We start from the raw sequence: 72089 nt of genomic DNA on the forward strand, positions 1-72089 counted from the left end.
TTCAAAAATATTAATGAAAAAGAGGAAGTGATATTTCATGTTTACCTTGGATAAAAGTGACAGATGACTCATCATGTTACACAGATGCATGCTGTTGTCTGTGCATTAACTATTGCTCATAATTTTAGGATGGTTTGCGGTTATGTGGAGTTAAGTGCTGTTCTGCAGCTGAACTCTATCTGTTCTATACATAAAATTCTGTAAGAAGGAATATCTAATCACCCCCAATTTGTAAGCCAGGTATTTTTCAAATTAGTGAATTTGTGGGAGTTCATACACATTGCCTTAAGTCCTAGGTATCCAGAAAGCAATGGGCAAGTGGAATGAAATAGTCCAGGTTTTTAAAACCTCATCAGAAATCATGACAATCTGGAGTTTTCAGATAGTTATTTGCAAGTTATTAACTATACAAATACATCGCTGCAATATGTGATCTTTGTGCAGCATAAGCATTGATGGGTAGATGTCTTAAGTCTGATCTACCCACTAGCAAGTAGCAGACAGTAAACAAACTAATAGTGATCTTCTGCAGGAAAGGTAATGTAAGTCACTGTAGTTAGAACGCATCATACAAAAGGATTTCAGTTTTGCTGAAAGGGGAAGAGTATTGAGGAATCATCATTTTTGGTAGTTCATAGAAATGTTTGGTGTCTGATCTGTGACAGAGACTGAAACTAGTTTTACACACCTTCCAAGATCATATCTGGTGCATCATCCTAGTATACATGTGCACAAAAGAAACAAGAAACACTTGATTAAGCTACTAGAGCCAGACAATAAGCAGTTACTGTGAGTCAGTACAAAAAGGGTTCATCAATATTAGCAGAGCTTGAAAAATCTTCAGATACTTCATTAAATGTTTTGATGAGTACTAATTCAGTTAATCTAGAAGATTCTTTAGTGACTGATTGCACTCTGAGTACCAAGAGAATTTTTCCAGATCCTTCAGCTACTAAAAGGGGCAATCTAATCCATCGGCTTTGCATGAATATTCTACGTCTGGAAAACTGGTTTAAAACAATTGCTATCTATAGTGACTGTAGACAGTGTAAAATGTCAAATATCTCAATTCATACCTCTCAACTGTAAAGATTTTTGCAGAATGTCTAGATTTTTTCCTCATATTTTTAGTCTGTTTTTCATAAAATGTTTGTTTTCTGGCAAATTAGTGGCAAACCATTGAAGACTGAAGTTAAAAAATAATGACCGACATTTGAGCTTCAGACTTCATACCCTTCAGAAGATGCATGCTAATGCAAAACCTGTTATTCTATCAACTTTCTACGTTTGTAGGAGCACTATTTAAAATTGTCCCTATTTTTGGGCCTCTGTCCCACCTTTATTTATGGCTTTGTCCAGATTTATTGCTCTAAGAGGTTGAGAGGTATGTATCTCATTCTCTCCATGTTAGTAGAATTGATTTTTTGGTTTAGTATGTATCTATGTACTTGTCACATGATGCAAGCAGTATATGAATGACTGCATATTGAATGTAATGTATGTAATATATGCAGGAAATAGCTCTTTTTAAAACAGAGGGGGTATCATATAGTCAGATATTAGTAAAATATTAGTTATTAAGGTAGCAGAGTTTTATGAGAGACACTGTGCTATTTGCCCTTCGCATACTGAGTCAATCTGAAGTAAAGCTTCTATATTAGCATACTACTCTGTGTCACTTATTTACTAACCCTCACAGTGTAGCCTTTTTAAAAGTGCATATATACCACAATCAACAACCACTTACTACACATTTATTTTTCAACTTCATTCACACCTACAGTGCTGATTTCACTTTTTGCTTCTTTGTGTCTATAGTGTTTGTTGCGTGGGCTGTTTTCTCTCATTCAAGCCTACACATTTTGAAAGGCAGAGTGCACACTCCCCTATTATTTCAGTGTAGTTTAACTGTTGTACTAAATGGGGTATTCAGTGCCACAACTAAATAGTTTAAATGTGAGAAATGAGTTTTGTAAATAAGCACCATGCAAAGCTGATCATCTTGTTCAGTTTAAACATTTCTCATATTTAATGTTTCTTTGACTCTGAGCTCCATGCAGCAGTCAAGAATGTTATTACCTCATTGACTGCTGACAGATGTCAATAAGCTAAATTTGTTTACTGGGGTACATGGGTTGGTAAATGGATCCTTTTCAGTCTAAAGCCAAAGATACAATAAAGTTATAAACCAATGTTAATACATATCAAAAATACAATTTTATGCATCAACATAATACAGTTAGTATGCCAGAACATAATATAACTACACGTAGCACAGAAATGCAGTCAGTATTCTTTAAACTGCTGCATGCAGAAGCAGTTCAATCACATGATATTATGACATTTAATGGGTCTCAGAAATATTGAATATCCCATCTTGAATGCACATAACTAGAGTGGAAGACTGTGGGTACAGATTTATCCAAAATTAGTTTTGTATGTAGGGAAAAAGGAACTCTACTCTCTTTCCCATTTCATAATGAAATCACATATGTCATTGTTATTACTCAGAGGAAAAGCAAATAAAACATCAAATATTTACCTGTGTGTTTTAACTCATTGAAATGCACCATTGCAGAACATGGTAATTGAGCATCCGTACAAGCAGTTAGGTATTGACAGAAACATGGGCTTTGATGTTTTATTAAATTACCATGTAATCTAGTAAGATTTTTTTTGCAGTTTAATAATTTGCAACAATCATCTTTGCCTCTAGAATGGACAAGTAACAAAGCATTCTGAATCACTTAGAGATGTTAATATCTTTATTTCCACTTATTTTCATCTCTCTAATACTTCATTTTGTTCAGCAAACATATTCCAGTCATTGCCTCCCACATACAGTGGAGGGAAACATATCATGTGCTTCCCTATGTTACTCTTACAAATTTTGGATTTGTCACAAAATCAGCTAGGTTTACTCCAACCTATGGCAAATAAATATGGGTAGCTCAGTGGTGCACCGGTTAACATTGTCACCTCAAAGCAAGAGGCTCTCCAGGTAGATTCTCTTTGAGGTGCCTTCTGTATGAGGTCTGAATGCCCTCCCTGCATTTGTGTGGGGTTCCTATCGGCACTCTGGTTTCTGCTCACATTCCAAAGACATGTCTAGAGCATTTCTCCCCAGGTCTGTGCTGAAAATAGGCTCTGTTCTCGTCGGACTTTCCTGGTCAACAAATGTTAAATAATTAATGAATAAATAAAATAAACTGTCCTTGACTGGTTCTACTCTAACTCATTCTTGCTGTTCCACTTGCTTAAAGTGGATAGTCTATACTTCAGAGGCCACTTCTCCAGTTCTACCACTTTTTCTGGCTACAAAAATAGATACATATCCAAAATCATCACTTGTAGGGCTTTCCACTAAGAGCATGAAGCATAGCCTTAACATGAACTGGTTGCTACTTAATTGTCTTGAAGGAGAATCACCATGACTCTACACTTCAACATTTTTAACATACTGTTTCTCACCTGAATAACTATTATCCTTAAAATGAAACAATTGAGCAGTAAATCTGTGCCACGGATCACCCATGACCCCAAAGAAGTATTTTGCTACATATACTGGGCTTGCTACACATTCAGTTCAGTTCTTCAGAAGTATATCATTAAAATGACCTCTCGCAAGGTATCTTCCCAAGATCCACACATCTGGAAAACTGCAAGTCTGTCAATCATTAAACAACACTCACCCACCCAGCCAGTTTCATTTAGACTTATTGCTTTATCGTTCATAATTAACAAAGATATTGGAAAATGCTGTAGCCACACAGCTTCAGTTTCATGTCAGTGCCTTCATCCTCCTTAATAGTTATCAGCTTGGGTTTAGGAAAGGACATAATATCACCTGCACAGCTTTGTTTTTCCTTGCAGATTATCTGTACTATGCCAGGGACTATAGTTTCCACAATGGAGCTATATTCTTTTACCTCTCAAAAGCCTTCAGCTGTGTGGACCATCAGCGATTAGTTCCTGAGTTTGCAAGATATATCCCCATTTTAACCTGACTGCATTGGTTCACTGATGACCTGCATCAGTGGAAATTCAGAGTAACTTATCACCAGAGTCAAGCTTCACTTCAATCAGTAATGTGAGGGGTACCTCACTGATTAATCCTAAACACCTACTCTTCATAATTTACATACATTCTCTCATTATATTCAGGTGAAGAGAAACATGTTTCCTCATTCAGATGACATGAGCATCTGGGACTCGTGTTTCACTATTTAAAATTAGCAGCACACTGAAGAATACATTTAGTAGCCTTTGGCAGACTCTCATGCACTTAGACCTAAAAAGTTAGCCTTCATCGATTCAAATTTACATGTGGGCTGCACATCCATACCCATGTTACTTTCATATACACTAACTCTAACATGTTTGTATCTCAAAGTAAAGGGAATTGTCCTTGATAAAGAAATCTCAGTGTTAGTATAAAAATCAGGTCACTTTCAGTTTTGTGATCACACTTCATATTATGAACCAACATCCATCTATCCATAACTACCCTTTTCCCATTTGTCCATGGGGTTAGGGTGTCACATCAACAGTGACCATCATCTAGAGCCAAAGTTCCCACAGCGGGGTAGTTAGCTACTTCATCAAATTTCAGCCTGACTTCTGTGGTATCCACTTTTGAATGCAATCTTGAAAATACATAGAGAGAACAACATGAACTTTGTTGTCTTATTACATCAATATCTCACTTTAAAGGAAGCAGGTTGATGTGTCATCCACCACTACTCCTACCTCATTTACACCCCGATTATTAGGCTAGTAGGTGGTCAGTGTTAACCACTGTGAAACTTTGCACCATTTAATGTCCAGCAGTTTCGAAGGACACTCCAATCACCACTTTTGCAGGTATCTCTCCTGTGGTAGCTCAGTCCTAATCCTCCCCTGCCTGTGCAGATAATGCATTCCCTATCTCAGAGCACTTTCTCTGGAAATCAATTGCATGTACATTGTGACAACTGTCTAGTCTACCTGCATTCACCACTCCTCGGAGATCATTCCTTAGACCAGAGCTGAGTGTAACTGCATATGTGAAGTAATACAGAATCAGTTATAATTTTGCATTTCTTGCTGATGACAAGATCTTATCCAGTAAAGGCTTATATGATTGTTATTATGTATACTTTGAAGACAACAGTATTAAGTATCTCTATTAATGTACTTCTTTCTACACTAGCCTAACTGTTTTAAAGTCTGTTTCTCTAATAATGTTTAGTACTTTGATTACTGTCAGTAGGTCATGAATGAGAAAGGGCCCTTGTGGTTTGGATCACTTACCAGTACAAAGAGAAAAAATTAACAAACACATAAACAAACAAATCAATAATGCATTTTAATAGTTTGAGGAAATGATGTACTAAGAAAAGAAAAAGAAGTCATGTCTTACCATAACGTTCCATCTGTATTTTTGATCCTCGTTCAGTCATTACGTATAGGTATCGGTTCCGACCTCGGAACCGAGCCGGCCATTTTCCAAGCTCGCGTCAGCTTCAAACTCTCGAGCTAAACTCTTACCCACAATCCTCCTCTCCCTGTTACCTCAGATTGAGTTTGCAAGTCAAAGAAGGTAGAGGCTACCTCTGGTCAAATAACCTAAGAGAACCGGATGGTGAGATCCACTAGAAACCACAGGAGGGGGAAGGAGGGAGGGTCGTAATGACTGAACGAGGATCAACAATACAGATGGAATGTTATGGTTCTTTATCTGATATTGTTAATCCTCATTCATTCCTTACGTATAGGACAGAGTCCCCAGCTACCTCGATTCCTGGGAGGCTCTCATGGAAGGACATTCCTGAGCACCATAGAACCAAAAGATGCTCTTCCCCTGGAGGCCAAGTCCAATTTGTAATGACTGATGAAGGTATGAGGTGTAGCCCAAGTTGCAGCTGCACAGATGTCATGTAAGGAAGCTCTGGCATGGAAGGCAGCAGAAGTTGCCACCGACCTTGTTGAATGAGCTTTCATGGTAGTAGGCAACGAGATATTACGTTGTGTGTAAATAAAGGTCACAGTCCTTCAACCATCTAGCTAATGTGACCTTAGCAACAGCAGATCCTAATCTAGAAAAAGCCAAAAATAACTGGTCAGATTTACGAAAGGGCCTAGTTCTGTTTAAGTAAAAACAAATTTGCCTGTGGATATCTAGGGTATGTAGGCAATACTCTCCTCTGTTTGAATGATTGGGAAAGAAAACTGGCAATTCAATGGCTTGATTAATGGACATTTCAGAGACCACTTTAGGCAGAAAAGATGGATTAGTTCTCAGAGACACTCTATCTCTATGAAAATCAAGTAAGGACTCTTGATACATAGAGATTGAAGCTCAGAAATACGTCTGGCAGAAGTAATGGCGACCGAAAACAAGGTTTTCCATGACAAATACTTGAGGTCGCAAGAAGACGCAGGTTCAAAAGGTGGCATTGTCAGAGCTTGTAGAACTAATGATAAATCCCATGGTTGAATAGGTTCTCTAAAAGGTGGGTTCAGATGATTCACACCTTTTATGAAGGTCTTGCACAACTTGTGGGACATAAGAGAGGAATCTTGTACACCCTCATAAAAATTAGAAATTGCAGCCAAATGAACTCTAATGGTAGAGGCCGATAGACCCCATTGAAAGAGGTCACCCAGAAAGTCTAGTATTATCGACACTGGTGCTGAGAAGGGATCTACTTGTTTATCTTTCAGCCAACAGGTAAATCTTTTCCACTTACTCGGGTAAGTAATTCTAGTGGAAGACTTATGAGATGCAATGAGAATATCACGTACTTGTAAAGAAAGATCATTCTGCTTGGCAATCAAGGGAATTGGAGTAGCCAAGCTGTGAGCTTCAGGCTGTTCAAGTTGGGATGAATCAGGTTCTGTGGATGTGAGATCAACTGTGGGGTTGGATGGAGAATCCATGGACGATCTAGTAGGTGAGGCCAAAGAAAGGGGAACCAAATCTGACGAGGCCAATATGGTGCTATGAGGATCACCTTGCTCTTCAACTGACAGGCTTTCTTCAGAAACTGGGGAATGAGGAGAAAGGGTGGAAATGCATAAAGAAGACCCGAGGGCCAATCGTGGACTAGAGCGTCCCTGGGTGACTGTCCCAGAGGGGGAATCAGGGCGAAGTAGTTGCTGCATTTGTAGTTGGTCGGGGATGCAAAGAGGTTGCTGTAAGGTCAGCCCCAGCAGTGGAAGATCTCCACCGCTATCAAGGGATTCAGGGATCACTCGTGAGATTGAAGAATGCACCTGCTGAGTCTGTCTGCTATCACATTGGAACTCCCGGGAATGTGCGTTGCTAGAAGAAAACGGTTGGTAGCCATCGCCCATTACCATATTCTCATGGCCTCTCGACAAAGGGGGTAAGATTTGGTTCCACCTTGCTTGTTACCGCCATGTTGTCTGATTGAATTGCAATTGTCCCAGACAGCAGCAGGGGATGGAATGCTTGCAACGCCAGAAGCACCACCCTCAGCTCTAGAACGTTTATATGCAGATGGGCCTCCAGTTCGGACCAAGTCCTTGGACTGTCTGTCCCTGACATAGCCCCCCCACCCCATCAGGGAGGCATCCGTGGTCACTGTGGCCTTGGGTTGCTGGGGGGAGAAGGGGTGAGACCATTGTGACAGGTTGTGTGTCATCCACCAATTTAAATCCTGTTTACACCTGTGGGTTACTTGAATCATGGCTGAAAGAGGATGCTGAAAAGGATACCATTGGGTAAGCAGTAGCCATTGTAGAAGTCTCATGTGAAACCTGGCCAGGGGAACAATGGTGATGGAGGCTGCCATGGAACCCAACAGCTGTAGAACTGAGTGAGCCGAGGATATTTCCCTTGAAAGGATTGGGATCAGTTGTTGCTTTATCCTTAGAATTCTGTGCTCTGGAATAGCAGCTCTGTAGTTTTTTGTGTTCAAGATAACCCCTATAAATTTTGTCGACTGAGATGGGGTGAGATTGGATTTTTGCCAGTTTATGGTTATGCCTAGCCTTTGAGCAGCGAGGAGAGAGTATGCCAGGGCTTTTTCCAGTAGATGTCTGGTGGGGGGTGGAAATGAACCAGTCGTCTAGGTATGGAAACACCTGGAATCCTTGAAGTTGCAATTGAGCTGTGACAGCTGCCATGCACTTTGTGAACACTCTGGGAGCCGTAGAGAGTCCGAAGGGCAGTACTCTGAACTGACAGTGACTGGCTCACGCACGAAAGTGCAGAAATCTTCTTGATGGCCTGCCCACTTTTATGTGGTAGTACGCATCTTGAAGATTGGTCGAGCACATCCAATCATCTTTTTCCAAAAGCGGGAGGATAGAGTGTATTGTGACCATCTGGAATTTTTGTACTCTCTCAAACTTGTTCAATACACTGAGATCCAAAATTGATCTCCAGTCCCCGGTTTTCTTTGGCACCAAAAATAGTCTTGAGTAGAATCAGGATCCTATCTGATCTGGAGGGACTATTTGGATGACTCACTTTCTTAGCAGCTGTTCGATCTCTAGTGCTGCTTCTTCCCTTTGACTGGGTGGAACATCGGGAAGGTTTTTTGAAGGGGCAGGACAAAGATCAAAGGGGATATGATAACCTCTGGTTATAATCCTTTATACCCAAAAATTGGTGGTGATGGTTAGCCAGGCAGAAGGGTACAAGGAGAAACGTCCCCAACCACCTCCAGAGGAAAGGAGTTGGGCTGCTCTTCAGGAGCGCTGGTAGGATTGACCAGGGAAAGGATCCCTGGAACCCTGGTTATGTGGACCCCCTCTGCCTCAAAAGCAGCATCTTCCCTGTGAGTTTCCCTCTCTGCCTCTAGGGGAGAACTCGGCCTGTGTGTCACGGAAAGGACCCTGAGATTTCTTGAACCATATCTTCCCACTCTTTTGGTTTCGGGATAAAGCACGTTGAGGGGAAGAATAACGGACACCTATGGCAGAAAGGGTCTTACCATCCTATTCACATCTGGCCAGTGTGCTTTTAAGTTTGGGCCTAAACAACGAGGAGGTCTCAATGGGAGCATTAAGAAAGGAAGCCTTAAAGGGTTCCGCGAAATTGCACAAGTGCATCCAGGCATGTCATCTCAAGACCGCAGCTGAACCCACTGCCCTAGCTGCTCCATCTGATGCGTGAGATATCAGTCACATAGAGGAGTTAGATATTGATTCAATGGTGGCCAGCTGAGAGGCCACTTGCTCACGGACCTCATCAGACATGGCACCATCCAAGGTTTCAGAGAGCTCAGAAATCAGATCCCTTTGAAGCCTGGTAAAGTGTGCCATATAATTCAGGGATCTGACAGTAAAGGTCGCTGAAGCAAAGGTGCGCTTCCCTATCCTGTCCAGGGCCCAGGACTCTTTGTTAGGTGGATGGACAGTCTGGCTTTCTTCTGCCAGATCCTTTTTTGTTGCAGCCGCCACCACCAAAGCATCCACAGGAAGACCTATGGACCAATGGGGATCCGAAGCAGGAGGGGACAAAATCTTAACTGGCCTCCGAGGAATAGCTTCAGCAGTATCAGGAGCCTTCCAAGCATGCTGCATGATGAGCCGGACAAGTTAATCGGCAGGTGGAGTAACCCAGGAGGTACGGGGCTGGGCGCGAAAGGCCTGCAGGAACACAGATTCCTCAGAGGTCAGATTAGAGGACTGCCAGTCACCTCTCTGTTTCAGGATTTCGAGGATATCACCAAAGGATACCTCAGATGGTGATCGGGAGGATCCTTCCCCCTAATCAAAATCTGTGTCTTCAGTGAGGGACTCCTCTGTGGAGTCCATGTGCTTCCTCTTACAAGAAAGTTTCCAGTGGACCTCCTCAGTGGGAGAAGCTGGAGAAGACAGCGGAAAAGGGGATTCCTGTGGGAATATGTCCTGAGGCCCTTGCACCCGGTGTCTGCTAGGTGCGACTTGTGAAACCAGTGTACCAGAGGAGGGCTGAGGTATAGATAGTCCAGTATCGCCAGCAACATCGAAAGCCTTCTCCATCAGTTGGAAGGCTAGACCACCTGAAGAGTAGTGAATGTCTAGGACAGGGGTCACCTCTCTCCTAATTGGCTCAGCCTGCCGACCCGGAGTCCCTGGATGGTTGTGGAGCAGCAAACTATGCGTGTCACAACTGACATCCTGGGTCATAGCAAAACTTTCCTGCTATGAAGGCAACTGCGGTTCCTTAGTGAGATCCATAAAGGGAACCGCAGAAGGGAAAGACTGTGCTATATTCATGGACTTCAAAGGCAATGAAGGAGGAGAATAAGAAGGGGTCTTTGGAGATGGGTGATCACCTCCCAAGGAAGAATAGTTCCTGAGGGGTGGGATACCTCTGGCCAAGAGCACCTGATCCACAAGACGCAACACATCATGTTTTGAAAGGCTTCTAGTGGACCTCACAGAGACTGAGGGAGAAACAGGCCTGTCCACAGAAGAGGCAAACTCGGTGCTCATCTCACCAGTCTGCACCAAGGACAACGGTGCTGAGAGAGACTGGACTACAGGTGTCTGCACCGAAGAAGTTATCAATGCCGAGGTCATGGTCTGCACTGACATGGCGATCGGTGCCGAAGTGGTTGTCAGTACCGAAGCTGGAACTGACAAAACTGGAGTCAACAATAAATGCGTCGGTTCCGAGAAAGATCTCGGAACCTACGAGGTCAAGGTCTGTGCTGACTGAAAGGTCGGTGCCGATACAGTGGTAATAGTCTGAACTGAGGAGCCCCTCAGTGCCAATATAGTGAAGGCTGCAGGAGAAGATGGAGACGAGATCACTAATGGAGCCGAAGGCCTCAGTGCCGAAGGTCTAGGCACTGAAAGCACTGGGGCTGACTGAGTGAGCTCTGGAGCCAAAACTTTAGCCTTTTTATGTTTTGGATGGCGTGAGTCCCCAGCTGGGGACAAAGGCAAAGATTTAGTCTTAGTAGGAACATCCAAGATTTTCTTATGGGCTCTAGGAGGGGTTGAGGCCTCCGACCCAGAAATAGCCTCTGAAAAGGGAGATTTAAGAAGTCCCTTCAGTAACAGCTTGTTTTCCTTTCCAACAAGGTTCTATTTGAAAAGTTCTCACAAATAGCACAGGGTGGGTCAACAAACAAATGGGATGCCCTCAAACAATAAACACACAAAGAGTGTGCATCAGAAGTAGGTAGTTTGTGTCCACAATCAGAACACCGCTTAAACCCCGGACTACCTTTCTTATCTGCCATGACAGCAAATTAATTAATAGAAAAGCTACCAGCAATGGTACAAGAGAATACCCAAAGGTATGAGGAAAAAGGGAAAGGATTTCCAACGATGGTAAAGAGAGAATACCTTGCGGTAAAAGTGGTAAAGAAAAGAGCAGAAAACCCTGAAGACGTTATGTACGCTAGATGCAACAGGGTCAGAGACAATAAAATATAAACTTTTCTGACAGAAAAGTAATCTGAAAGACTATTAAACAACAAATAACTGTACTTAGCTCAAGAGAAGTAGCTTGACACAACCGAATGGCAACGCGGCAAACAAAATCTGAGGTAACAGGGAGAGGGGGATTGTGGTTAAGAGTTTAGCTTGAGAGTTTGAAGCTGATGCGAGCTTGGAAAATGGCCGGCTCAGTTCCGAGGTCGGAACCGATACCCATACGTAAGGAATGAATGAGGATTAACAATATCAGATCTATTTTTTCCCTTCATATACTGTTTCAGTCTGTGAATACCATGTGTGTGTGTGTGTGTGTGTGTGTGTGTGTGTGTGTGTGTGTGTGTGTGTGTGTTGCCCATGGGGGTGGCAAAGTGGCAGAGACTACTGTCTGGGTGGTTGCAATTTCACGTGAAACATACGCATGCGCGCGCGCGCGCGCACACACACACACACACACACACACACACACTTATCAAGTCAAGGGTATTCCTTGGTGTGTAAATGTCTAAACCCACTCTGGTGTGTGGTGTTGTGAAAAGTAGCTGTCTTCTAGCAAATCAAATAAAAGAAGCCCCAAGACAATAAAAATAATTGAAGCAATGTAATCTATGACTGAACTCCAACCTGTTTGATTTACCTTACAGATCAATAGACAATGACAAGGTGTCAAGCATGAAGCTCAAGTATGAAAGCACAGTAAATTCTCTATTAACCGGCACCCATGAGGATTGGTAGATGCTGTATAAATGTAGTTTCTGGTTGCTTGAGAGTTACTATTAAAAATAGGCCTGAATAATACTGTACCCTATACTATTTGATTCATTTGACTTGTTCTTAGGTTGGGGAGAGAGGGAATTTATTCCTATCTTCCTTTTTAAACCTCTAAAACTCTAAAAATGTAAGGTATATTTCTGTGTGTGTGTGTGGGGGGGGGTCAGAAAGTGTGACACATGAAAATTGTACTGTATTTCTTTGATTTTTTTTTTCCTGGTAGCTTGAGAGTTCTGGTTGCTTGAGTTCCGGTTAACTGAGAATTTACTGTACTTCAAATGTGTAACTATGTCAAGGTAACATGGTACTCATAATACAGTTTAACAAAGTGCACCAAGGCCTCCAGAAGGAATGTGAGCATTTACAACTTCTTACCGCCCTCTGGTGGCAAACCGTGTCACCAACATAATCCTAAACATAAGCAAAATTAAAACTCTAGGCAAGAAGTTATTTATTGAAATCTAATGAGAGCATACACTTTATTTATTGTGCTTGGTTTACTTATTTATTTAAATTTTGCTACAGCAATAAAACAATATTGTGTCAACACAGCTGAAAAGAATCAACTAGCTTATTGTCATTCCTTATTATACCCACTTCATTTTGGCAAGCTGATATTCTGAACATTTCTTTTAAGGACATAAAGTATATGCCAGACCAGTATACTTTGGTTTCCAGGGTATGCCTAGTCAGGCATTTTAGTTTATTCAAGAATTAATTTCTTTCAGCAGCTGAATACTTCCAAACAGGTCTATATCACTTCATCGAAATGGCATTTTAGTGAATACCTATTTATCGAACGCTATTGAGCGAAAGCTGACTTCAACAAATGATCGTTTTAGTGAACCTTCACACAGGGAAAGACACTAGTAGGTCAGCTGCCAAGCGGGCAAAAAAAGAATACAAAATCTAATCTTAAACTCAGCTACTAAGTACCAACTCAGAGATCGCACTACAGTGGAGAAAAGGGCATATTCCTGATGATGGCTGACTAGTTTCTTTCCCTGTGTGAAAGTTTGTTGAAACAATCATTTGCTGAAGTCAGCTTTTGCTCAATAGGGTTCGATAAATAGGTATTCGCTAAATGGCATTTCAACAAAATAATATAAACCACTTCCAAACATACTGTAAACTAAGTTGTCCAGGAATGTACAGAATGTACAGAAACTAAATAATAGTACTCTTAAAGTGCAAGTTAAAAGCAAAACTCAAATATGTGAAAAAATAAATACATGGTGTAGAGCAGCTTAACATAATCTAAGGACAACACTATTGATTCTGTAACAAGTACCAAATCAGAAAGCAAATAAAGGGTCCTATTTAATTAGTTTTAAACAACAGTTAATGCACTGTGAGTGTATTGCAAGTTTATGTATCTATGTCAATATATGCTGAAACAAATGGCATGTGCAATGTTAGTTCTTACAGGCCTGTACAATAAAGAAATTCAGTGCAAAAATACAAACATTTGTAGTTTAAGCCAGTCATGCCCCCTCTGCCCAAAGCTGGCAAAGAAATTGTGAGAATTTTCTAGCAAACCAGCACCTGTAGGCTGAATAGTTTTACAGGTGTTAAAAGAATACCTGATTAAAAATCCAGTTGCTGCTGACACATGATCACTTCACTGAAATGAAGAAGTTGGCATTAGCCGTGAAAACTGAAGTTCATATTGTCTTAATGAATTAAAAACAATATCAGTGTATTGTTTCTGCGTAAGACCATAGACAGAGTTAGTAGGGTGACACCGTAAGCACTCACCTAGGGCACAGAAATTTAAGACAGTAATTATTTACACCTACCCTTGTTATAGGAGACTTATTTTCAGAGCTACAAAACTGTTAATGGTAGCTGTCTTAAAGGATCAAAATTATAAATTATCGTCTGTCTTCCAGGTTTAAGTAGAATCATAGCTTGTGTACTTTGTCGTTTTCAAGATGACTTATCATGACTTTTATAGTTAAGTTTTTTAAACAGATGATTCATATTGAGCAAAAAGGAAACATGCTTAATACAACATGTAGGTATAATAACACATCAAAAACTTCTTACTTAAACAGAATCATTCTGTAGTCATTACCCCATTACTAATGAAAAGAGTTCACAGAATTCTATTTTCTAAGTGTATACATCTAACAGTAAAACAGTTACAATATATAACCTCATGGCCCTAAAATGCAGAAAATATTCCAGCATAAATATTGTTGGGTAGAGTTTGCAGACTTTAGAATCTTGCTTTTACACATGTACAGTTCCTTGAGTATGTCATCTGTGAAAGTTTTCCAGAACTTAAACATAACTGCACAAAAATGTGAATCACCCATCTTGACTGTGGTCTCTGGACAGCTAGGTTATTTCTAAATATGGGATCCCAGTAGCCAAAGCCCTATATATTCCAGTGAGGGAAGTAGAAGGCCTAATGTATTGAGTGCAGCATCCCCTAATTAATTCCATTAAGGCCTCATTTTATCTCAGAGCTATAACATATAATCGTTAAGTCGCTGATGACATCTGGTGCTTCCAACAAACATCTGTCTTGTTCTGCCTCTATGTTTTGATATAGCTAGAGATGTAAGCCTAACATATATAATAAAAGCAATGGGGCTAGTTTCAAGAATCTTTCTTGTAAATGAGCTTTTATTTCAAATAGTGAGTTTTCCAGTAGTGTGGATGAATACGATACATGGCTAAGGGATATATAGTATTATCCATTTTCACAGTAGCATGAACATTTACTTTCATTAAGAAGACATTCCCTGAGTTTAGCCTTAAAACTGGTTCTAAGCTTTCATACCTCTATAGGTATATGATTCCAAATGGCTGGTCCCAACCTTTTCACCTGTGCTTGCTTTAAATCTTGATCTCAGAAGGGATACAGCATCATCCTGGTTGTCCTGAGGCTGTATGATTGTTCTCTAATAAAGAGCATAGCTCTCAAAAGAGGGCAGTAACCCAATAATGTAATCTTAAAAAAGGTTTTACGGAGGAATAGTGTGGCTCTGCACTGCCCTGATAACCAGTTAAAGCTTTTTAGTATGCCACAACAGTGGATATATAGGCCTGTAAGCTGAACAAATGGGCATATCTGGTTTTCTGTAATTTGCAGCAATTAGCACCTGACTGCAAAGTTAAGAGAGGGAGCCAGTGTTCCAGTTTGAGTGTAAGAATCTTTCTAATAATTGCCCTACAAGCTATTAGTGTCAGTAGGTCTAAGATTTTATAGTCTGAGTTATGCTAAGGTCCTGTTGATGAATTTTTCTTTTTTTTTAATTTTTAAAAAATGTTTTTATTTAATTTTAAAACAATAAACAAATAAATAATAAAACAAATAAATAACTATTTACATAGGTCCATATCTGATCAATGCATCAAAGTTATACATCAACAACAATTAATATTTTTTAAATAAATCTTTAAGTTTAAGCCAAGATTTATATGAATATGTAATATTAGAAGCTCTCATCTTCACAGTGTGTAATTCACTACTGCAAACAATTTTTGCCATACTAATACATTCAACACTAGAGGGGGTAACTTTACTTTTCCAATTTTTAGTAGTTACATTTCTGTTTATAGGAAGAATAGACCAAAGAAGAGGCACTTGAGTTTTGGAATTATCTCAGGCATAAGAGGATTAAATAAAACTAAATATTCATAAATATTACATCTATCTGATCATAGAGCTTGAATAAAGTTATTCATTGTATTTCTAAAAAGGGTGATGACTTCACATTCATATACCATATGTGTTCAGTCAGCTATTATTTCAGAATCACATCTCCAGCATTTAATTCTATTTGATTTATGCATAATTGTAATTTTATTAGGAGTGACAAAAGCTCTGTGTAAAAATTTCAAGTGAAAATTTTCCAGTATAATGAAGATATAGTCTTATCTGTAGATTTTAACATTAATTTCTTGTATTCTTCAGAGAAGTCTTCATTATTAATTTTTGAGTAGTTCCAATAAGAGTTGTCTAAATATATGAACTCTAACTTAAATTTTATAAATTTGTGACAAATATGGTTTATTTTTCATTGCATTATTACTGATATTTATTAATAATTCCAATAATTTAGGGAACAATTTATTATCTAAGATGAATATCTTATTTACCTCTGTGCTCACAAAGTCTCTAAATATTTGTAAAATTAACCAATTCTCAGAATCTTGACTGAAATTTTATGTATGCAGCATGAAGGATAGAGCTGGGTCCAAAGCTTGACCTAGGTACTTTTTTTTCGGATACATTAGTTACAATATTGATCAGATTGTCTTTTAGTATTATTGGGGATAGACTGGACAGTTTTTGAGTTGTAGCAAATACAACACTTGACTTTTGTGGACTGATTAACAAAGTGTTATTCTGTGTCAATCTGCAGATCAAAGTGAAACTATTTTGCAGTTTCTGTTGTAAACCTGCTGTAATTTTGGCTGATTCAAGCTCAAGGATATCGTTCTAATACAAAATTTGATTGAGGTAGTGAAAAAGAAGTGGTCCCATGGCAGAGTCTTGTGGAGCTTCCATATTCAGAGGGTCTTATCTGCATATACCTGAAATGTCCTTCCTTGCAGATACATTTTGAACAGTTCATTGTGCTCCTGCCAAAGTTGAATTTACTAAGCTTGTTCAATAGTAGTTCATGGTTTACCGTCTCAGATCTTCTGGTCATATACACAGGGATCTATGTTGATCCATCAAAATTACATGTAATTGAAACGTAAACCCTCAAACTCACTTTCGCAAAATTGCATTTTGTCAAAAATGTACTTTCGCGAAACACAAAATAACAAAAAACAAAACCAAACATAAACAAATTTAAAAAAAAATCAAAATCACATTTATGCAGAGGGACAAGCCCCCCTGCACCACCCTCACCCCCCTACTTAAATATACTAACTCCGAGATCACATTACATTGGGGAAAAGGATATATTCCCTTATCCCCACTGCAATGCGATTCAGGGAAATGGCTTTCGCAAAAGTGCAGTTTCGATGTAATGCACTTTTGCGGAAGTGGGCTCATCCTTCTGTTTGTCGATGAAGTGTACTTTCCACAAACAGAAGGAGACCCATACACAGAGAAAACACCAGTAAGCAGACTGCAATTCATATCACAGCATATGTTGTTAGTTACTTTATAAAGGGTGGTCATTGCTCTAAATCCATGCTTTTCATTGCATAGTAGTCCATACTTGTTTATATGTTCAAATAAGTGTTAATAGAATAATTTTTCAAATAGTTTGGCTAGTGGGTATACATTTGAGATAGGTCTGTAATCTTTGTAATCCTTTAGTGTGCTAACGTTCGGAAGGTGAAGTATTGTGATATATTTGAAGAGTTTAAGGAACATGTCAGTTGTTAATGAAATATTGTATTCTCAGGAAAGCTGGATATATATGGTGAAATTTACACCATGTGTGATATTTAGTTTTTTACAGGCGGTTTTTGTTATCTTTATGTGAGATTTAGAAAGTTCCAGTTTAATCTGCTAGTGAGTATAATTTTGTTACATCTGAGTTAGTTACACATTGTGGTATGCAGGTTTGTCCTGTCATTTAATTGAGAATGAGTTCAATGGAGGTGAGAATAACGTTTCTGCAATGAAAATAGAAGTCTATGATGTCTTAGTCTGCAGTGGAATTGACTGTGTAGCAGGTTATGTTACTGCATTTATTGTTTTAACACTATCCAGAAGTTTTTGGGGAAGTAGATAATGTATTTTGCTTGTGTGTGTGTCAATTTATATTTGTTGGTGTTTGTACCTATTCTAGACTGTTTTCTAAGGTGTTAATAGGTATGATATGTCAGCACTGCTAGGGCTGGTCTTAGGTTCATAGGTGTTTACTAGTCTAATGACCACAAGGGCCTTGGTAAGCCTAGCCATGCATCCCAAATCCCTGACAAGTTCTGGGATATATACCTATCTCTCCAGCAGGACCTATTTATATCACATGCAAGGTTTAAGTCTTTAGAACGGGTAAGTCTGGTGCTGTTTGTCTTGTGGATATGCAGGCGGTCCATCAGAATGGGGTCTGACAATGCCCTGTATGCCAGACAAAGATCTTCCCTCAAAAGCCTACAGGAGACAGAATACAGGGATAGGGCCTTGAGGCAGTCTGCAATAGGACATTTTAATTACACCCTGCATTCTTTTACTGAGAAACCTCTGTGGATGTTCCAATTGTTAGCTATGCCTGGTTAGGTACATACCAAAGGGGGCATTGTGCTCAGTGATAGGTCTGATGAATGCTGAATACAGTGGAACAATGACTTCCTTGGACTTAGATGCCATACCTTTGTTTACATGTTGCACAGTATAGAATGATTTTTCTCACCACTGTACACATATTGGTCAAAGGCTAGATTACTGTCTATGTGTGTGCCTAAGTCCCTGACTACTGGGTCAGTTCTAAGGGGTGTGTTGTCAATATGATAGTTGCTAGGGATGGGTGACTTCCCAAAGGATACTATTATGCATTTCTTGGTATTTAGTTTTCTATGCTTTCCAACCCTTGTCCCTTTGTGCATCAACTATTTTAAAATGGATTTACGCTAGTGGTAAATCTGTCCTCCAATTCTCCTACAACTTACAGAGAAAATGGAGTTTTGTATATTAGCCAGATTATTTGTAAAGGAAGCTAGGGTTTCACTGGTGACCAAGAGGGTATAGAAGTTCCCCTCAATTTAGAGTTTACAGAATGGTGTATAGAGTTTGCTGTTATGTTTTGGGAAAGAGCCTGCTCATTACTATTTGAGGTGTCTTTTTATAAGTTTTGAACAAACATGAGAAAATAACTGGGCAGTGGTCACCTAGGTGGTTGAGAAGGACAGACAATAATATGCATCTGTGCTTCATGTTGCCAAAGACTGGCTGGTTAGCAAACTGAGTCTAGTTGTCTGGTTTACTATTTGGTTTAACCCATTTTGTTGTAGCATTTCATTCTGTTGATATGCATCTGGACCTGAAGCATTTACACCAAAGTCATCTAAGATTATGGTACTGTGTGGAATTTTTCTGAGGAATATCACAGCAAGAGGTTCTCTGGTTCGATTGTTAGCTGGGGTGCCTTCTGTGCAGAGTCTGCATGTCCTCCTTGTGTTCACATTAGTTTTCTCTAGGTGCTCTGGTTTCTTCTCACATTCTAAAGACATGAAGTGGATGGACAGTACACCCTAAATTGCACATAGGTGTGAGTGTGCATAAATGTATGTGGCATTGAAAAAAAACAGCAACAGGGTTAGCAAGCCAGCAGTGTGACTATTGTCTCTAGATGACTGTCACTGTTGAGGTAACACATCAACTCAAGAAAAAGAATTTGGAATAGAAAGGTTGTGGACTGACAAATGGATAGACGTCTAGTAGAAGATGGTTCTATATAGACAGATGTAATATGCTGGTATGCATGTCCTTTCAATGTTAAATGTGCATAAATCCAGACTGAATCAATATATTTTTTGTGCTGACATTTGTGACTAAAATGTTGTCTGGGTAGGTAAATATCTTTTGAATAAAAATGGTTGCACTGTCACTCCGTCTTGAGACTGGTCTAAAATGATTATGTACCATGTAATTTGCCTGAAGGATCTGAGAAGGTGAGAAGTCATTTTTAGCCATGTCTCTTGCAGAAATAATGCATGGAGTTTTCTGTTGTTGGTCACATTTAAAGTGCTGCCCATTCATTGTTTAGACTGCAAAAGTTGAGTTATATCTCTTTAAGTGATTTTCCTGTAGGTTGTCAATAGTTGTTGGTATGTTGGATTGGAGTAGGATTATTATGAATATCACTAGATAAAACTATTGAAAAATATGCCAGCCAAAGCTTTGGTAATAATTCTTAAATCCTGCTGGGAATTTGGTGTTGTAAAGCCATTTTCTGGAGGAAGAATTGCTTTCTAGATATGTATGTTAATGTTGCATTATAATCATTGATAAGATCTTTGATAACTATGATTAATTGGCAGTTTAGTAAAGCATGATCAGTAAGAGTATACGTTGAAGTAAGTTGGAGGGCTGTTGAGAATGTAAGTGTTGTAATGTACATTGTGAAGAAGAGGAGGCAAAGTGTTTACATGCAAAGAGAGTGGGTGTTTTACGGTCCAGTCGTACTAGTGGTATATCTGAGAGAGATGAGTATAAGTAAAATAGTGCTGGGATTAGGAAGAAGCTGATCTGTAAGGATAGAGGAGTGGGTTGGTAAAGATAGAGGAATATGAACTTGTCTTCCCCCTAGACTGTATTTTAGAGATGTAATAGATGAGGAATTAAAAATATTGGACTGCCTATCTGCCACTTAGGCTGAGAGGTGGGAGGAAGTGTGAAGTGAGGAATTAAGAGCAGCCTATCTGCCACTTGGGCTGTGGGGTCAGAGTTAATCAGCTGTATGAGGTGTGGTGTATTGTACCTATCTAAGTGAGAGGAGTGGGTTATTTCCTATAAAATACTGGGCTGATGTAGAGAAAGGGAAGGAAGAAAAGGGATACTGCCTAACTACTATTCAACCACCTAGGCTGTATGGTAGAGGTGCAGGAACGGGTGAGGAATTATGAATAATGATCAGCCTATCTGCCACCGGAGAAGTGAGGTGAAAGCTGGTATTAAGTAGGCAACTAGGAAAAGCCTACCCGACCCTATACTCTAAGGAAGAAGCTAACAGTTTTAGGAGTTCTGGGGGTACTTTATCTGTTGTGTTGGCTGAATGGTGTGAGTTGTTTGCTTTCTAAACTATCTTACTTTCAGCTTTTTACCTCATAGGTAAATTGGCTTTATGAGTGCAGATAAGTGCTACATTATGTGAACACACAACTGAGCTCTCACCAGAAATGTTCAAATTACATTCCAATACAGTGTGTTTGCCATCTCAGCTTCTTAGTTAGAGGTGTAAGTACTGTGATATGAAAAACAGAAAAACACCTAGACTCCCACGAAGGTATTGTTAATAAAGTTGTAAGAGGATACTTGTTAAGTAGGGAGGGTAGAGAGAAGTTCTCTGTGAATTAGTTTTCTCTCTCAGTTTGCTAAGAGAGTGTAGAGTAGTTAGGAAGAGAGGGTAAGGAGAGGTTATGCATTTTTGGTGGTTGGAAGAAGACTAAGGGAATATTATTGCAAAGGGTGTACATATTGTGGAAGTGGTTTAAGATGGCTATTGTGCAGGGGAAAGTGTGCTTTGAAATAGTATAGGCTGTGTTTGTGGTTTGTTTGGTAGTGTGTTATATTAGATGGGAGGAGTTATGTAAGGGTTATGATAGGATGTGTACCTGCTGTGAATGAGTTATGGAAAGTAGTTAGTCTAAGGAAGTGGGAGATGACCAGAGGAAAGTGTCATGAGTGTTTTTTTCCCTGGAAATGTAGTGGCTATGTAAGCATTAATTTGATAATATGGGGGTGTGTGGGTAGGTGGGTGGAAATAGGGGTACGGTGTTGAGTTGAACAAAGCTTTGTTTAGAATGGCTGAGTGGAGAGAGGCTTCCCTTCATCAGTATCCCAGTGGAGGGAGACTTCCCTTCATCAGTATCCCAGTGGAGAGGGGCTTCCTTTCATCAGTATCCCAGAAAACAATCAGTGAATTTTGCTGTCTAAGCCATCATGAGCCCTTGGACTTCCATGTATTCCAGAAAGACACGCATTTTTTTAATCAATGTATGTAGTGTGAGAATGGTGCTATGTATTGAGACACAATCTCTCTCCTTTTGGAAGTGAAAAGTTCCTTCAAGTAAATAATCTTGGCAGGGCAGGGCTGGGCTGTCTGTTTTCTGCAGCTGGGCACTACAGGCTGCATATAGGGCACTGCAAACAATTTGTATTACTTTGCTGTTCACTGTAGGAGTCAAGCTGCTATATGGGTTTATTCAGTTAATTAATAAATAATTTATGTTGCTAAGTCACTGAGGAAGAACTATCTTTGACAGACTTGCTTAAAGAAGTCACTTAGAGAAGACTGCAGTTCCTTTGCCTGCTTGCTTTACTCTGAAAGGGTGAATTTGAGGGCTCTAAAAACACAGTGGTTGCAGTGCTTTTTTTAACAGAGAATGTCAATCTACCTGTTAAAACAAATGGTGCATAAGATAAATAGCTCTCTTCAATTAAATTTAGGTTATTCCTTCATTGCAAAAGCAATGTACTACTAGCCTGTATACCTAAAGCTTGTTAATGAATAACATGTGACTATGAATGATCTTTATATTTTCCATGTTGAACAAACTGTGTTGTGTGTAGTGATAGATAACTGGCATATCTATGTTAATATTCACATCTTGTATGTGCCTAGCCATATTTGTGCCATTGTCTTCTAAAAAAAGGAAGATGCTTTATGATATGTTGTCATCATGACTAAAATTGTAGTGCTTTGAAAAAAAAAACAAAAAGTATAAAAATGGGACTTTATTTAGAGAGAAAGGAGGTATGCAACACATATGTGAGAAATAACTGAGCAGAAGTAAAAAAGGAAAAATATAGAGAAAAGGCAAGGAAAGAAACAGTGGAGTCAGAAACTTCTTGTAGGGACTGGAATAAACAGTTCCAGGAGACAGAAATAAGCAAAAGTTAAGAAATTACTAAAATAAAAACAAAAGAAGTTTAATGGCCATATGCATGGCCATAATCATAGGTTCAGAGGTTATTAGGCTAAAGACTACTAGGGCCTTTACAAGCCTAGCCACACACCCCAAACTATTTGAGTTACCAGTATCATAGGCATCAACATGGGAGGACATTTTAGTAGAAAAATAACTAAGGATTTGTAGGAGGGGGTGTTAGGATAATAATACCACTCTCCCTCATTATGCACCCTCTTTCTATGTGTATCCCTAGGTCTCTCTATCTACCTACTAAATAACCTGCATGACGTCCTTCTCTTCTCATTATTCCTCAATTACACCTACCTCCATACCTGTATCTTCAAAACTTTCAAATAGCCTAACCTAGTGTGTGTCTCCTCTCATTTTACAGGTTTTCACTCTAGAAGCTCCCTCCCTGCCTCTAAAGTAAAAGGAACCCCTCCTGCAAAACCTCTAAAATTTCCCTGGATTTCGCCTGCCAGCCTGAGCCTTTCGAGCTACAGTGAGGACTCCCCAACACCATAATTTGTTGAATGTATGTAGCCCTAAATCAAGTATTGTAACTACCTATTAATCTCTTAAATGTACTTGTCTGCCTCCCTGTGTGAGTGATTCAGCAGCCTACCGCAGACCGACAACTACCTCCCCCCAGGTATTCTATGTCCTTGAAGTTTTCATAGTGACCTAGAATTTTTTTTTTTCCCAAATATTGTATTGATTTTCAAAAAGACAAAACATAATTTCTACTCGAATACAAATGAAACAAAGACAAACTATATACAGTATGTACATATGACCTATAGGAAAAAAAAAGAGAATAACTTGGAGTTAGAGAGAGGTTGTTACACATAACAAAAAAATCAGTGTAATTTCTCCAAGTACTAAGAAGATGTGGAGATCTTTAAACTCTCAATGAGAGAAAAAAACGTTCTTCCAAGGATTGTTGATCCATTTATTAGGGAAGATTCTTGTTTCTTTTACCTTTGTTTCCATATGTATTGTTTCTTCTAGTAGAGTCATAAATTCTTGAAAGTTGGGATCAGATGAAGTTTTCCATTTTCTTGTAATACATTTTCTAGCAATTGCTAGTATAGTCAATAGTAGATACAAATTATTTTTGCTCATAACATTTGTTTCAGTTACATTCAGAAAAATCATGGATTTAGTTAATATGAAGGAATCTGAAAAAAATAGCTTGAAGAAATTTCCAATCTCCTCCCAGAATTTTTTAATTTTGATACACTCAAAAAATATATGAATCCAATCAGCATTACAATTCTGAGAACATCTCCAACAAAACAATTGTTTAGAAGAGTCCATTTTAGCTATCCTATTGGGGGTGTAAAACACCCTGTGTAAGAATTTCCATGAAAAAATCTTCCAAGCTTGTAGATTGGAAGTTAATTTAATAGACTACAATAAATTAATTTTGTTTTCAGAGGAGAGGTTAATCTGAGTAATAAAGTTCCAGAAGTTTTCTTTTGGATTAACTTTGTAAATTATTAAGTTTTTATAGAGCAATGAGGTTAAATTAGACCAATTATGATTATTATAAATCATTTCTTGGATAATGGAAATTAATTTTGGTTCAAGAATTTTTTTTCCATAGTGTACCATTAATGAGACCTGCTCCTCTTTCCTGCCTGCTATCCTCCTAGTCAAAACTAGGTGGCAGCACCTACCATCCAAAAGCCAGTAGAACCCTATTCCCAATTTGGCTTCATTTCTGTTGTATTCTGCCTGTATATATCAATATCCTAGTTAACACTCTCCAAACGATGGAAATAAACGCCCACCCCTCAGAGCACAAACTAGTTGTATTAAAGCATCAACATTTACCTCTGTAAATTATTTCTCTCTTTATTTTTCTCATAATAACTACCTGTTTAACTTACCTTCAAAACGGCAGTTGCTGATACTTATTTCCTGCTGATTTTCTCCTTTTGCTCTGTCCAAGATAATGAAATCCTCCCCCCAGGCTACCACGTCATATGCAATGATAGGACTCATAGAAAAGGAGAAGGCGTAGCAATTATCTACCCCTCCACTCTCACTTTTACTCCATTGACCAACCCCATCCCAACTTTTGCCAATGCAGAAATGACTGTGGGCCTTTTAAAACTTAACAACTACAAATCCATCTGCATCTTCTCCATCAACATCCCACCTGGAGACAACACCTAAACTCTAGAAGACATCCTCTCTTGGTTTAGCTCTAACATCAAAAATGAAACCTACATTCTTGGTGATGTAAATATTAACTGGGCTTCCTTCCTCATAGATACCTCATCTCACTCTATTAACCTCTACAATTTCACCCAACTAATAGACCTCCCTACTAGGTCAAACAAAGATGGTTCCTCCGGTACCATCTTAAATTGGATACTAACAACACACCCCGACCATATCTCCAAAGCGGGTATACTACCAGACCCCCTAGGTGACCACTTACCAGCCTTCACAGACCGCCTACCCTCCCACATAGAAAAACAACACATTTTCAAGCAATCCCATAATCTATCTTCCTTCAACCCCAAAATCTTCTCTGAATGTCTCAAGGTTACTAATTGATCTCCACTGAAAAGCCTTCCACTAGATAACGTTGTCACATATTTTAACCAAACTTTCCTTACCTTACTTGATAAACTAGCCCTTTTACAGACCAAATGTATCAAAACAAATTCCTGCCCCTGGCTATCCCAAGAAACTAAACTGATAATGAATCAAAGAAACAAAAAGTGGAAACTGTACCAAAAACAAAAAAACCCCAGCACCCTCCAAGAATATAAACATCTTCGCAACCTGGCCAAAAAATCAATAACAAAAGATCGCAGAAACTACTACAGCAATCTGCAATACAAGCACTCAAACAATCCAAAGAAATTCTGGACATCCATCTCCTCAATACTCAACCCTGGTAATAATTCCAACCCCTGCCCCAATCCTAACCTCTCAAGTCTTGAAACAGCCACTAACTTCAACACATTTTTCATTGATTGCATAGCTAAATTATCCTCCACTTTCCCCAATCCATCCATCAATACTAACCCCTCACCCTGCTCCCCAAACCCCCTCCCCCCATTCTCCCTTAAACCTGTCTCTACCAATACTATAAAAAGACTACTGCAAAAGCTAAAACCATGCCGCAATGCCTCTGACAACCTTCCAGCAAAATTTCTTCAAATATCAACTGAATCAATAGCCTATCCAATATCCATCCCCATAAATAGATCCATTCAAGAATCCTATGTACCAACCATCTGGCATCATGCATTCATAATTCCTCTCCACAAAGGGGGTAAGAACACAGACACTACCAACTTCAGACCCATAGCTATACTCTCTCCTCTCTCTAAAATTCTAGAGAAAAACATCCACTCCCAGCTCATGCCCTACCTAATCCACCGCAAACTCCTCTCTCCCACCCAGCATGGCTTCCGCCCTGGTAACAGCACCATGACAGCCTTCCTTTCCTTCCTAGAAACAGTCAGCCTAACATGTGAAAGCAGCAAATACGTATCTTCTCTTTTTCTTGACCTCTCAAAGGCATTCAACATAATCTCCCATTCCCTCCTCCTGTCCCAGCTCTCACACTTACATCTAATTCCTCAACCCTAGACTGGTTCTCCAGCTACCTTTCCACACACCAACAGGCTGTACAGTGGAAAGAATCAACCTCCCCTTTCTTACCTACACCCACAGGACAGGAGTTCCACAAGGATCAGTACTTGGCCCTCTCCTCTTCAACTTATTCATCAACAAATTCCACCTCTCCATCCCTGAAGCCTCAATCATCCAATATGCAGATGACTCCACTATCAACTGCTCAGCCTCCTGCCCCTCCAAACTTCTACTCAATACCCAAACAGCCTTCTCCAAAACTGAATCATGGATGCAATCTCATCATCTGGCCCTAAATGCCATCAAAACAAAACTAATGATATTCACTCCCACCAAAACTTCCCAGTTCCACAAGGTCCAATTTTCCATCAAAAGCCACAATAACACCCCTCTAGAAATCATTCCTAGTACCAAGCTACTTGGCATTACCATCGATGAAAACCTAAAAGTTGACTCCCACATCCTCTCAACAATCAATAAAACCCACCAGAAAATCGGTCTCCTCTACAGACACAACTACTACCTTACTCCATCCTCCCGTCATACCCTTGCATCTACCTTCCTTCTCCCCTCTCTCTTGTATGGTGCTCCCCTATTCTCCAACCTACAACTTGGCCTCCGCTCTAAACTCGAGGCCTGTTACAACAAAATCTGCAAATTTGAAACCAATTCTAAGAACTCTTCCCATCACTGTCACTCCCTACACACCCTAAACTGGCTAGAACTCCACAACCACCTAAAGTACCTACAACTTACAACAGCCCACAAACTCATCTTTAAACCAACAGAATGCCCCTCTCTTGCTAAATCTCAAACACCCTACACACCTACCCGCACCCTGAGATCCAAAGGCCAAAACCTCCTACATGTACACAAACCCATCCACCCACCTGGCAAACTACTACTATCCCACACCATAGCCAAGCTATGGAACAATCTCCCCACACCACTATGTAATATACCTAACCACAACAACTTCAAATCCATGCTTCTCTCCCATCTCTCCTCCAAATGGAAATGTCCTTCACATGCTCCCACCTAAAACACCTACACTACTAACACCACACCTAAAATCATCGTTTCTTTGCCAACTTTAACAAAATTCAGAGATCTTGCTCAGAACATCTTTCCAAAAGTCTTTTGCATGCGTGCCTCTGGCCTACCTTACTCATATTCTCAAAACTGACAAGCTCTAAATTGCAAACCAGTGTGTATATACAATTTGTAAAACTGTTACTCCTGTACAGACTAATATTGACACATGCTTCTCACTTTATCTGTTATTAATGTGGCAACTCTCTGTAATTCTGCCTTTGTAAGTTTACAACTTTTTGAACCTGCATCATATAATGATGCATATTCTGTACATTTAGATATATTATAATGATGCAAACCTATGTACTTTATATTATGTACTGGAGCTTTTCTCCTCGGGTCTCCACTGAAAATGGGCCACAAGCCCAGCTGGACTAACCCAGTTAACAAACAAACAATAAATAAATAAATAAATAAATAATCATGGAGTTCCAACTGTTGCAAGTGTCTGGTTAAATACATGCCAAAGGGGGCATTACATTCAATGATAGGTCTGATAAAGTCCAAGTGGAGTGGCACCATAACTTCCTTTGACATGGATGCCATACCCTTACCTATAAGCTGGGTGACATAGAATGATTTTTTTACTATCTTAACTACATATTGGTCAAAGGCCAGATTGCTGTCTACAGATGTTCCCAGATTCCGTACTATTGGGTGGATTATTAGGGGTATTTTATCAATGCAGTAATTAACTTGGGGTGACAGTTTCCCAAACAATATTATAATGCATTGTTTGGCACTGAGATTTAGGCCATAACTTTGGACCAGTCATTTGTCTGTTGTAAGCCCTCTTGTAAGATGTTGGTGTCTTTGGGGAATCTATAATAGCTCCTAAGTTATAGTCATCTGCAAACTTGGAAAGCTGGAGGCCTTCAACTTTAGCCTTGACTTTGAGAAGTAGATGCCAAACAGGAATTGGATCAGCATGGAATCCTGGGGTACTCCACTGGTGACTGGTTTCTTGGTGGAGGTGGTCTTACCAATCTGACTTCTTGGGTCCTGTCTGTGAGCTGGCTGGCAATCCATTAGGTTATGTATAGATTCATGCCTAGCTCAGAGAGCTCTTCAACAGTGCCTGAGTGGGACATTGTATCAAATGCCTTAGCCAGGTCAAGATGCACAGTATGCACTGTTTTACCCTCTCCCATTGCTTTCTTGACACTCTCAGAGGAGTCTACCAGGCTAAGTAGGCATGGCCTTCCCTTTACAAAGCCAAACTGGGATGGGGTCAGTGTCTGTAGGTTGCCAATGTCTTTGTTTATCATTTGCATGATAATTATTTTCATGACTTTGCATGTTAGGCTTGTTAGACTGATAGGTTTATAGTTTCCTGGGATGGCTGATTTTCTGCTCTTAAGGATGGTAATGACTGTTGCAGTCCTCACTTATATGGAACAGAGCCTGTTTCAAGGCTGTAGTTGAAGTGAGCCTGAAGTGGTCCTGATAGGTCAGGTTTTAGGCTGTTCAGAAGGCAACCAGAGATGTTATCAGGCCCAATGGAGGTGATCTTCTTGGCTTTAGCAAGTGCTGCCAGAACCTGGCCCCTGCTAACAGTTGGGCATAATATGTTGGAGGGGATTTCACCTGATGGAGCTGGGGGTAGTGGGGGATGAAGTTTGAGCTGAATTTATCAGCCAGTAGATTTGCTATGTCATCTTGACCTGTGAAGGTGGTACCATTCACCACCAGTTCAGCACACTGCTTTGTGTGTTACCTTTAATATTCTGACCATAGTTGAAGAAGGCCTTGTGACTGTCCTTAGCCTGTGAGGCTATGCTGACCTCGTAGTTGGCCTTGTTGGATGTAATTAGTCCTCTTAGTTTCTTGTTTAGTTGTATAAGAGTGAACTTGTTTTTAAGAGAGTTGCTCTTCCTCACTATATCCATGGGTTTTCTTGTTTTATTTTATATACTCTTTAGGGGAAGACTCTACCAGTGGGGTTTATTTTTAGTGTTTGTTTTGGGTTTACTTCTGATAGTTATGGCAGCATCTATGCAGCCATTCACATGTTTGTAAATGGATTCTGTGAATAATTCTGCATAGGTAGCTGTGGTATTAGACTTAGAGGGAGCCTTGAATTTTGACAAACTGTCATTTAATAGAATGTTGTTTGCCTTAGAATAGAATTAACCACACTTAATGATAGCATTGTCAAACATAAGAATTTCTTGGGTTATAAGAAAAAGTATAATGATGTTTTTGTGGAAATTGACCAACACTGTTTAAAAATTTTAGATGGGAAGGCCAGAAAATTAGAGAGAGACTTGACTGAATATAGAGAGGGTAAGGCCTATCCAATGCCAGGTAGACATAAGCAGGTAGCTCCTGATTTAGATGATTCACACATTCCTAACGAAAATAGAAATTTTGTTAGCACACCAAACATGGAGCCAGTCAGAAGGAGTGAGCGTTTAGCTCAAAAAGGTGGTGGAAATCAACCACAGGTTTTTCAATTTCCCCAGGGCAGACCAATGGGGAGAATCAACACATCACATCAACAGAATTGGGGGAGGCACGCAGGCAGTAACTGATTTTGCAATTTCTACTTTAAACGTGGACGTTGGTGCTGGGTTGAAATCAAACTACCAGGTGGTTACCAGTAATAACTTCAGTATTTTCAACTATACAGAGTCTGCTGTCACTCCTGAATTTTTTGATGTTTTCACAAAAGGGTTACACTTTGTTCCCCCTAGACCATCTTTCTTGCCCAGATTGCTAATTGAACTAAAGTTGTTCATTAGAAATTTGAACTTGGCCATTTTTTTCAAAGATTTGACTCCACCAGATAGTGCCATTAGCAGGCACAGTACATTTAACCCACCCACGCACCCTAGTCTTAAAACATTTGAAGAGTTAGTAGAGAAAACACTTAGGTCAAGTCTTTCTAGAAATATTAATACTCCCTACAGTTATTGTAATTCTCAACTATACTTAGTGGTTGATTCACTAAAGAAAGAGAACATCAGGGTTATGAAACCCAACAAGGGAGGCGGGGTGGTTCTCATGTATAATTTGGATTATGAAAATTCTATTCACAACCTTTTACAGGACATCAATACTTATGAGCAAATTTTGAAAAATGAGCTCAACATTGCTTATGCTAACATTAATTACACTTTGCAAGTCCATCTGCTTCAAGGGGCAATCAATGAAAAGCTATTTAATTACCTCTTTGTCCCTAAGCCAAAAATTCCAGTCCTCTTCAGAATTCCTAAGGTCCACAAGGGTCTTGAGCCTCTGAAATTTAGACCTATTGTGGCTGGGGCGGGTGGAATCACAGAACTTCTTAGTAAATTTGTGGACCACAACCTAAAACAATTTGTCTCCACACTTTCCTACATTTGTAAGGACTCATGGGAGTTCCTGGCCAGCATCCCCTTGAATGTCTGTACCCCTGACCTTTTAATGGTCACAATAGATGTCATTGAATTATTCCCCAGTATTCCGCACACCACGGGTATTGATTGGTTCAATGAGATCTTAGTTAGTGAATCTGGGTTGAGTAACAACCTAGTTAATCTACTAGTTGAATGTATGGACATCATTTTACACAACAATTTTATCTTTTTTAATGGGGAATTTTTCAGGCAAAGAAAAGGGGTGGCCATGGGTGCACCGTGCGCATCAGCATACGCGAACATCGTATTATACAAATGGGAGAAGTTGTACATCCATCCATCTTCAAAATGGAAAGACTTTATTGTCTTTTACAAGCATTATTTGGATGACATTTGTTTATTTTGGCAGGGCAACAAAGAAAATTTTTTCGAGTTTTTTGAATACATTAACTCGACCACTGACTTTCTTTCCTTCACCTATGACATCAGTGAGGTGTCTTTGCACTATCTGGATGTACTCTTAACTAAGGACACAGAAAAAACTGATTTCCAAACACAAATTTACAGGAAAAACACCTTTTCAAATGCATTTTTGCATTTTGATAGTTTTCATCCCTATTACATCAAGATAGGCATAGTCAAAGGCCAACATATAAGAGCATCTAGGATGTGCAGTTCCCCCATTTTGTTTCTTAAGGAGGTAGAATTTTTGAGAACTTTATTTCTTGAAAGAGGCTATCCCATCCAACTGATCCAGAACATTATTTTGGAAATTGAGGTGAAAAGGGATTCTGTATACCCCCCTCTGTTAGGTAAAGGTTTGCCCTTGCCTACATTGCCAGTAGTCAGTTCCTTGAACACACAGAGGAGTTTTGTGTACACATACACTAATGATGCACAACTGATTGAGAACACTATGCATTCTTTTTGGCCCATATTGTCATCACAGGAAGACCTTGGCATAGCATTACCTGACAAAATACACTTCATAAGGAAGCGGGACATTAACCTTAAAGGCATGTTTGAACAATCATCTTACACCCAGAGCTCCTTCACCACCATTGTTTCATCTAAAAGGGCAGGGTCGTTTAAATGTGGGATGTGTAACCAATGTCCTTACATTTTAAACGATGATCATGTTCATTTACCATCTACACATACAACTTTAAGGGCTCAAGATCATTACTCCTGCACTTCCTCCGGAGTGGTTTACCTCGGGATTTGTCTCACTTGTCACGGTTTTTATGTAGGTAAAACCGAAAGAATGCTTAAAAAGAGAATCTACGAACATGTTTATGAAATTGCTAAGAACAAAGAGACTAATGCTTTTTTCAAACACTCGCTTACTTGTAGTCACATGAACATAAAGTTTTTTGTTCTAGAATGAGTAACTCAAGACCCCAGAGGTGGTGACTGGGAGACTGGTCTTGCCAATAGAGAATTGACATGGCAGCTTAAGTTAGACGCCACTAAGTTCCCGGGTATGAATGACAGCATTAGTCTTGCTTGTGTTCTTAGGGCAAACAGGGACAAACTATGATATTTTGTTGGAGTTTATCATATCAAACTGATGTGTGTTTTAAATTACTTTTCACACAATACTTATTTCTAGTGCAAACAAAAGATCATTGACTTATGTCATCTCCTACTAGTTTTTGCTTCAGGGTGTTATGTCAAAGTTGTTAAGCTTGATTTTTGATTTGACTTAGTAGTATATTATTTGTGTACCCTATTTTTTGGGGCACAATTAAAGCACAACACAACACAAGTTTATTAACATTTTGTTATGTTTATTACATTAACATACTGTCCTTGTATTGCCCATCAGCTGGTGCACACTGTGGCATAGTGTTTTCGCCCGGTTTAAGTCTTATCTCCTCATTTTTTTGGCTCACATAGGTTTTGACAATAGAACAATAGATGTGGGTTTTAAACATCTTGTAACTCCTCACTGCACTAAAGCTAGCATTAGTTGAAAGCTGCAAAATCCTTAGTTTTGCATTAGTACTAATGTCAGGGTTTATTATTTATGATTACTTTCAGCATTTTGTTTAATTTCTTGGTTTTAAATCCAAGTTTTAGAGAGCTGTAATTGGCATTTTTAAGTTGTGCAAAGCATTTTAAAACAGTTTGACTGAATGTTTTATTTAATTAATTGACTCTGATTATTGTAATTGGTGATTTGTAATTGTTTAATTGGCTCAGCAGTTTAATATAAATGCACTGCACTGCCAGAACAACATTGTAACTTGACAAAGCCTGGGATTGCCAGGCGAAAGCGCTTGTTTTATTCTGTATTAAAGAAGATTTCATTTTCTATGCTGTTTCTGGAGTTGGATTTTCACCAGTTTATCTGCTTTTACAAGGAGGTTTCTCAGTGAGATTTGTTAACTTGGGGCATTTTGCTCTACAACTACAATTTGTCCTGGAAGCCTTGGTACTCTGACATCTTGCCAGCACTGTTTCTTAGTTTGTTTTTTTCTTGTTTTATTTTATATACTCTTTAGGGGAAGACTCCACCAGTGGGGTTTATTTTTAGTGTTTGTTTTGGGTTTACTTCTGATAGTTATGGCAGCATCTATGCAGCCATTCACATGTTTGTATATGGATTCTGTGAATAATTCTGCATAGGTAGCTGTGGTCTTAGACTTAGAGGGAGCCTTGAATTTTGACAAACTGTCATTTAATAGAATGTTGTTTGCCTTAGAATAGTTCCTAACTGTTACTGGTTTAGCTAGGTTTTCCAGGTTAGGTCTTACTTCAAAAGAGACAGTTTTTTAATCTGACCTCACTAATGAGGATGTGACATGGGGGATGGGGGGGGGGGGCAACGCTCAACCAAGTTGGTGAGAACCAGCTCCAATATGTATAATCTGCTAGTTGGAGCATGTACTATCTGTTCCAGGGTGTTTGTGTTGATAAAATCCAGGAAGCATTGTGTCTTTGAGTTTTAGGCAGTGTAAGTTTCCCAGTCTATAGAGGGGTAGTTAAAGTCACCCATGAATAGAGTGTTTGGTTGGATGGTTAGTGGGTCTAGTGGTTTTAAGTATGAAACGTGACACATTGGGACATATATGGTGACCTGTGGCTATCCATGATATGGTGAGGAACCTTATCTATGGTGACTTGCACATGAATGAGCTCCAAAGTACCATCCTGATTAATCGAACTGGAGGTATATTTGTTGCTAATGTAGATCAAGACAGCTCCAATTTTGGCCCCACTTAGTAAAACAAAGAGACAGAAGGTAAGACAGAGTATGGCACTGCTACCATATCGCTGTATAAGTCATGTGACCTGATGTAAATAATGCACCATAAGTAAGCTTCATTTGTTCTATTATGTTCAGAAACACAGAAATAGAGAAGAGAAAAGTGTGTAGAAGTACTTAAATATATTTCACAGTGTTTGTGTTTCCATCATTTAATTTATGTACACAAGTTTTGTTTAAAGCTTAACAAAGGCAGAGGCAGTGCAGTCTGCCATCCCAACAAGACAAGTTTAAATTTGGCAAAATGGTTTCAAAGAAATAAGAAACATTCTAGCTCTGAGGAATCTGCAATATATATCAAGCAAAAGCAATGATAACAACAACAAAAATAAAGAAAATCTAGGCAACTGCAGGTATAGTCCACAATGCTATTCAAGTGTTAACAGATAGGCCATTGTGGTGTGGAAAACAGTTGATGTAGCTTCAAAGGATGATGCACATGAAAAACAGATGAAACATGCCACAGATCTTATGTTTCTGCAAGAGTAATTGGTTCTAACCATTAACAGTAGGCCTGAGAATTCACAAAAGAGAAATAATACCAGGCCACAAAAAAAGTCATTCAAGCATATCAAAATAGAGGTTTGCAATACAGGGATAATTTTACATCACATTTCTACATGGCAGTCGATCAAGGTTTGTGATCAAAGAACCTAGAAAGCTCATGATAAGTGACTGTCAGTGGGAAATACAGCAATGAAAGTTTCCTTGTTCTTGTAGAAGGATAATAAGTACCAATCTAATTCTCAGAAAGTATCACAGAACTGGGTTATTTGGATTTGCAGCAAGTCCCTCATACACAGGACCGACGCTCAAGGATGAAAGAAACTGAGGAGTTGTTAGCTTTATTCTAAACCATTTGCGGGAAGGATCGTTTGGAAAGATTTGAGAGGAATGCTGAGGGTAGAGATAATTTCAGTACTGAACGACAAGAGAAATGCCAGAAATGGACTTGATCAAATTGTTATTCAATTAGGTTAAAATAATTAACACAGTAACTTTGGTCGGAATCATACCTCTCAATTGCCCAGTTTTTACAGAATGTCCAGATTTTTCCCTCATATATTTGGTCTGTTCTTCATAAAATTTGTGGTTTCCTGACAAATCACTGAAAACTGGAGTCACTAAATAATGACATACATTTGAGTTTCAGACTTCATATACTTCAGAAAATGCACATTAGCACGGATACTGTTATTCTAGCAACTTTCTAAGAACAGTATTTAAAATCTGCCCCTATTTTTTGTACCTCTCCATTAGTTTAGGTTTTGTTCAGATTTCTTCTGCTGAGCATTTGAGAGGTATGGTCTGAATATTTCTTTCCCAGCCTACGGAACAAGAATACATTATATGTAAATGCAGGGTAATGCTTTTTATAGGTTTAGCTACAGATTTTTTAATACAGGGTATGATGGCATCTTAAACAATTTCAAGAGACAGTGTGAAGTAGAAGAAAGATGAACAAATGAGTGAAACACATCTTCTAAATGGTTTATGGGGTGGGGTGAAACTCCAAGTATATCACCCAACAGTTGAGTTGAGTTATACAGGACAGATGACAAGTTACCTCTGAAATGTACATTCTAGCTTATTCAAGGAGATGTTTTGCCATGTCACTGATAACTGCTTATAGGAAAGTAAATTTATTGCTAGGTTTCACATTCGACTCTTCATTTTTCTTCCTCCAGTGGGATTAGGAAGGATAGAAAACAACCCTTCTCTTTACAATCTGAACGTAAATTACTGAACATACAATATGATGAAGAATGTAGATCTTAAAATGGACAGAGAATATGAAAATGTAGCAAAATGTAATGACAGTAATAACAGGTACTCTTGTCTGTTTGCTTGGGGCAGGAAGGTAGAATGAGAATAAGATAAGAAAGCCAGTTCATAGTCCATTTTTGGCTACAACCTGGACTACAAAAATACTGGTGAATGCAGTCTGTAAATACAAATATACCTTAGTGTAGTAAATCAACCAGCATGTGCTTCTGAGTACATAGAGATGTATTATGGATTATGGAAAGAAGATTCACATAGTCTAGAAGTCAGTATTGAACTGTAGAACCCTGAGCTGTGAGACAAAGATCATTTTCTTGAGCTACCATGGTGCCCTGCATTAGAGACTATAATTTAGGATAACAAAGTGTCTGGGAGAATGGGGGAATTTAAGATTACACATAATCATTTGAAGATACCCTGCAACAGCAAGTTGTTGGAGGCTCATTTGGGACAATTAGATACCCCATGCTGATCACTGTGGTCCCAGATGGTATCAGCATAATATGGATTTTGGATGGCCATTTTATTTCTTGGTCTGGGGATATGCTGACAACAGCCCAGATACACCCGAAGGCCTTTGGGATAATATGGCATTGAGGAAGTTTGGTACAAAGGGCATTGTTCAGGCATAAATCATTGCAACATTGTATTACATTTGTTTGGTTATATGTAATAAAGTGTTACTAAGAAACAATCTGGTCTACATTATCTGGTACTGCCACTCTATAGATAAGGTTTTCTTACACACTTTTATGTGGCTATTGCTTTCTAAAAGGGGTACTGCTGGAAATAGGAACTCATTGAACAAAGTATCATTTCTACCCTCATTTTATACTCCTATCACTGCTCCTGCTTGAATAGGCACATCTGATAAAATGCTGTGGAGGTCCTGGATAAGCACTAATGCCCATGGTATAACTGCTTAAGGACTGTGAGAGGACTACATAAAGCAAAAGCTGGAAGCAGATGGAAAGATGGGAAGGGTGCTGATGTGACATATGATGGACACTGAAAAGGCAGGTGAAGGTTAGCTGAGAAGAGAAAGTCAACAGTTTTTTTTTTATTTGCCAGAGAGTTGCCCCATTTTTTATTGATATTATTACTTTGGTTTCTTGCTATCTTCAAGTTATAAAAGGGGCCACTTGCTGTCCACAGCTTATTCATTTTGTCAAGTTTTAAAAAGCACCATCAGTATAATCAGATTGCAACAAATTTTTTGTGTGCCCTAACCTTTTCAGTACCCTATGCCACAACCGAACATGTCTCATCAATGCATATAGGGGGCATGTAATGTACAAGCTTACCCCAGAGTCTCTTTGTCAATAACCTCATTCCCACCAAAGAAAAGGTAAGCTGAACTGTGTTAGCCATTCCTATCCCTTTCTGTTAGATCTCCAGAACTCAGACTGCAGTCTGATTATAGGTCAACACCAGTGTGTTATAACCATAGCCTTGCAACAGTAGGTTGGATAAGTAGCTCATACTTCATAGACATGGCATTCCTCCCCTAGATTTATTAGAATATTGGATCTTGTTAAGGACAGGTAGAGAAAGAGATAAACTAGTAATTAGAAATGAACATAGTCCCATGTATGAGAAAAATATTGACATGAAGCAAGGTGTAAGGACACAATAAAAGAATATTCTTCATTCTTCCTGTTACAGCATCAGGTGGGAAGGGGAGATGAAAAGTATGACCTATGATATGCAAATATAAGGGGCAGCTGAAAGTTATGGAAGATGTCTGAAGAACGCAGGTTATTTTTTCCAAAGGTGCACATTTTGCAATACTTTGATGGAATGGATGGTGCACTGTCAGTTTATTAAGATCCCATGTAGCCTGGGTAGCCATTAAATAAACTGATTTTGCAATACTTAAGATACAGCGAATTCAGACCAAGAGGTCTATATAAGAGCAATATTATTTCAATAAAGCATACTGAAGTTCTCCAGGATGGTCTATAAAAATGTATACCTGATTAAGTAATATTGACCTCGCCTTTATTGTCAGAAAATGTGGCATCATGTGACTCAATGAAAAGGGCATAAATGATGATTACAAAAATGAACATGCCATAAAAAAATGAGACCATCATTAAGTATCTAGAGAAAATGGAGGCAACAGTTTAGTCTTTACTGAGTGTGCATTAGCTAACATCAGAAAAGCATATCCTGTCATAATTGATTCAAAATAGCACATCTAGTCACTCCTGGAATATCAACACACCACCTTGTATCTCATTGATCCAATCTATAGTGTTGCATTTTCTAGTCATCAGCAAGCTTCCTAAAAATAACTTGAAAAGGTTAGAATATTCCAAAAGAAAAATCGTAGGACAGGAAAAATGGGTTAATCAGAAAAGCTTCAGCAATTGTCGTTATATTCTTTTACTTAGAGATTAGTTAGTGGTGACCTCTGTCTGGTCTATTAGGTAATGTCTGATCCATCAATACTTAAATGTCTATATTTTGAATGTGCTGCTAGGAAAACTAACATAAAATTAGGGAAGCTAATATGTCAGTGCTGGAAAAAGAGATAAATACATGGCACAATGCCTTCCACAGTTCTGGAATATAATTACCTTACAGTCAGAAAAAAAAAAAGTCATTAGTTTACTTCAAAAATAATTTTGATTTAGATTGATAGCAGAAAATAAGTAACCATTTGAAAGGTCGGAACCTGGTAGAGTGAGTCCCAAAATCTGGAGACTGAATGGTCAAAGATTGGACTTGTATATATTAAGTCCAAGACACCATTTCTCAGAATATTCCTTTTCTCTGAGTTATGACCATTCCACAGTTGGTATATATAATCTTAGGGGTATAAGGGGCTTGCACTCCTGAAAAATAAGTTTTAACGAAAAGAGCAATTTTCGGGATTTGTTCTTCTCCTGTGTTTTTGGTCTTTTTTTTTTTTTTTGGTTTTGACACTCATAATTTTGAGAACCAACATTTCAATAGGAAGCCCAGAAAATATTATCATGGAGTTATTGCATTCAAGCATTTGTGAAGGCCAATAAATTGTAAATTTGACAACTAAACCTATGAGAATAGAATATATGCAGATGATTCATATAAAACGGTTCTCATATTGATTACTGTATTTTAGGCTTTATTGAACAATATGACTGTTGAAAATAAATAGGCTTACTTGAGAAAAATATTTTGTTTTTATTTTTTTTTTTTTCTGTGCAAAAACTGTCTTGGCAATTCAGAAACAATAGCATTGTGACCTCATTTATCGTGATATATTGTTTATTACTGTTGCATTGTAATAAGTGTGGACTCAAATGGAACTCTGAAATCACAGTAACATATGCAGTACAAACAGTTGTACAAGCAAATATAGGCTGTAAGCTCATTCAGAAGAATTTATCCAATGATTGCAGCAACAGAATCAAGGTGCTGTTAATAATAAAGAAAGCAAGTGTCATACAAAGTGAGTGGAAAAAAGAACTTTATGTGTGTATGTGTACATGCACTCATTACCACTTTAGGCAGAATCTTGTTTTTGTTGGACTCTCCTGTTAGTAACACTACAGTCTATGTAATACTTTTGATGTTGTTATACAAAATGTTTGTGCAGCTGTTGTTTTATAGCATGAGTTTTTGCAGCTGGCCTAGGTCATGGCAGAAAAAAGTCAGCTGGGTCAGCCTACTCATCCGGTTATCAAAAGGAAGAGCTGAATATACAGAGAAATTATTTTGCATTTCTAAATTACCATATTCCTTTTTGTGCCATTTTGTTGAGGTTTATGCAGAACAACAAACACAGATTCCTGTAACATTCATTATCATCTCACTACAGCTTACTTTGAAGCTGCTTATTACTGAGGTACTAAGAAGAAACTGCACAGCATTTATCATTTCCAGTGATATAACAAGCAATCATTATGCGTAAAGATGTTTTAACCAGACCTCGGATCATTAACATGTTCTTGCTATAAAAAAGCAAATACTTTTCACAGATGTACTGCAGAAGGCAATGCAATTAATATTTTCCAGCAGAGTTCATTCCCACAGAATACATAGTTCCTATAAGAACACAGTCTTAGCATGAGAAAGGGCATTTGGAAAGGATTTTGCTGTAATAAACAAAGCACACTGTGAGAACTGTTTTCACCTAAAGTAGATACTTTTACTACAGTAAACACATTAGCCTGAATTCTTTCAAGTTACTAGTGAGAAGGGTATTATTTTTATTTAACTGTTGCTATCAGTAACAAGTGAAACATTTGAAACATTTCAGCAGGAGGGATGCCACAAAAAATGAAAAATATGTCAGCTAAAACATGTATGTCAGAAGTCAGAAACTAAGTAATCTACTTCTAGTCATAGTCAAGGAGATAAAAGACAAAGGGCAATGGCTTTTTCTTCAGGGAAAGATAATTCAAACAGAATAGGTAAAAACATTACCTCTGTTCTAACACCATTACATGCAAGAATCTGTGTGTGCATGTTTAGGAGGACACTGCTCTAGTCTCAGAAATCAAAACACATAAAAGTTACTGTGTCATCATACACAGACGTAAATGAAAAAGTGACTGTATGCACAATGCAGGCTCAGCTTGTGAGAGACTGGACACATAAAATACAAAAAAAAATTGAAGCTTTCATCTTCACCTTGGTTTGGGTATTTATTTGGGTAAGGTCTGAGAGTTGAATGATTTTTTCCACAAGTGATTTCCAGACAGTCCACAGCATATAGTGAATACAAAAGTAATAACTCCAGATCTACAAAACAAAACATGTCAGCACTTCATAACATTAATCCTCTATGCTATCCTGTCAGAAATTTGTAGTGTTCTGTACTTGATATTGAGGTACTGCCATTCTAACATTTTGACTGATGGAAACAGGTAAACGCCTGTGTTATTGATTAATATTTTGTGTATCAGTTAATTAATTAATTAATTCATTCATTCATTCATTCATTCATTCAGGCTTTCCTTCTCAGTGATTACCCTATTTGGGAGTAAAATCAATGCTCAAGACCACAAGGAAACAATGGAAGGACATATGTATGGGCCACAAATGCACAGCAAAGTCTAGAAGATTTAGGATTTTTGCTTGGTGTCTGCATAGGTATTTTTATACTCCAAGCAGACTCCAAAGAAATTTTCATCAGGTAGATGGTAAATGTTGGAGGAATGAATGGGAAGATAAAGGTAACTGGGAACATATGTTTTTGGAGTGTAATGAGTTGGCAGACTTTAAAAATTATCTACAGAGTACTCTGTCAGGAATACTGGGTGAGCAAATGATTGTAACTAAGAAAATGATTTTTATAAGTGTGATACATGATCTGAATTGCTTGGATATAGTAAGGCCTTGTTAAGTTTAATCCTGGTGGCTGTCAAAAAGCAATTACTGGAAAATGGAAATTAAAGTCTAAACCAAATATATCGGAAGTAGTGAATATTGCAATAGAGATAAAAGAACTGGAAGTGGGATCTTTAGATAAGGGTAGGATCAAATTACATAGAAAAATGGAAACTGTGGGAACAACCCATGCAGAATAATGTTTTGGAGGAGGATTGAGGTTTAAGAGAAGGCCAGAACCGAGCATTTTCTGTAATGTTGGATTGAGGATAATTTTACAGAAGATAGGGTTTGTTTTCCTTTAGATAATGTACATTTGCTTGTGTCATAATTGTTAAAAAATCATGGGTCAAGACAATGGCCAAAATATCAAGAAGGAAGTTAGGAGACTTGGAAGATCAAGGAAAGAAGGGCACACATAAAGAACAGCAGTAAGCAAAACAGAGGGAATCCTGTTCAGTTTCCAGAAGTGGAGTCATATAGAAAGTTATAGCCAAAACTGTTAAAAAACTAAAGATGAGTGGCACCTATAGCAATATGATGTAGATTTAAAATGTATTAGTGTGTTTCAAAAAGTGAAAACTTAGAATTTTGAACTGTCAGAACAGCAATTTTTTTCCAAGGGAAAAAAAAATCGCTGTTCCAACAAAAAAATAAATAAATAAAAAAACACTTTAAACATTACATTAAGTGGGAGGCTGTGCCCCCCACACCCCCCCTACTTAAATATACCAACTCTGAGATTGCACTACTGTGCTGAAAACGGGAAAGTAATGAAGTGGCCAAGCAAATTCTTTCCCAGGGAAAGAATTCGCTTAAAAGACGCTTCGATATTTTGCCTTTTCAGTCTTTTAAGTTCGACCAAGATGCATTCGAAAGAATGCGTCTTCGGTCTTGCAATAGGAACCTACTGAACTGGATGGTGGGGGTGGGTGTTGAGGTTTCTATACAATGAGTCATTAAGCACAAGAAGAAAGAAAAGAAACAGAAAGGGTAAGGAATCACTTTGAGAGATGAAATAAATAATTTTGTTCAGTATAAATTAAGCAAATAAATGTTAAGGGATTCAAACACAAAAAAAATAAAGGAAGGATATATGCCCTTACCCCAAGTTACTCAAAGGAGATGTTTGTACCAACATGCTATAGCATCCTTTTGCTGGTAGAAGTGTTCTAGGAAATTAAAATGTATAAGGTTATTTAGCCAAACAACTTTAATTTTAGAATATCACGGTATTATTAGAAGTTAGGGAGATGCCCAAGGACATAATTTAGGTATTATTTATCTTGTATATACTGTATATTGTGTACCTCTCAACTGTACAGACTTTTGCAGAATGTCCAGATTTTTGCCTCATATTTTTTGGTCCAGTTTTTGTAAAATTTTGTTTTTCTGGCAAATGATTGGCAAATCATTAAAAGCTGAAGTTAGAAAATAATGTCAGACATTTGAGTTTCAGGCTTCATACCCTTTAGAAAATTCATGCTAATGCAAAACCTGCTATTCTTTCAACTTTCTAAGTTTGTAAGACCAATACCTAAAATTGTCTCTACTGTTGGAGCTTTGTCCCACTTTTATTTATGGCTTTGGCCAATTTTCTTGCTCTAAGAGGTTGAGAGGTATGCTTCTCCAGAGCATAAATACTGTATAGGCATACACTGTCAACTCAGTAATACAAACAAAACCTGCCAGCTCCATATCATAGAGGGATAGAGCCTTGAATATGACCCAAATGATCTGGATTTGAATAACAGCCAATGTACAAGAGCAGTTGGATGTGAGGGGACTGTAGAGATAGTGCAGTACTCATGACTGGTGGCAGAAACATGGCCTCAAACTGAATGCCAAAAATGCATCATTATCCCTTTTGGGGAAAATTATGTCCCCACAAATTATCACATTGATAATAAGGCATTAAGCACATGACTGGTGGCAGAAACATGGCTTCAAACTGAATGCCAAAAAATGCATCATTATCCCTTTTGTGGAAAATAATGTCCCCACAAATTATCACATTGATAATAAGGCACTAAGCACACAATCAGTCATGAGGGACTTGGGCAACCAGGTTGAGAGCAAACTGACAGTTGACCTCCATATTGCCTCCATTGTACGGTAAGCTTTCTACATGGCCCACCTCATTAGTAAGGGTCTCATCCAGGGACAAGCTAGTCATAACATCCCTGTATCCTTCCCTTATAAGACACATTATTGAGTACATGGCCCCTTTCAGCATGTACCTCACAAAGCACATGCAACAGCTGGAGAGACTACAGAGGTTCCTCACCCAGAGAATTCAGGACCTCAAACATCTACCCTACACAGATAGGCCAAAAGCTATGTCCCCCTACTCAGTCTCCTACAGACTCCACAGAGGTGACTTCTGTCTGGCATACAAAACAATCTCAGACCCCACCCTGATGCGACTGCTGCAAATCCGCAAGTCAAGCTCCACTCGAGTAACCCACATGCGTGACCTCAACCTGTTCTGAGAAATCAATAGGACTTGTTGGCTGGATAGATTTGTGTCTAACCGACTCCCCATCTGTGGAATAGACTCCCTCTCTATGTCAAACAGAGTAGCTCATTAAACCCTTTTAAGCACAACCTGGATAACTAGATGGGGAACAGAAAATATACCTATGGGATTCGACCTGTGTCCCTGCTTGACAGTGGCATAGGGTGCTGACTTGTTGGAACATGGGCTAAATTCTTGGCTAGGCTTATAAGGGCCTTAGGGTCAATAGCCTAGTAACTTCCTATGATCCTGTGACCCTATGAGACTGCAGAGAAGGGTGTGTGGTCTCCAAGTGCACATACTGTTAATTTTTCATGGTGGAGACCAGTGAAACTAACAGGATGCATCTGCTCCTAATATGTGTAGATCCCTCATGAAAGTGATTAACAGGCCTGAGCCATGTTCATTGCATTCCTATCCTATGAGCCCTGGGTATACATGGATAAAGGAAATAGTGTCCCATGATAGCTATATGGATGATGGAGTCTACCATGGTTGCACTCTCTGGTAGGTGTGTAGTGCCCTGGCTAGGGGTCATGATGTTTGTAGGCATGAAGTAATGAAAAAGTGTACAAATTTTTCAGTTTAAGAAAAGCAAAATATTTCTCATTAAAGATGATAATTATGAAATGTACAGTAGTCAACAGGACAAAAAAAATCAGTATAGCTGAAATCAAACTGAATAAAATATGTTGCTTAGAAAATTACTGAATAAACTGAGGAAGAAAACTGTCTAAAGAATAGGTTCATGAGACTTACAACAGAATGATGTCTACAGCGAGGGATGTGAGTCATAGTGTGACAAGAGACTAACAATGACCACTATTGTATTCAGTGTCATCGTAAGTTGCAGTACACATCTGAAATTATGTCAGGATCTACAAAAGAACAAATGTACTAGAGAAGAAGAACCAACCCTAAAGAGCTCAGTTTTTTTTTTTGGGGGGGGGGTGGATGGACAACTAAGCAATGAATTTCAGTGCTAAAAATACAGGATGTGGATCTGGGTTGCAGGATTTTGACTTAGAATAAAGTCGAGCTGGAGAAATCTGTGGAAAGAGCATCAAGAAAATAAGGTTAATGGGTTATATCACCTGGTGAGATGAATGCAGTAAAAGGTGAAAAGGTCATTGGAAATAAACAGTGAGGGTCAAGATGGCTACAAGCAATGAAACGCTCTCATGGCATACAGAGTACTGATAAAGCCCCAAGCACCATAGTGCATTCAGTAATGTAGAAATAATTACATAAGAACAAGTCAGAAATAGGGAAAAAATAGTATCACAAACCCACAGGGTAAAAAGGACCATAATACTTGAAAAATAGCAGAACAGAACAATGAATGAGAAATGATAAAAACTTTCTAATACCTTAGGGAAGCATAGTATTAAGACAAATTTATCCATGAAGCTAAAATAAAACAGCACAATTAAAGACAAATGACAAGAATGCTACACTTGAAGTAATAAAGTCAAAACATGAAAATGTCTTCTGCAATAAAGGGGTCTGTAGGCCCCCCAGAAAGTTGGGCACAGAAGCTTATCCATGCAACTCACAAGTCAGTGAATTCTACAAGAGAGTCAACTGATAACAAAAAGACCAATGACCAGAAGATCCAGACTTCACATTACCTTTGCCCTTTTGGGCATTTCTCCTGTCATCCAGAGAGAGAAGATGAATTGAGTGGTAAGGTGTTATTAAGTCCTTTAAACAAACAGGATCTCAATAGTGCAGAGCTAGGTACGTCAGTGGCAATACCATATACAGCAACCTCAGTTACTGTCAGAGCACAAGGCTGATTTATTTTCATTATAACTTTCCATCACAAGTAGCTGCAAAATCCTGAAGACAATGGACTGGCTAAAGCTGATATATCAAAATTTAAGTTTAGGGCATTGCAGTTACCCAAGTAGGGAAAAAAAGCAAGTACAGAAAACTTTAGTAAGATTCTTACATAGAATGTTGTTTTGTCTTTCGGCTTTTTCCCGGTAAGGGGTCACTACAGCAGAACTCCGGTCCGCTAATGATTGGCAGTAGATTTTTACAAAATGCCGAGGTGCCAGCTCAACGCTCAACCTTCAACGAAGGCATGCCCATTTACGCACGCATGTCTTTCGAACGCTACCTAACTGCGGGGAGGACATGCAGACTCCACATAGAAGGCTCTCCCGAGCCCAGCCGAGAATCAAATGGAAGAACCTCTTGCTGTGAGATAACAATGCTACCACCGTACCACTGTGGCATCCAGAAGATTCTTGCATAGAATAAGGTGCCTAATACAAGCAATATTTTTTATATATAAACAGGAAATCTGCATCATCAATGACAATGAGACACTGTACACCATTAATAACCAATAAAATATTAGATACTGTGGTTCACTATTACACTATTTACTGTCACTTTTCTATCTCAGAAGGGCTAAACAGAGCATCATACCTTCAGTGAAACCTGAGTGAATTTTTGTTTTTTCCAACAAATGCTTTGGCTATTATTTAATACAGTCTTGCAGGCAAGTAAGTCTATGCTTTTTAAATACAGAATGTCTAGACAGATTAAAAGAGATAAATCTGAAGATTCCAAAGGATGTCAGTCTTATTTCACAGCAGATCTCAGTATGGATTCCATAAAGTACAGTTTTGTACTTACAATAAATGTAGATGTTCGAGTGTACACCCTGCTGCAGTCATCACACTTGGGTTATCCTGTCGTCAGGCAGTCCCACAGTTGGCCGGAATTCCAAAGTCTTGGTCTGGCGTCGGTTGCTGTCGCTTCTTCCCTGACGTCAGTGTGCCAGGGGTATATATATTGCAACCGACGCCATTTTCTTCAGTTTTTCTTGCCCCAGATGTCAGGTGCCCCCAAAAAGGTGGTCAGTAATTAGTAACAAATTGAGTAAATTTTGCAAAAACACAAAATCCCTCCAGCTATAAGCAAATACATCAGGAAGGTATTGTAGAGTTTAGCCAGTTAGTTCAGAGGGGATGGAGGGAGGGTAACCTGGACTGCAGCAGGGTGTACACTTGAACATCTACATTTATGGTCGGTACAAAACTGTACTATGTTCATCGTGTTACCCTGCTGCAGTCATCACACTTGGATTGAATCCCAAAGCTAAGGATGGGTGGAGGAATCATAGAGGGTTATTGGAGGCTAGAAGGCCCTGCAGAACTGCAGTGGCAAAGCCAGCTCTAGTCTTAGAGTAAAGTGGTAAGTGACAGTGTTTGGTAAAGGTGTGTACTGAACTCCAAGTTGCAGATTCCAAAATCTCCTTGGTTGGAACCCCCCTGAGGAAGGCTGTAGATGTAGCTGTTGCCCTGGTAGAGTGGGCCCTAATGGTAGCAGGAACTGGTTTTCCATGATGGGTATAGCAAAAACGAATGCAATGTCCTATCCATTTGGAAATGGTTTGTTTTGATATAGCCTTCCCTTGTGAAGCTGTAGCATAGGATACAAAGAGCTGGTCAGATTTTCTGAAAACCTTAGTTTTATCCAAGTAGTAACTAAGTTGCCTGTGAATGTCCAAGGAATGCAGGAGTCTTTCACCTTTGTTCTGTGGATTTGGGAAGAAGGTTGGTAAGTGGATGGTTTGATTTAAAGCCACACTGGAAACCACCTTAGGCATGAAGGAAGGATTAGTTTGTAGAGAAACTCTGTCTTGATGGAAAATGAGGAAAGGTTCCACTGCCATTAGTGCCTGTAGCTCTGAGACTCTTCTAGCTGAAGTTATTGCTAGCAGCAGGGCAGTCTTCCATGATAGAAACTGTAGATCTGCAGAGAAAGCTGGTTCAAAGGGAGGTAGCATATGTTTTTCCAGAACAAAATTGAGGTCCCATGTTGGTGTAGGTGCTCTCCTGGGGGATCTAATGTTTTTTGCCCCTCTGAGGAACTGTCTTAGAAGTGGATGCGAAAATAAAGGTGGATCCGTGTTGTAGTGGGCTGAAATAGCTGATGCATGGATTTTAATGGAAGAAAAAGAAAGTCCTTTGTGCAATATATCAGTTAAGTACTGTAGAATCTGAGGCATGTGAGGCTGAAGTGTGTCTTGGTCTTTAGCTTGGTTCCAGGCACAAAACCTTTTCCATTTGTCTGAATAGGTCTTCCTGGTGCTGGGCCTCCTAGCTTCCAGAATAATATCCATAACTGCTTGGGAAAGAGGAGCTGGCTGGATGCTTAGGTGATTTGCCATGCAGCCAGATTTAAGGTTTTGAGCTGGCTGTGAAGAATCTGATTGTTTTGCTGTGTGAGCAAATGGGCAATTTGTGGTAAAATCCAAGGTGGGCCCTGGGCCATATTCCTCAAAAGTGGGTACCAGTGCTGGCGTGGCCAGTCTGGGGCTATGAGTATCAGTCGTGGTCTCTCCTTTCTGACTTTCAAAAGCACCTTTGTGAGGAGAGGCAATGGAGGGAAGGCATATACTGTCAGGTTTTTCCAACTGAATGAGAGTGCATCCACTTTCCAAGCTTGGTGGTGCAGTGTCCTTGTACAAAATTTTGTTAGTTGATAGTTTTGAGGACTGGCAAACAGGTCTATGTCTGGAAGGCCGCATTTTTGAGTTATCATTGCAAATACTTGTGGATCCAGTTTCCACTCGTGGGGATCCATGATGTTTCTGCTGAGGTCGTCTGCCAATGTGTTCTTTTTTCCTGGCAGGAATTGAGCTTGTAGCTGAACTTGGTAAGCCAGAGCTGTGTTCCACAAGGTCATTGCTTGCCTGCATAGAGGGTAGGAGTGTGTACCCCCTTGTTTGTTTATGTACCACATTACTGTGGTGTTGTCCGTCCTTATTGTAAGTTGTCCTGGATGTAATAGATTCTTGAAGGCTGTCAGAGCATTCTGTACAGCTAGCATCTCTTTTTGATTGATGTGCAGATTCCTTTGATCTGCAGTCCATACGCCTTTCCATAGTCCTGCCATGTGTGCCCCCCAGGCGTAGTCCGATGCATCTGTTGTCATAGTTTGCCTGGCTGGGGGCAAGGTGAAAGGCTGACCCTTGTTGAGGTGACATGCCTGTGACCACCATAGAAACTCCTGTTGTAGGCAGGGAATGAGAGATATCATTGTGTCCAAGCTGTGGCTGTGTTGAGACCATACGCTTTTTAGGTACCACTGTAATTTCCTCATATGCAGCTTTGCAAATGGTATTAGTAGTATGCAAGATGCCATGAAGCCCAAGGCCTGCAGAATTTTTCTTGCAGGTAGTTGGGTCTTTGTTGCCATTGTTTTGAAATATTGAGTCAGTTGTAGTTGTTTGTCTGGTGTCAGATAAGCCTTCTGGGCCATTGTATTCAAGCTGGCACCCAGGAATGTCATATTTTGTGAGGGTACTAGTTTTGATTTCTTTTCATTTACTGTGTACCCTAGGCAACTTAGAAGATGTTTTACAAAAGCCAGAATGTTGTAAGAGGATGTCCTTGCTTTCTGCTTGGATTAGGCAGTCGTCCAGGTATGGGTATATTTGAATTCCTCTTTGTCTGCAGTATGCAATTACTGGTGCCAGGCATTTTGTGAAGACCCTGGGCACAGTAGATAAGCCAAAGGGATGTGCAGAGAATTGGTAATGGGTTGAACCTGCAATGAAATGGAGGTATCTTCTGCAACTTTGTCTGATAGGAACATGCAGGTATGCCTCCTTGAGGTCCAACGTTACTAGCCATGCTTTCTTGCCCAACATGGGAAGAAGCTGCTGTAGTGTTAGCATCTTGAATTTGGGTACTTGTAAGAAGGTGTTTAGAATTGAAAGGTCCAGAATTGGTCTCCAGGCATTGTCCTTTCTGGGAACTAGAAAGAGTCTTAAGTAAAATCCTTGGCCTTGCTCTCAAGTAGGTACCAGTTGAATGGCTCTCATGTCCATGAGAGCTGTAATTTGTTTTTTTGCCTCTGCCCGTTGATTTTGTGGCAGGTTTGGCATTCCTCTTTTCATTGGCAAGGTGTGAAAATGGAATCTGTATCCTCGTGAAATTATGTCTAGGACCCATTTGTCCTTTGTGACAATGTGCCAGTTGTTCGAAAAAAGTGCGAGTTTTCCTCCCAAGGGGGCTGCCAAGAGAGTGTTGCTTGGTCAGATGAGGTGCAAGTCATTGAGTTTGCCTTCTGGTAGGTTGGGACCTGTCTTCTCCTCCCTTCTGTGTTGCAGTGCACCATTGTCGAGGTTTGTACTGGGCTTGTGGTTGTCCTCTGCCTCTTGGATGTCTGTATTTACCCCTCTGTGGTCTGTCAGTAGCTGGAAAGGACCAATTTTTTGTTGGCCAATTTCTGCTGAAGCGAGGGGGCTGTACCTGTAAGAAATCTTTGACTGTCTGCATAGATTTTGCCTTATCCTCCATTTTCTTTAAGACTACTTCTGCTTTAACTCCAAAAAGAACATCCTGCTGTAAGGGAGCATCTAGAAGCTTTGCTTTAACATGATCAGGCAGAGCTTATTCCTTTAACCAAGCATGCCTACGTATAACAGAACCAGTGACAGCTGCTCTGCAGGAGGCATCCAGAGAATCAAACCCACATTGTAAGGTGTGTTTGCCCACCTGTTCAGTTGCATGCAACAGATCCTGCATTTCTTTCAATTCAGACTGTTGAGGGAGAGTGGTGATTCTTTGCTTTAACTGTGAGATTAGAAATTTCTGATACTTAAGCATGTGAAATTGGCAATTTAGTGCCCTCATAGCTAGAGTGGCTGAGGTGTAAACCTTTTTCCCCCATCTGTCTAGTGCTCTGGAATCCCTTTCAGAGGGTACAGAAATTTTAGCCATAGAAGCCTTAGCCCCTTTGGGACCCTGGGAGATTGCCTCTGGGTCAGCAACAGGACTTTTATATAGAAATTTATGGAAATCAGGCACTCTGTAGTATCTGTCAGGCTTGGCGCAGGAGGTAGAGAGTCTGGGTACAAACTGGATTCTAAGTAAACATCATCCACAATGTCTAACATGGGTGGGATGGCAAGTGGTCTGTGCTGGGGGAGTAAAAGAAACTCTCTGAGCGTTTTCTTCGAGTCAGAGTAGTCCTGACCTTCCCAGTGGAAATGTTCCCTCATAGTGTGTAAAGTTTCCCCGAAGGAATAGTCTTCAGGAGGAGAAGCTGAGGGAATGGAATCCTCAGCATCAGAATCTTCATAAGGGGAGAAGGGGTAATCTTGGTCTTCAGAAGAGGCTGAAGAAATGGACACTTGCTCAGAGGATGCATAATCTTCCTCTTGTCTAGGCCTTTTGTCAGGAGGAGGCTGGGAACCCCTGATTAAAGAGATCAAATCTTCAGCCATTTTGAGCATCTGTTTCTTAGGCATGGGGCCTTGAACAGGGGACTGAAATACAGTCCTTTTAGATTTAATAGGAGTCTTACGATATGTTTTAATGGTAAGCGTCGTCTGTCTGAAAACGCCTTCAGAAACCGAAGGCGTTTCCGCAGCACCGGCATCTTTATCAGCAATGTCGTCGGTAGGGCCTGAACAAAATGGTTGCATCGGCCTGGTACATTCCGTCAAAAGTTCCAAAGCGGTCTTGGGTTCCAAATCTGCGGTAGTCAGAGGCTGCATCGGAGCCTCACTGAGGACCGGAGACCGGACCAGCCGAGGCCTCAGAATCTGGCTTAAGCCTGGGCTGTCTGTCCTTATCCTTGCGTTTTTTGTGCACGCCAGTAGTCGGTTGCTCTGACGGCATACTGTAATTAAATTTTCTACCGAAGTAGTGTCGTGCAAAATCAAAGCGTCTTTTAATAGTATGTTTATTAAACCTAGCACAAAAACGACAACTAGTGACGTCGTGGTCTGGGCCTAGGCAAGGTATGCAATAAGAATGAAAATCCTTATGAGGTATTTGCTTCCCACAAGAAATACAATTGTTAACTTTTTCTGACATCGGTCTGAGGCAAGAAAAGTTTCCCCAACGGGGTACTTAGCTTTATAGAAGACTTCGGTCTGAAATTCGAATTCGAAAATCCCAGGAGTCGGCCGACCGGCACTTGCAAACTGCTTCTGCTTCAGGCACCATGCGGCAAGAAAGACTGAAGAAAATGGCGTCAGTTGCAATATATATACCCCTGGCGCACTGACGTCAGGGAAGAAGCGACAGCAACCAATGCCGGACCAAGACTTTAGAATTCTGGTTGACTGCGGGACCGCCTGACGACAGGATAACCCAAGTGTGATGACTGCAGCAGGGTAACACGATGAACATCTGCAACTTTTCACAAGTGTCTTTGTTAACAAATGCGAGAACCTTCAAGCTGCTCAGTGAATCATCTGCGTTTTTTTTCTGGTTTGCTGATTGGCAGAGTCTACGGGAATCTAACATGGATTAGGATGACATGTCTCCATGTGAGTGAACTGTTACCCACGGTTGTTTAGATTAAAGTACAGGTCCCTAATGACTCTAAGTAGTTCAGAGTTTATTGACCCTAGCATTTTTTTTTTTAATTTTTGCTTTCAAATCTGTTAGAAGGAAATCTTGTATAGATCTTGGTCTACATGATTTCAGTGGATGCTAGGTACACAATTACTATGCTAATAAGCGACACTCTAAGTGTTGACCATTAATGCATGATTCCAGAGTTTGTGCAGACAAGACTTATCTTGCACCTTCTTGAGGATTTCTTTTTTTCACAAACCAGTTTGATCTTGGAGCTGATACAAGTTGATGCATGTAGCAAGTGGTGTGAGTGCACCATCCCAATGTATGAAAAAGGGTTTGCCCTCTTCAAAAACATGCTTTTTGCAGTTATTCAATGTAAACAATGAAATGGAGTTGAGTGATTTTGATGGGATGTGATTGATACTCTGTCTCTTGATGATGGTTCTTAGTTTCATTAGGCAGTCAATTTCAATGATTTTTCAAAAGGCTAATCCTTGACAGCTTTACTTCTACTGTCTCACCTGCATTTTCTTCTTCCCTTCCTTCACAGTATGTATAGCCCACTGAATTTCCATAAGATAAAAAAATTAAATAAAACTCAAGTTGTCTGTCAAATTCCATTTAATTTCCCTGTCATGACATTTGCAAGTTTTGCAGTGGTAAAACAGATTTATTATCTGAGACCATCATTTCTGGAGTAGTCTGTATACTAAAGCTTTGTCTCCATTTCACACTGGTTGCAATGGGGATAGCATCTTGGCATACTCATGCTTTGAATGAGCATCTTTGAGAAATAAAAACATTTTATGTAGCATGCTCCAGTGAAGTTCACTTGAAGTTTAGACCATGAATTCACAGGTCACTTTCATCGGTGTAAAGGTGTATTTGACAATGATGTACAGTCTGTGTAACATCATCACACATCATTATTTATTTTAACATATCCTCATCCAAATCAGGAAACCATACTTAAAGTCATTCTAAGTCTTTCATTTCAGCCATTTTGTGATGAACTTGAAGCAACATTTTCAGTATTACAGGATGTAAACTTGTTATTTTTGAAGCCTATAATACATAGCCCTCTCTGACAGCAATGGCTAGTCCTCTAGCATTGTATGCTAAAACCCTAAAGTCAGTTACTGCAAACATTGTTTCAGTACATAATCATATATCCATTTCAAAAAAGATGCATATACTCAAAACACCAGCTTTTGGAATGGCAAACAGGGAAAATGTTTTCTCCAAACCCACCTGAGGAGCATCTCTCTTACTATTCACTATGTAATTAGTACAGGGACCCAGTTTCATATTCTCCTCTTGTACTATATGGCAAGTGTTGTTTTATTTAGTTAAAATGTTCTTTTTCTCTACATTATTTGAACATTTTGTATCTTATGCTTTACTGTAAATGCTGTGCAACAATATTAGTTGAAAAATAATGCTGCTGTTGTTTTTTGTGCCCGTGGTCTAAGTACAGGTATTGTCATCAAACCAAGTATCAAACGGGGGTCCTGGATGGCACTCTGAAAGCAGCACTTTTTTAGAGCTCCTCAAAAATACTTCAGATAACAGGAAATAATAGTTTTTTTCACAGAAAAAAACAGTTAACTATTGTTCTTTAACATTTATGCTGTCATTATATCGAGTTTGGAATATATTCTTCAAAAATTCCCTGTCAGAAATATCTGGAGTTTAAAACTGCTCTCTGAAGATGAGTAGCTCAAAGAACTCACATGCAGAATTTACTTTGAAGAAAGAAATTCAGTTGATGTCTTCTACTTTACAAGAACTATCTATTAAAATGGACAGCTTCAATAACAACTTAGAAAACTTGAGAGAAAGCTGTCATAAACAAACTGAATCCTTTAAAGAGTTACTTCAACAGCATCAAATTAAAATATTAAGCATTGAAGAGTCTTTATCTGATATAGATGGAAGGCTCAAGGAGGAAGAAATATAGGGAGATGTCCTTCAGCAGCAAAATAAATGGCTTATCACCAAGTTGGATGACATGGAAAATAGAGAAAGGAGGACTAATGTGAGAATTTTTGGTTTACCAGAAAAATCTGAAGGAGATGATATTATTTCCTTTCTTAATTCATGGTTACCCAAAATCCTAGATCTAAAAGAAGAATTCTCTTATGGTATAGAAAGAGCTCATAGAGCCATTGGGAAACCTATTCCTTTATCACCATCATCCACTCCCAGGTCAGTAGTGGTTAAATTTCTCTCTTATCTTGATAAAGAACTTGTCCTTAAATGTGCTTGGAGAAGATCCCCACTGAAATACAAGCAAAATATAATTAGATTTGACAATGACTTTTCCTCTAGAGTTTTGGAAATAATAAAGAAAGCCTGGCCACTTGTAAAATTACTTAAATAGAATAAAATAAAGGCACAACTGGCATACCCTGCAAAAATAAGTATTTTTACTTCAAATGAAATAAAAAACTTTTAATGACGTTGAAGAAGCAGTAACCTTTGTCAAAAATAATAATATAGTTACAGTCCCAGAGGAAATGGATTGGGCTTTAACTACATCACTGAAAAGATCTCCGGAAAAAAATAATTGGATTGATGTAAAAAAAAAGAAGCAAAGAACTGACTCAAAAAGTATCCCTTCCACTACTTCTCTCAAAGTATCAACTAAAACTAAAAATATATGCTAAAGGTAACAATTTAATATTGTTTGTTCTTTCTTTAAACATGTTGTAAATTCTATGTTATAAACTTATAATACACCTATTGCATACTTTAGAGTCAAAGTTTAGTTCATAAGTGACATATAACATCAATAATTTAATAGACTCTATTGGTTTACTTTTGCTCATGACAGTATTTTATAGGGGGAAAGAAATGATTTGCTGAGTAGGAAATGCTAAATATACATTGTACTTTTTAGTACAATTACAGCTATGCTTTAGTTAATTTAATTTTCTTAATATTAGTCACTAGTTAATGGGTGGGGTTTAGTTGTATTTTATGACTAATTTCAGTCATTGATATGGTTTTATGATTAATTTATACAAAGTCTTTGCATATTCACTGGAGCTTATTATAGCCAACAAGTTCATGATTTCAGTTGAATGTTTATTTTTAAAATGACGAAGTGAAGCTTTTTAAATGCACGAGACTTGTAGGGAAATCTTCAGTTCCCTTTACGCGAGCCTGTCAGTGCATTTGCGAACTGTCATGAATGCAGAAAGCCCTTTTGACATTTAACTTCTAACTATAAACCCTACACACATTAAATAAATATCACTTTGCACTTCTAGTTAGTTTAATCACATAGAATTTATTTCCGATACATTTAAATGTTTATTTGGATGTTTCTCCTCCCTTTTATTTATTTATTTATTTATTTGTTGGAGGAGTTAAAATGTCTTGAATTGCTAAGCGTTACACTAATTGGAATCTCATTTTGACTCCTTATCGAACACCATTGTACAAAGTGGAGGAATATTAAAAGTAGCCTGCTTTGTCTTTGCTTGGGTCGGAGTTGGCACGGAACGTTGTTGTTGATGCTTATATGAAGCGTATGTGTTCTTGTGGCCAATGATGACTTGCATAGGTTTTTGGAAAGATATTTCTGTTCCCCACAGATGAAGAACAAAAAATCCTTTAGTTATGAGCAAAAACTATTCCCAAAACACCCAGTAATGTCTATACAGATCAGTTCTTTTCTTTATTGTTGACATTAAGGAGTATTCCAAGAATGCTGTGGAGAAACAATCTGTCATCCGTTAGAACACATTTGGTTTTCTGCCAGCTCTCCCGTATTCGACAACTGTGTCTCGGTGCTGGTGTGTGGTGGTAGCTCAGTGTGGGGCTCTCTTCATTTTCCCCCAGCCTTTTACGGTCTAGTGGGTGAGTTTTCCCATTCTAGTCTAGTTGTGCAGTTGAGTGGATTTTTTGATTACACATGGGAATAGTGCATGTGAGCTACTGTATGTGTGTTTGTGTGGCTGGTTAGTCAACAGATGTTCTGTAAAAGGGATCTGATTTTACAAATTTCAAACAATATACATGACACCAGGTATTAAATTTCAAAGATGACCCAAAGCACCGTACCTACACAGCCTATGACAACACACACTGCTAACAAGAAAGGCTGTAAATATAGAATAAACATCTATCTCTATAAGTTCTTTTCACTTAATAGATGACTGCAGCATAAAGTATATTAAATAATGGTATGAAACTGTGGGGATAGTTTTATTATGGATTAGAACAGCGGCCATATTCTTTACAACATCTTCATATGTAATGCTTTCTGTGCTCATGCAATTTGTCTACAGAAGGAGAGGTTATCCCACACAATCAGGCCAAAGGCAGATCCTCCTAATTTGAGGAAACTGGCATTGTGGGTTGGAAGAGCTTATTATGATATAGCTATTGCCAGTCATTGTGTTGGGGCAGGGGGTATAAATCGCAATGCTCAAGATACATAAGCTTAAAAAGTTTTGAGACATGTGTTTGACTACCTTACCTCTTCTCAAAAGATATACAAGCCTTGTAAATTCAGCAAAGCAAACTTACACACTTCAGCTTCCACCGGTACAGGTCAAATCCTCTCCAGAAAGCCAACATTACATCTTAAGAAACCAAAAAAGAAAAATGTGTTAGCAAGGGACATTACGCCAGATTATTATTGTAAAAATCGCATTCTTTAAGATATGCATCTGGGTAGAAAGAAAATATTCTTGAATTTAATTATCCTTCACTAACAAACTCAGGGCTGGGTGTTTCTCACCGATAGTGAGTATAGAGGGGACTTTGGGCAGTGTATCAGCGGAGGAGCAGGGGCACAAGTGCAGACATCAAATGATGTTTGGTCATGGTTGTGGTTGTTTTCCTACATGGGAGGCACTTTGGGGAGCATGTAACACAGCAAAAATGGCAGCAAATACAGTTTCTTAAATGGATTCAACAGTGGGACACCCAGGTTTGCAGAACATATTAACTCGCAAGTGGCCCTAGAGCATGCAAATTGAATTACACATGCCCCATTGACCACACAAGTTCCTACTACAAACACTCTAGGGACAATTAACTCAAATACAATACTAATGTATAGCAATCGTACAGTGTGATGTGGGCTCATGCTTTCTTTTAAAAAAAAACAATATCTGGCAAACAAACGTGGCGTTCACAAACAACAAGCATGAGATATCTGTTTTTAAATGGAGGAATAGTGTGATATTGACTTCACAGTTAGAAGAGGAAGAGAAAGTATAAGGTCTTATCTGATACTTGATCTTTACAAAGCTATATATTATCGGAAACTCCATACCTGTAACACTGCTTCTCAGTTGATACAGTAGTGACAGAATACAAACAAAGAGCAATTTGTGCATGCTCATTTATCTATGCAAAGGTTGTCCGTGATTTATTTATTTCTATACTGCACTGATGTCATAAGAATAATTTTAGATACACCCATAACGTTTACACCTATAATGGTATATTTGTGGACAAGGCTCATCCAAATAAAAAAGGCTAAGAACAATAATGGTTGAAATTAGTACTAATATCAGTTTACACTGATTCTGAACCACATTTACAATTATTTAAAGATGGACAAAATGTGAAGTGTTTGTCTAGTGAAAATAGCAGGTAAACTACTTACGGGTGAGCTGCAGGAATATGTAAGTTGCATAATGTTTATATTCAATATATGCAAGTTGGATGGTTCATTATTTAAAGTTTCATATTAGCATTATAGTATGGGACACAAGGAAGTGAGTTCTGGTCTTGCAACTGTAATAATGGGAAAAGTACACTAATAGAACATATTCTGCAAGTTCACTGAATATATGCTGACAAGGCCTGAAATGTCTGGATTAGTAGAACTTCAAACAGGTGACAATACATGCAATATATTAGTTGACATGCACTTACAGTAATAAAATTGAGACTTACGATAGGGGGATCACATTCACCCAAAGACTGCTGTGGAACAAAAACAAAAATCAGTACATGTGAGGCAGAGAGCTCCTGTTCAAGAGAAATCTTGACCAGAATGGATGGGAGATGGATATATATAGGATTACATTACCTCAGTCTCACTCACTGACGACAGCAGAACAAAAAAAATATGGGTATTAGTTCCCCATAAAAACCTAAGCTGCTAAACACGAGCGATGGGGCTTAAATTGTAAATGCCCTCGGGCAGATAGCCTAGTATGAACCTATGAACCTATGAACCTATGAACCTATGAACCTATGAACTTGTACAAATTCATTCTAATTCTACTCTTGAAATCTGTTAACATGAAGGATTGTGTACAGGTCTGTACTGACACATATGAAAACAGAAGGGAAAAGTGATTGTTAAACATTGCTCAAGATATGAAAAAAGGGAGGTAAATGAAATATAAAGACAAGATATATATACATATGGAACCATTAAAACATAGAGAGGGTAGTTGATGCATTTTTCAGTTGACTCATTTCACTTCCTTTGGTTTTTCAAATTATTCATGAACTTGCATCTTTATTGAATGAATAAATAATAACAAGACTCTAAGGCACCTGTATATTGCATATTTTGTGGTGGTTATGAGAGAAGATAGTTTAAAATTGGGAACTGACTTCACAATAAGAAGTGGAAAAGAAGGTGTGAGGTCTTATCTGATACCTGATTTTTATGAAGGTATATATTATCGGAAACTCCATATCTGTAACACTACTTCTCACTTGATATAGTAGTGACAGAATACAAACAAAGAGCAATGTGTACATTCTCATTCATCTAGGTAATCATTCTAATCATTAAATGCATTCAAAAGGAATTTACTGCTAAAAAGGCTCTGGATTGCGAAGTTATTATTTCAAAAACCTGACAGATTGATTATCTTACCTATGTTTTTAAGATTTGGTATCATTTATTTAGCATTTATGGTAGCTGTTCGGTTAAATTTATAATGCCTAGAATGGTATTGTGTATTTAATATTGAGGTATAACTGTGAACAATCACTTATGATCTACTCTATTTAATGCTCTACATCAAGAGTAGCAAAGGAGCTCTTTACTGAAGTATGGTGTAATGTACAAATACGATATTGAGCTCTATTACATTAAATTTCTACATATAGTACTGTTTGGAGCAGTACTTATATAAGTATTGAAATACTACATGTCTAGAACAATACAATTTGAACTCTTCAACCAATGCATCAGAGAAAAAGTGGTTTGTGGATTTACAATGGCTTACTAGATTGATTGTTGATACAATTGTAGTTAAGTCTTACAATGTTGGTCATAGTATATTATATAAGATAATTACTAAATGAATGAGCCACTTTACAGAAACTCATGAATGTTGAGAGGTAACTGGTGTAGTAAATGTCTCTTGAAATTTTTACCTACATTTTATGAATATTTGACTTTGATTGAAATACATATTTGATTTACTATGCATAAAGTAAATGTGTTCCAGTTATCGCCTGCATTTTGTATTAAGTTAATTTTATAATAAATGCATACTTATGTGCATGGATCAAACTAGAATTATATGATGGAGTCGATTATTTATTATCTCTAGAATAACATATAATGGAGCCTCTAACTTCTCATTGCTATTTGATTTATTGTTAGTAATGAGGGTTAATCTGACTGAACATCTTAGTTCTTTCAGATTAGGAATGATATTCATTCCATGTTTGTTAAAAGATAATTTTAAATATTTGTCTACACATGTGTATAAAATTAACTATTGTACTCTTGTTAGTCTTACCTTTTGGCCTCTTCTAGTATACATATTATACAACTCAAAAGGAAATAAGAAGGTTTACTACATTATTAATATATGTATGGAAGATATGCAGCAAATAAGTAACAAACTGGCTTGCTATTGTTTCCTATCAGAACTCTTCAATAAATAAATTAACTGGATAAGTATAGAACTTATCTCACTAAATGTGAATGGTTTAAATATTCCAAGGAAAAGATCTAGCCTACTTAAATATCTAAAAGTAAACAAAGCACAATTAATATTTCTACAAGAAACTCACTTTAAAGCTAATGATAATTTAATTTGGAATGCAAATGATTTCTTAAAGCTCTCTAGCTCTTCATACAGTAAAAAACAGAGGAGTATTAACATTGTGGAGGAAAAGTGTTACTAATCATCAAGTAATATATAATTATGAAGACAAAGATGGCCTTTTATCAATAGTAATAATAAGATATAGTAATAGAATTTGGACATTGGTGAATTTTTATTGGTTTCCAGGTAGAGGAGTAGGAACAATTAAGAAGCACATAGAACTTATTAATAAGACTTCAAAAGGTAGTCTAATTGTAGGAGGGGATTTTAATTGTATCTTAGATAGTCAGGAGACCACAAGCAGATGGCCATTTTGTTTAACATCTACAGGAAGAACTCTTAAGAAATGGTTAGATAACATGCAGTTATTAGATTCCTTTTGTCTTAAAAATGAAAGTTCATTACAATTTTCTCATAGTGATTATAGATTCAATACCCAAACAGGAACTGATAAATTATATGTATCCCAAGATTTAAAAATGAAAATATCACATTCTTCCATAATTCTCTGCCACATATCTGATCACAATTCACTTACTCTTAGAATTCAAATGAACTTTAAGAAACTAACACTTACTAAAAGAATTCCTGCATATTTTACTAAATTATATGAGTTTAAGACTTGGTTAGATTTTGAAATAAAATATTATTTAGATGTGAATAATACTGGTGACGTAAATGTAGTTATTTAATGGGATTCACTAAAAGCATATCTTTATGGTAAAATCATTTCCTGGTGTAACAATAAAGTAAAAAAATGGGAGTCTGAATTAGTTAATATTCAAACACGCATTATAGAAATTAACCTCAAGGATGTGGAAAACCTGGTTGAAAAAAAAAAAGAAATTGGAGAATTGAATAAAAAATACAGTGACATTATAATGCATAAAACCAATCTGGCATTGGAAAATTAAAATTAAATTCATACGCTATTTCACCAAAATATATGCATAGCCTAGCAATGAGATTAAAAAGGCAATCCAATACAAACAATATTACAAATATAATTCATGAAGGGGAAAACAAGAAAAATGTATCAGATATAGGTGATATATTAGATGCCTTCAAATTCCATTTCACAAAGCATTATAATATTAAGGATTCTCCTCATAACACAATAGATATAGGACTAGATTATACAAATTTAAATAAAATACCAGAGAGTTTAAACATAAATATTAAGACACAAATAACATTTAAAGAAATTAAAGAGAAAATGAAGGAAGGCAAAAATAACAAAGCTCCAGGCATACACGGAATCATTATAGAAATTTATAAATTACTTCCATCATCAGTATAACAGTACTTCAGATGGCATTAAATGAAATTTATCTACAAGGCATTATTCCACCTTCATGGAGATACACATTGATTACACCTATTTTAAAAGAAAATAAAAATCCCAACTTGTGTAGTTCATACAGGCCTATTTCACTTCTAAATAATGATTATAACATTTTTATGTCTATTCTGGTTAACATGATTAAAAATCTCTAACTCAAGTCATTAATGAGGATCAAATTGGGTTTATTCACAATAGACACACTCAAGACAACATACAAAGAATTTTAACCATTATAGATCTCTTAAATAGAGACAAAGCTGAAGCTTTAATAGTAACATTAGACATTGAAAAGGCATTTGACTCACTAAATTGGGATTATCTTTTCAAAATACTACAAATTTATAATTTCCCCCCAAGATTCATTAATTTAATAAAAAACATTTATAAGGTAATCTAGCTTATGTAAAATTAGGCCCTTTCACATCAGATGCGATTAAAATTACTAAGGGTACCAAACAAGGATGCCCTATGTCACCGTTTTGTTTGCATTAGCAATTGAACTTTTTTCTTCCACTATTCATCTTAACCCTAAAATTAAAGGTATTGAAATTAATAATCAAATTCATTCCAAAATTATGCTCTTTGCTGATGATATTCTACTCACTTTATTAAATTCAGAACAGTCCCTATGTGAACTAAATTTATTAGCTGAAAATTTTTATCACATCTCAGGTTTAAAGATTAATACTTCCAAATCAAAACACATGTTATTAAATAATTAAAATAATTCAATTTCTAACATAAAACCAATTGTGGGGAAACAGGTTTCTTCTCTAGATTACTTAGGAATTGTTTTATGTGAAACATTAGAATTAACTACATCTACAAATCATAATAATATTCTGGGTGCACTTAAATCATTAATAGTGAAATGGAATAAATTGTTCCTAACATTTGAAGACAGACTGCAGTTAATAAAGATGGTACTTCTCCCAAAGGTAAACTACATTGCTTTGGCAATACATATTATGCCTAGTGAAAACATTTAAAAAGAATTAAATAGAATGTTTTTTAAGATTCCTTTGGTATCCCCAAAAAATAGGATTGCTTTCCTAAACCATATTAGACCCTGGGAAATGGGGGGCATAAACGTTCCTGATTTATAATCTTACATTAAAGCATCTATTCTTAAAACAGTTATAAATTGGATAGATCCAAAAAGTTCTTCCGCTTGGAAAAATTACATACTGCTATTTTTCAGGAAGAAAATAAATTAGCAAAAAATATACAACTGCTTGGACAGAACAATGTACTCTGGAATATCATCTGTATCAACTTACAATACAAGTTCACCAAGCCTACTAACCTAAATTATATAAATTACATTTATAACACTTTCCAGAACTTCATAAACAATAATATTGAAATTAAATTGTGGTTTCAGTTATTAACTCCTTTTAATATTACAAAAAACTTTGTTAATAACATTTCCATAAATACCTTTAACTCATGGAAAGGAAATAATTTCTCATGTTGGCATCAATGTATAGAAAATCTAACATTCATGAATGTCAATCAGATAATTAATGCATTCAATCTATCAAGTAGTGACTGGTTAGTTCTTAATAGTCTGGTACCATATGTGCAAGATATGTGTAGAACAATAGAAAATTCTTCATTTAACTCCATACCTAAAGTTATATTTTATCTACATGAAGTATTATACAGAGACTTTAATTGGACAAATTTAACTTCAAAGTTATATAAAATTATTATTAGTTACAAAACAAATTCTAACCAGAAATTTTGGAATTTTATCAATAAAGATTGTTCATTGTTGTTATCCAAGGAATCAAAAATAAACATACTATATTCTATTAAGTTAACTACAAACATGCAAAGTTGGAGAATCTTTGCATGGAAATTCTTGCATAGAGCCTTTTATACCCCTAATAAAATAGCTAAATTTAAAAATACTAATGAAGCAATATGCTGGAGATGTAATCAAAAATGTAATGCTGATTGGTCACATATTATATATGACTGTATTCATATTAAAATTTTTGTGAGGATATTGGTGAATTTTTGCAAGCCATTTTTACTGACTCTTTCATTTTGTCAAAGTCATTAATTCTTCTCAATAAAATTGAAACCACTACTATGAAAAGGAACTTTATCTTCTTTGGACTATAATGGCTATCTCAAAAAAATGCATCACTAGGAAATGGAACTCCTCTATCATCCCAACAATTGATGATTTTCTCACTCTACTGAAAGAAGTAACACTGTTGGAAATTAAAGTCAAGGAAATGAGGATCTTTCCAAAGAAATGGACTAATAATCCTTGGGAGAAAGTTCTCTGCCTAATAGAGACACTCAAAATGGACACAATTTTATCTTCATAAGAAAAGAGGAAGCAAGAATGCAAGTTATAATTTGTTAATGCTTGTACAATAACCTTTATTATTTGTCTGTGTATCTATGATTGTATTCCTTTTGACTTTGTCTGACCTGAGGCCATTGTATATTCTGTAAATAGTTAATTCAATTCACTTTTATTAGATCTGTTATATTTATTATGTATTGTTTTAAAAAAAAGTTTTTTTGAATAAAATTATTTGAACAAAAAAAAAAAAAACAAGTATCAAACAATAAAACAAATAAATAAACATCTGACAAAATTAATTATCTGAAAGTCTACTTTTAATTTTTTGAGTATGTGCTGATGCATTGCCTGTGACACCGGTTGTCACAGTTTAAACACATAAGTCCAAATCTGTAGGCTTTTCTGAAAGGGGAAATCTACTCAGTATATCAGCATTAGCAAAGCACTTGCTTCCTCTGTAGATAAACATATACCATATGCTTGCAGAAACACTCCTAATTCTGCACTTTTGGTGAACCTATCTGTAATACATTTTTTTTTCAAATTAAATAGTCAATTCTTTACATATAATATAGATGGCAAAAACATAACCATTTCAAATATTAATGAAATTTATGGATTCACGCATTCAGAGTAAGGCTACCCAATCCAGTTCTGAATATTTTCTTTTCAATAGGCATGACTATATAAAACATAAAAGCTAAGGTATTTCTCACCATCCTCATGTATTTTGTTTGAAAGCACATTTCTTACACCATCCATAAGATGAAGCATCAAAGAACAGATCAATTTTTCATCCACTGACACTTTTTTTCTTTTATAACCAACATTATTAAACAATGTCCATAATCCAAAATATACTTACAACATCATCTTAATCTCTGTTTACTGAACTGTGGACAAGTATATCAGCAGATTGTAGCAAAGTTTCCAACTTTTGAATGTTGTTTCCTTTTCTTTTCCATCTACCCATAGTACATTGCTCCATGACAAATAATGCAAATGATTTAATAAGATTGCAAGATTTGGTAAGAACCTGTTATAACAAAACCCGCATATGCTTCCACCTCAGTAACATATGTAAATAGGACCTCTGTGATAACTTTTACTTCCTGCTCTATGATAAGTTAGGTGTGAACATCTAGTACATATTGCAAACATTCTAACTCTTTTAACAAAAACATCCTCTAAATCATAAGGATATTCCTGTAGCACGGCCTCAGTAACTAGGTTATATCATCAAGGTAATATACATGTGTCATACCTTGTAACAGATTTTCTAAAGTCCTTTGAAATACATCAAGTACACATGAAACTCAAAAATGTAAACAGTTAATGCAGGAATTTTTCTGTGATTATTTACTGTGAAGTATTTCTGAGGCTAATAATCTGAAACCATCTATTGATAAACATGGCTCCTAATTTTGAAAACATCTAACCTCTGGCAATAATCCAAAGAAAAAGATTGTTCATCCAAGATAGAGGATACTGTTCCAAATGACCTACTGCAGATATGTCATAACCTCTACACAACTTGAGTTTTATCAAGTTACAATACAGATACAACAGTGACAACTGATTCAGTATATTTTACAATAATAATTATTTATTTTTTCTTATAGAAGTCTATTTCATCTTCTGCTTTAGCATATACTACATACAGAACAGACCTCTGCTTAATGAATCTAGGCTAGACGTCTGCTGGAATGTGAACACTGTAGTCCCCTTCAACACACCCATTTTATCTTTAAACACAACATCATATTTAATAAGCAATTTGTCAAACGTTTCAGAATATAAGTCTCTTGTTTCTCCTAAATGTAAATATATCTAGTTCCGCTCAGCGAGCCTCTCCCTGCTAAACTTGGGTCTGTACCTTTAAGCAATATCACAGGCAAGTTTTCTCTTGTTACTTATGATTAACTTCATCAGTAACTCCCAGATTGTATGTGCTCTTCTGTATATGTATTTAATTTATTTGTACCAGGAATGGGTTAACTTTCTGTATTTTCAAAATATACTGTTTAAAATAAGTATCTAATATGTATTTTCTTTGATGTCTTTATAAACAAGAATTTATGTGAGTAATACATATTAAACTTTCTTTTTTTTCTGTTCCAGTGTATTCTTTCTTAAAATACTTATTTATTTTTATTTCAGCAAGCAATTGTTTTGTGTCGTTTTACCACCGGCATGTCCTTTTCTAACCTGAATTTGTACTCAGATGCTGTGTTGTTCTTCACAAGGCATATTAACATGTATTAGCTTTGCCACTTTCTTTATTTTTGGGATATACATACACAATATACTTTTCTTTTATACCCTGCTTCATGTCACAGTGGTCTGAATCATTTTAAAATGATGTTCTCTTTGCTTGCACCTTCCATTGCCAAAGCAATCTTTAAGAAGTGTTAAATTAGTTTTGGATAACAGACTTCCTTTTATATAATATTATTGTGTTTCCATGTTTTCACACATCAACAAACTAAAATGTATAAACATGCAGTGCCAAAAGTACTAACAATATCATATTGTCACATGAATATTATTACGTAAACCAGAACTATAAGTATCCAGTGAGATCAAAAGGGTTAAGAAACAATATTTCTTCCCAGTGTAATCTCAGAGGGGACAGCTACTAGCTCAGCATGTGTAATGCATAATTAGAAGGAAATGAAGGCACTGGGTTCTGAAACAAAATCATAAGCAAAATACAATGACCCTGGGGATCTAATACCCACTTCTACACTACAAGTACAATGTGTACATTACATATGAACCCTCAAGAAACATACATTTCCCCTTGATACAGCAGTTATAACCCTACTATGACACAGAAGTTGTGTGAGCCATATAAACAGTACCTCATGCAGAAGCACCATTAGATGCCTTAGCATATGCCTGAGGCTCCGTAACATGTAGATTTGGTGGGCCTCTGGGCTGACATCCTACCCACTCAACAAGCACCTCTCTCTCTCTCTCTCTCTCTCTCTCACTCCCTCAATGCTTAATTATAAATATCCCTCCCAACTCTCAGCGTTTCTTCATGTATTCAAGAAATGTCTATGAGTAATCTAACTTATGGCCACTAGGTAGTAATCCACTTACATATGTTTCCAGCATTCAGAAAGTTTACATGTTAATCACTCCTCTCTCCATCATTAGAATGTAAACATTTTCTGTCCACTCCCAACTGGCCAGAAGGCCACTTGGCTCCACCCCACATAAAAAATATCCAACGGTTTGGTACCCTCTTCTTAAAAATATTCCATACAGCTAAACAGTTGCATGCCACAGATCATGAACTTTACCACATATGGATATCACCTGTGTTGTTCTCCCTACACCTCCACCATTGCATGCATAATAAGCAAGCAATAATGCCCGACAGGGTATGTGTTAATGTGTAATTAATGCCCACTCAGGGGTGTTATGAGGCTTGGCACAGTTGCCAGTATGACAGTGAGGGATAGTAGCACACTTCACTGGTGGGGTCCATATCTCAAGACTCCACAAATAATTGTGAAGGAAAAATGCAAAGACCTAAATAGAGATATGTTAGTAGTCCTGAAAAGAACTTTTGGCACATGTCCTGTGCTCTTTTGAAACCTGAGCTGATTGAAGATTACAATGAGTGGTTACTCCTACTGAGTATCAGTTACCACTGTTTCATTCACCTGCTGGTTGAATGAATGCAAAGTAACCTTAAATCAGTTTCCAAATAAAAGCTACATTCGCATTTGATGGATGAACACTTCCAGTGACGACACAAAACACTTCCACGTCTGGCTGAATCATGGTCCCTTCAGACATTTCACACCCTTCTACTGGGGAAACCCAGTAAAGTAGAACAAATGGATTCCAGACTCATTAGGCATGCCTACTTTTGGCAGGCAAGGAGGTAAACAAGGTAGATGAAATTCACCACCTTAAGCTCCCCATGTTTTTTGATATTTTAAGCTTGCCCTATCAAGCCTTCCTCCCTTCCATTTCTAACAAAGCAGTCACACATATCCTGCAAGTTATTGATCCAATTCACCTCATGTTTGTACCAGCACAGTTGGCAGTTTTAACTGATGTCCTACAGGATTTACACATGTTTGGCAGGACTTTAACTTCGAAAACAATGTTTAAGGATGCTGTTTATAATGACAGTGTTTTTAAGAAACCTAGTGTGTTTCTACCCCCCTCCCAACTCTACTACTGATCTGTTTACAGAGGTCTGTGAGAGGCAACTTAGACAAAAATGTTTAGACAAACAAAATTATTGCTTTTTTAATTTGACTACTGATGAGAGGCAGGCTTTATTTGAGTTGAAATGTTTAAATAGTGTTGAAGTAAGACCAGCGGATAAGGGTGAAGTCATAGTTGTGTTGGACAAATGTTTGTATATCTCATTGATGATGGAATTATTAATAGATATGGACACCTATGTTCCCATACCATTGTATACATTGACAGGTGTTATAGAGAAAGTTGAGTTTTTAATATTTGATCTATTGATCACTGGTTTAATAACAGAGCCATTGTTTGAGTATTTTAAAGTCAACAATCCCATCACCCCTATGCTATATGGTCTCCCTAAGATACATAAAGATCTTCATAAACCACCTATGAGACCTATTGTGTCCAGCAGGGGATGGCTTACAGAACCGTTGTCTATTTTTGTGGAGAAAAATCTATGTACTATCCTGAATAAGTATGAAACTGTTTTAAAGGATACGAAAGATTTTCTCGCTCAGCTGTCAAGCCAACTTGGTAATATTAATGACACGTGTTTGCTTCGCTCTTTACCGTGATACACAATGAATGGGGAATAGAGAGTGTTAGGTCTCTGTTACACACACACAATGTATCTAATGACAAGGGTAGACTGATATGCAGTCTTTTGGAAATCATTCTGGAGAACAATGTGTTCATTTTTAATGAAGTACATTATTTGCAGAAGGTTAGCGTGGCTATGGGCACAGCCTGTGCAAATAGCTATGCCAACCTGGCTCTGGTATGATGGGAGACACAACACGTACTTACAAATGACAGATACAGCTCCTCAGTTGGTTGGTATGTACGGTTTGTGGACGATATTTTTTTGCTTTGGAAGGGGACGGAACATTTACTGTTGGAGTTTATTCAGTACATTAACAGTATGAATGATTTTCTAAAGTTTACTCACAAATATTTAGCTACTAAGATAGACTTTTTAGATGTGCAGATCAACAGAAATATGCTAGACACTGTTACAACCAGTGTTTACAGGAAAATTGTTAGGAAAAATGGTATCCTGCACAACAACAGTATGAATCCGAACCATACAAAATTGAATGTCCTTAAGGGGTAAGTTTATCGCATTATGCGTCTTCAAAATAAAGAAATTGATTTGAACATTGCCCTAGCTTCGTTGAAAGAAGAGTTCTTAAGTAGGGGTTACAAGTGTGACACCATAGACGCTCAGATTTCTGAAGCCTGGAAGGAGAGGATGGGTAGGTATAGATCATTCTTTAGCACTGACTCCAGGACAGAGTTTGGTCAGACTCCTAATCTGATTGATGAAGGTTTGTCCACAAACAATATTGTTGGCACTAAACTGAGAATGCCTTTGACATTTGCCAGCAACATTAATAAGGTATGTGATGTCATTAAGACAAATTGGGACATTTTATTAACAGTACCTGAGCTACGAGGTGTTATCAATGATAAACCAGATTTTACGTTTAGAAATAACAGATCTTTGAAGAAACAATTATGTTATAGACCCTGAAATACAGTACCCATGTGCAGTCAGAAAGAATGGGTACGTTCACATGTACAAGAGGTACAGCTTGTGTGTATATCTATTCAGGAGGTAATTTTACACACCCACAGCTAGGTTTTGTTATTAACATTGATTTTTATGCTGATTGCCATACCAAGAATCTAGTGTATTTTAGTTTTTGTACAACATGCTACGCATATTATATTGGCAAAATGAACAGACCCTTTAAAGATAGGATTTTAGAGCATCTTCATGACATCAGGAATTCTAAACAGTCTAATGCCTTAGCTATGCATGTGATGAAGGAAGGCTGTGAACATAGGTTTAAGTTTTTTGTTGTAGAAATTTTACATGTCAATGTTAGAGGGGGAGACCTCAATAACAGAACTGAATCTGTTGAGCAGAAGTGGATACTAAAACTACAATCTGATAGGTATCCTGGTTTAAACAGCAGAGTTTTGCTTAAACAATTTTTAAGAGCTAGACCATTGAAGCATTAGTATGTTTTAACTAAGCTGAATCAGATGCTCTGTAGTCAAACACTGTTTTATTAGGACTTTTTAGTTTTTAACTAAATTTGTAAACATGCTTTCCTAAATATTGGGTGGTTATATTTATTCTCGTCTATCAGTCCAAGCATATCAGTAACCACAAGTTTTTTATATACATGTTATTTGCATATTTTTATTTATTTATGCTAAAATATTACATCACTTTCAAGCATGATTTGTATTGGATGAAATAGGTTTAAATGTTGAGTAACTGCTGACATGCTTTATTATGGTCTGATGAAGCGGAGCTTTAGTCTATGAAAGTGCTTACCCTGTACATTCTCTGTATCAATTAAATGTTTTGAGCTAAGCCGTGCTTGGAACCTTTGCTGTTTTTTTGACATTTACTACTTTTTCACAGTTGGTTCCTGTGTCGAGAGTGAGGTTTGTTTGCAGTCACATTTTGGTTTTTACTCACTTGTGAGCATGGCTGAAGGGAATAGTCTCATACCTGAGAATTCAATGAATGCTTTGAGAGAGAGACCTACTCAACACCGATTGAGTGCTTTTCTAGAGGAACGCAGCAACCCTTTATTGAATGGAACTATCAATTTGACTACCAACTTTCCTGTGCCAGATGCCAGCATTAGAGAAGCCTTTTACACTGACTATCATTTACTGGAGAATGCATTATATAAGTATAAATGCTTGCAGTGGCAAAGGTATCATTTATAGGCTTCTCTAAACTTTCAGATTGTACCTAGAGGGCAGAGAGTCTTAACAATGCCAATGTACGGATCTACATATCCTGAACTTGGAATGTAGTGCCAAATATATGCAGCTGTTGACTGAGTTTTTCAGACCTGAAGAGGTGGATTTATGTCAATGGATAGAAGCACTACAAAATAAAAATTTATGAAACGTATCTGATGGATGTTCTAACTGACAAGATGGACCATTTATTTGAAAACATCTCCTCTTATGATAAGAGGCTGTCCAAAGTTAAAACCAGGAAACTTCAGCGAGATAAACTAGAATTTGAAAGGGGTGATGTCTTTTCTTGGTCCAGAGACAGTCTGTCACAGAATACAGCATTTCTAAACCAAACAGGAAGTGGGAGGCATTCAGAGCGCACACGTTATGCTGAGCCTCATAGAGCAGATGCATAGAAGCAACCAGAGCTATCTAAAACTTCTTTGTCTCAATTGAGTCTCAATGGAGTTGAATTTAACAGTATGGATGCCACTAGTAACAGCTCTACAGTCATCCCCAGGAGTAGCGCGCCTGTAAAACCAAAAATTTTAAGTGGAGCACATGTTGTTTCACCTTTACCTGTATCAGCAGCTGAAGCAACAATGCCAACGGATTCAGCAGGTGGTTCTAATTCTTTTTTACTAAAAGATCCACTAAGGATACGGGGGAAATCGAGAAATCGGTTTCAGAATCCCAGGATAAGACGGATTCAGAGCGAAAAAGACACAGCAAGGACAGTGAAAAGAACCAAACAGGTTTAATATACAACATTTCATCTATTATGTTAACTGAGACACAGACTGCAGTTCTCAATAGAGGCTTGACTTTTGTACCAGCACAGTCGGCAGTTTTAACTGATGTCCTACAGGATTTACACATTTGGCAGGACTTTAACTTTGAAAACAATGTTTAAGGATGCTGTTTATAAGTGCAGTGTTTTTAAGAAACCTAGTGTATTTGTACCCCTTCCCAACTCTACTACTGATCTGTTTACAGAGGTCTGTGAGAGGCAACTTAGACAAAAATTTTTAGACAAACAAAATGATTGCTTTTTTAACTTGACTATTAATGAGAGGCAGGCTTTATCTGAGTTGAAATGTTTAAATAGTGTTGAAGTAAGACCGGCGGATAAGGATGGAGCCATAGTTGTGTTGGACAAATGTTTGTATATCTCATTGATGATGGAATTCTTAATAGATACGGACACCTATGTTCCCATACCATTGTATACATTGACATGTGTTATAGAGAAAGTTGAGTTTTTAATATTTGATCTATTGATCACTGGTTTAATAACAGAGTCATTGTTTGAGTATTTTAAAGTCAACAATCCCATCACCCCTATGCTATATGGTCTCCCTAAGAT

Source organism: Protopterus annectens, chromosome 7.part0, assembly GCF_019279795.1.
Source record: "Protopterus annectens isolate FY-2018-M chromosome 7.part0, PAN1.0, whole genome shotgun sequence".
Taxonomy (NCBI): Eukaryota; Metazoa; Chordata; order Ceratodontiformes; family Protopteridae; genus Protopterus; species Protopterus annectens.